The 71,784-nt window shown below is 35.4% G+C and overlaps 5 protein-coding genes across 6 annotated transcripts in view; 4 read left to right on the top strand and 1 right to left on the bottom strand.

Moving 5' to 3' along the window:
• Positions 1-5,300, top strand: part of sertad2b (SERTA domain containing 2b) — a 55,015-nt gene extending 49,715 nt beyond the window's left edge. For both annotated transcript variants that reach the window (XM_073833956.1, XM_073833955.1), the window contains exon 2: positions 426-5,300. In XM_073833956.1, the coding sequence (XP_073690057.1) occupies positions 430-1,539 (1,110 nt within the window). In that variant the 5' untranslated portion in view covers positions 426-429 and the 3' untranslated portion in view covers positions 1,540-5,300. The remainder of the gene's footprint in view (positions 1-425) is intronic.
• A 9,681-nt stretch (positions 5,301-14,981) lies between these two features.
• Positions 14,982-26,986, top strand: lgalslb (lectin, galactoside-binding-like b). The gene is made up of 5 exons (XM_073833953.1): positions 14,982-15,226; positions 15,636-15,722; positions 15,813-15,901; positions 19,420-19,612; positions 22,477-26,986. Exons 1-5 carry the CDS (start codon positions 15,194-15,196, stop codon positions 22,618-22,620), a joined length of 546 nt encoding a protein of 181 aa, XP_073690054.1. The 5' UTR covers positions 14,982-15,193; the 3' UTR covers positions 22,621-26,986.
• A 2,588-nt stretch (positions 26,987-29,574) lies between these two features.
• On the top strand, positions 29,575-31,937 carry echs1 (enoyl CoA hydratase, short chain, 1, mitochondrial). Its single transcript, XM_073833950.1, has 8 exons — positions 29,575-29,710; positions 30,518-30,715; positions 30,787-30,914; positions 30,998-31,097; positions 31,210-31,314; positions 31,391-31,510; positions 31,631-31,698; positions 31,786-31,937. Exons 1-8 carry the CDS (start codon positions 29,620-29,622, stop codon positions 31,849-31,851), a joined length of 876 nt encoding a protein of 291 aa, XP_073690051.1. The 5' UTR covers positions 29,575-29,619; the 3' UTR covers positions 31,852-31,937.
• Positions 31,938-34,449: 2,512 nt separating this feature from the next.
• Positions 34,450-36,747, top strand: fuom (fucose mutarotase). Its single transcript, XM_073833952.1, has 6 exons — positions 34,450-34,603; positions 35,094-35,162; positions 35,488-35,555; positions 35,683-35,781; positions 35,983-36,056; positions 36,147-36,747. Exons 1-6 carry the CDS (start codon positions 34,519-34,521, stop codon positions 36,211-36,213), a joined length of 462 nt encoding a protein of 153 aa, XP_073690053.1. The 5' UTR covers positions 34,450-34,518; the 3' UTR covers positions 36,214-36,747.
• On the bottom strand, positions 36,748-38,703 carry LOC141325341 (uncharacterized). Its single transcript, XM_073833951.1, has 4 exons — positions 38,618-38,703; positions 38,453-38,519; positions 38,044-38,081; positions 36,748-37,504 (listed from the first exon to the last, which is right to left on the bottom strand). The coding sequence occupies exons 1-4, from the start codon at positions 38,623-38,625 to the stop codon at positions 36,973-36,975; spliced, it is 645 nt and encodes a 214-aa protein (XP_073690052.1). The 5' UTR covers positions 38,626-38,703; the 3' UTR covers positions 36,748-36,972.
• Between the last annotated feature and the right edge of the window lie 33,081 nt (positions 38,704-71,784).

The following is a 71,784-nucleotide window of genomic DNA, read 5'->3' as shown; positions in this document are numbered from 1 at the left end:
AGACTTCTTTAAAAAAAAAACATGAAAAACTTTGTGACTGGTAGTGTAGATATATCATTTAATATTTTAATGTCACAATTCAGCAACTCGTCTAGAATTCCTAGTTTCCCACTTTTAAATACCACTTCATCCATGTATTCAAAACTTATAATTATAATATTCCAGACCTCACTTGAAAGGCACATAACCTTTAACTTGCCATGTAGAAAGTATTTTACCATATAAAGTATTACACACTTAGACCTTTAACATCTCAGTTTCTAGAAATGTGTATGTTTGTCATTTATTTTTCTTTAGATCAAGAGATTTATATGGAACTAGTGTTGAGTCATAAGAGAGATAAACAGCAATGAGTCATGAAGCTAATAAATGGCTGTGTGGCTAACACTCTCTTTACTCTCTGTCTCTGTCTACTTCCTAAACAGATATATGTTGGGTAAAGGGGCAAAACGGAAACTAGATGAGGATGAAGAGGGGCTGGAAGGCAAAGCGTTGGCGGCAGGGGGCGGAGCGACAACCGACGGGCTTTCGAAGGTCTCCTACACCCTGCAGAGGCAGACCATCTTCAACATGTCTCTGATGAAGCTGTACAACCACCGGGCCCTCACCGAGCCCAGCTTGGAAAAGCGCGTACTCATCAACAACATGTTGAGGCGCATCCAGGATGAACTAAAGCAGGAGGGCAACTTAAGGCCGCTCTTCTTTCCTCCTTCCCCTCCACCTGACGATCCCGTGGATGAAAGTTTTCGCGAGGCACAGCCTGCTTTTAGTGTGCTCTCCATGGTGGCGCCACCACTGTCCCAGTCGCCGGCACTCTCTGCTCCGGTTCCTTCACCGCCTTCGTCAGGCCTATCAAACCCAGCACCTTTGGAAGCCTGTCTCACCCCGGCTTCGCTTTTAGAGGAGGACAGTGTTACGCTTTGCACATCACCCTCTCCGCTCGCTCCTCCTCCTCTTCCGCCAACTCTTCCCAGACATCCTTTGTCTGTGGCTAGAGACAGCTTCTCTTCTGCCCTGGATGAGATCGAGGAGCTCTGTCCTTCACCCTTACCTACAGCTACGTCAGTGGCCGGTGCTACCTCCCTTACAGTGTCCCTCCAAATGCCGTTGTGTCCCCCCAGCTTAAACTCAGGGGCCTTGGACTCCAAAGACTGCAGTAAGGCCTGCAGCCCAAAGCTTGAAGGGCTGGTCCCGCTGCCTGAGGAACGCTCTGCGGTCACTAACGCGCCAGAGACTCTCCCACCTAACAGCCTGGACATGAGCACCTCACCCTCCGCCTCGTCCTCAGGCTTTCTGACAGACCTTGCCCTGGACGACATCCTCTTTGCAGACATTGACACCTCCATGTACGACTTCGACCCCTGCACCTCGTCCTCGGGAGCGGCGCCCTCGAAACTGGCACCCATGGTGACAGCGGACGAGCTCCTCAAGACTCTTTCGCCCTATAGCGGTGCCGCTCCTGCTGTCAGCTCGAACCAGCCTTTTAAAATGGACCTTACTGAACTCGACCATATTATGGAGGTGCTTGTGGGATCATGACCAGGTTTGCAAGGGAACTGGGGAGGAAATGCAAAACCAATCAAAGAGTTTTCAAATATGAACTGAGAAAGAAACTGAAGAATCACTTTGAGTGTTCGGGGCTTTTTGTACAGTTTTGTGTTTGTTTTGTTTTTAAAAACAAAGGAAGTTGTCCATTTTTAATGGTGATGTTGCCCAGTACTACTTCTCAACACTGTGCATGCACTGTGCTTGCCTTTCCCAAAAATGAACATGAAGAAGAAATCTTATGGAACACACTTTGGCTTCTGGCAGATCTGAGTGCCTTCATCATTTATGACCACTTGGTAAATTCCTGTTTGTTTGTCTCGTCTCCCTTTTCTCATCGTCATTTCTAATCGAACAAGATGGATTATCGGAGAAGTAGCGTCTCTCTTTCCCTTTCTCAGCGTACAGGTGCAAGAATGTGCAACGGCAGCCTATTTTCATATTTTGTTTTCATTTTCACAAAGCACAATGAATTTATGTTATTGCTTTTTTCTATTCAGAGCTGTTTTATTGCTTTTTAGTAATATTTAAAGTTAATATGTGGTCATTTATTCATTTTTTTTGTTTTGTCTGCTTCCATTTTAACTTTTAAGGGATAGTCCACAATTTACTCACCCTTATGTCTTTCCAAACCTGTATAAGTTCCTAAGATATTTTCAAACTATTTTTTATATATACACTACAAGTCAAAAGTTTTTGAACAGTAAGATTTGTAATGTTTTTTTTAAGAAGTCTCTTCTGCTCACCAAGCCTGCATTGATTTGATTCAAAGAACAGCAAAAACAGTAACATTTTGAAATATTTTTACTATTTAAAATAACTTTTTTATTTTAATATATATTTTAAAATGTAATTTATTCCTGTGATTAAAGCTAAATTTTCAGCATCATTACTCTAGTCTTCAGTGTCACACGATCCTTCAGAAATCATTCTAATATGCTGATTGCTGTTCTAGAAACTTTTTTATTATTATTAATTATGATCAATATTTAAAACAGTTGAGTACATTTTTTTTCAGGATTCTTTGTTACAAAATTCTACTTAATGTTACAAAGGATTTCTATTTAGATAAGTGCTGTTCTTCTGAACTTTCTATTCAGCTGTTTTTAACATAATAATAATAATAATAATAATAATAATAATAAAAATAAATGTTTTTTAAGCAGCAAATCAGAATATTTGAATGATTTCTGAAGGATCATGTGACTAAAAATTCAGCTTTGAAATCACAGGAATAAATTACATTTTTAAATATATTCAAATAGTAAAAATATTTACATTTTTACTGTTTTTGCTGTACTTAGGAGTGAATAAATGAAGGATTGGTGAGCAGAAGAGACTTCTTTAAAAAACAAAAAAATCTTACTGTTCAAAAACTTTTGACTGATAGTGTAATGAAAGTCAATGGGGTCCAATGTTGCTTTGCACCCCGTTTACCTTTCTTTAAAATAAATAATACCAGTTTGGAAAGAAATGATGAGTAAATAATAAGATTTTTCATTTCAGGTGGACTACCCCTTTAACCTTCCTTCAGTGAAACATATACAAACATACACATTTATGAAATATGCTTTACCGGATTATTTATACATGGATGTGTGTAGTGGTCAGATATTTACAGTCAACCAACCAAATTTCTTGCGATCTGCCATAACGGCTCAGATTCCATGTGTTTACATCTCAGCTGGCAATAAGTGAACATTTGTTCTGATGCACATTGTTTTACAGATACATTTCTTCGACAAGCCAATGCTAAAACCCCTTTATGCTACAATAATGTATGCAATCAATGCTTTTCTCAGTAATAAGCAAACTGTCAACTTTTCTCAGCCATTTCCTTTTTTTATCTGTGTCAAGGCATTTTCATAACTTCCCTTTTTGGCCTTTGTTTTGGCTTTATATCATCACTCAGTGAGTGGCAGGTTCAGTTTTAATGCTACACTAATGCACAACAAGAGGGTCTATGCATGTTTGTTCATGCAAAATGTGGGGGAAAAACTGTACGGGACAATTTTATGGTTGCTATTCAGTTCATCATCATCATCATCATCTGTTTGCCAAACATTTCTTCATATGCATCTCTCATCAGTACAACGGTACATTTCTGTTAACATACTAATGCATGCAGGATTATAGCTCATAATTGTACAGATGTCAGATGATTTTTGTATGGTTTGGTCTTATTTTATCTTATTTATACCATTGTTTGTTTGAGTTTTATTAATGGTATCTGTTCATGTTCCAACCAGACTCTCTCTCTGTTGCCCTGCTGGGTTTTAGTGTTGTTTGGCCAGTAGAAATGGTCACATTATATGTAGATGGAGTTCATTTGGGGGAGTTTAAGCATGCACAGGTATGATGGGAGAGTGTTCTGCATGTATGTGCAATAGACAGCACAGTATAAACCACTGAGGTTAGGAAGGATTATTTTATGTGCGCCTGACATGAAAGGAAAGGGACCATTTATCATATCAGCTGTATTAGTTTCACATGCACTAAACTAGCTCACAATAGTAATGTTAGATATACATACCGACAAAAACTGTGCATAATATGCCTTCCTGGTAAGAATCAATCAAAAAAGGTAGAGTGCAATGTCAGAGAGGGAAGAAAATGTTTATTTTTTAAATGATATGTTATTTATCATACAAGTGTGACCATTAATAATCTGGGGTTTGAACTTCCTGTCACAGAGACCTATACAAGAGGTGACGATTTGAATTTGTTACCACCCAGGGTTCAAAAGAGAGATTGTCTGAGAACTGAAAACATGAGTGAATGAGAGCCGAGCGGACAAATCTACGGAATCAAAACTATGATTAATATTACTGATAGGATTTTTGGATTTGGAGTGTTTGTTTCGTTTTAAGTTATTTATTTTTGTTTCCTGTGTAAATATATTTATTTTTGATGTTAAGCTAACATCCAGATTGTAATTTGTACAGAATATGAGATAGGAATGTATTATGCTTATGGGAATGTATCACTGCTTATTAATTGGGGTGGAAGCCATTTTTTTTTTCGTCTTGATTTAATAATGCATTATTTTGTGTCTGTTTAGTTTCTTGTATTATAATTTGGGGTGGTGTTTGTGCTAGTCGTCTAGGTCAACACTCCCTGCCCCTATTTAATTATAAGTATTTAATGTTTTATATATTTCAGATTGTGTGCAAGGGAAAGGTTTGTGAAGCAATACTTTATTCTCTACAAACTTCAGAATTTCAATCTTCCAAAGCCTATTTCTGGGAAAATCTTTTTGATAACCCTCAATGCCAAATGTAAAAAAAACAAAAAAACAAGAAAGGCAGCATGATTTCTGATGATATTGGTTGTTGTTTTTTAACGGTATCTCACTGTCCCATGGTTCAGGCCACACATTCGGGGAAGTTAAAAGTGGTTTCAGGATAGTGACCACTGGGATTATTCGTGTGTGTGTGTCCACGTGTGTGTGTGTGTGTGTGTGTGTGTCCACGTGTGTGTGTATGAGAAAGAGAGAGACAACATGTGGTGGAGGGTCTAAACCCTTTTTCTGCTCATTAAGAAAGGCTGTATCTTCAGGCCTTGGAGCTGTGCCTTTTTCTATGCAATATTACAAACATATTCATTTTGAGAAAAATAACCCATCAACTGATGATCACTGTATTTGCATCAAGGTGTGGACTGTAGAATATATATAAAATATGGACATGTGTCTATGAATTTGAAACAGTCTTACTTTTCTAGTTTTATATCATACAATAAATGGATAAAAATTACATTCTGCCTTTGTTTTCTTCATTTTCCATCACACTAAAGCATGCCGCTATTAAACATTATATAAAAGGGTTTGCACTTACGTCACGGTTAATGTACTACTGAATACATTGTTCGGTTAATTTATGCTGTCGAAACCATGGAAAAAATGTGTGGAAGCTTCTAAATCATATAGAGAAGGACTTAGTAAGCAGGAAAAGGGTGCAATATTTTGACAAATTAAAGTTAATAGGTGGTAAAGATACATGCAGTATTAAGATATTAGCCTAATATTTCACCTACCTGACTGGAAATAATAAGAACAAACACGAATGTTGTCAAGATTCTTGCGCTGGAAATCCTGGTTCAGTTTGGCCAACCACAAACGCCTTTTGTTCTTCAGTTTTTTGCATTCTTCTTCTTGATTTGTTAAAACATTTGGCAGTCTGTAGTACTCCAAATGTTTTTCCCGGTCTGAACTGTTAGTAGAGCCAAAAACATGACAACAATTGACCATTTTTAGCAGCAATAATCAGCAAAATATGCGAGTTTCATTCAGTTTAGTGGCATTGTTTACATTCAGTGGCACCAATATGGCCGATTGATGACGCAACGTGAAAACACTCTAGCGGCGAAAATTACATACTGTGTATGCACTCACTATAGAGGGTTTTTACGACACATCTTCAGTCTGCCATTTTGGTGGCATTGAATGTAAACAATGCCACTGAACCGAACAAAACCTGCATATTTTGCTGATTATTGCTTCTGAAAATGGTCAGTTTTTGTCATGTTTTGAGCTGCACTAATCGGTCGAACCAGGAAAAACTTTCGGAGTGCTATAGACTGCCAAAAGTTACAACAAATCAAGAAGAGTGCAAAAAACTGCCTGAGGAACAAACAGCATTTGTGGTTGGCCAAATTTAACCAGGATTTCCAGGACAAGAATCCTGACAACATTAGTGTTTGTCGTATTATCTTATAATTTCCAGTCAGGTAGGTGAAATATTAGGCTAATATCTTAATTAATTTGTTAATAAATCAAAGGCGTAGTTTGATGACACCGTGATTGAGTGTGGAAATTAAAGCGTCTTTAGTGTTTCCATGTTTTCTACAAAATAAAACCAGAAATCGAGGGTGTATGACGCAATGACAAGGCATGGGCCACTAGTTAAATTTGATTGTTTCTCTGGATTTAGACATTCTTCAAAACATTTGGGATGATATAAATACACAAGTCAGCAAAATATATAACACTGTTCTGGTGTTTTTTTTTGGATAGTTTAATAAAAAAAAACGTACATATTGTGCCTTTAATGAGTGATGGTTCTTTATAAAGGGTTTTCACTTACGTCACTGTTTGGTCAGTTGCCATATTGGAGAAACGCGAATGTAAAAAAACAGCATGGATTGCATGGTTAATGTACTACTGAATACGTTATTCTGTTAATTTATGCTGTCTAAACCACAGAAAAAAATGTGTGGAAGATGCTAAATCATATAGAAAAGGACCTAGTAATCAGTAGAGGGCACAATATTTTGACAAACCAAAGTTAATAGGTGGTAAAGATACATACAAGCAGTATTAATTAAAATATTAGTCTAATATTTCACCTACCTGACTGGAAATGATGAGAACAAACATTTTTGCTCTCTTCTCCTCGATTTGTTATAACTTTTGGCAGTCTATAGTACTCCAAATGTTTTTCCTGGTCCGACCGATTAGTACAGCCCAAAACATGACAATAATTGACCATTTTTAGCAGCAATAATATAATATGCAAAATATGCAAGTTTTGTTTACATTCAGTGCCACCAGTATGACCAACTGTTCCATTTTAGAGAACATAAAATGTTTCTTCCACAACAAACGAACAGGTAAAGGTGTGTAATTTCTGAGTCACTCCGCTGCTCTGTATGAAACAGCGGACATTTCTCTGCATCAACAGTTGCCTCCATTTTGCACCTATGACTCATGGGCTGGTAGCAGGAGTCTATTTCCAGTATTGGGGCCACACAGCTGTGTAGCAGGGACAGTTTTAGCACGTGGCAGTGTCTGTGTAAAGTGTAGGGGGGATGGCCGGCACAAAACATGGCCAAACTGATCTCAGGTCAGCAAGAATGTTTTTTCCCTGGTGGATCATGTTGCTTTTTATGAGAGTGGTGAGTCAGTATTGGAGCTGTAGGATCACTCACACTGACCATCTCACTTTTACTATGTTTTTCTTTCCTTTATCTAAAACAACTCTAGTTGTTTCTCTCTAACCTTTCGGTTCAGCTCTATACGGACACAACTTTAATCCTGCGCTGTCATAAAACTCTTGTTTTCACTTTCCGCCCCTTTATAGTCAAGCTTCTTAACAAGTTTCGTGTTTCATGTGCAGATAGCAGGTGAAATATTTGCCTTTTCGTACTGTATTGTTTCCAGTAAGTGCTATGGTACCTGTGTCATAAAGCTGACTAATTTGCTGTGGTTAGTATCTGTCCTTTCCCTTCAATGTTCTTTGTTGGCCCACTTTTATCCACATGAAGAAATGGGTCAAACTAAAGAAAAAAAGAATGTACGTTTCCTAACTACAGCTCACTGTAATGCATGACTAGAAGGTACTGCAATGTCTGCAGCTTAAGTAACTTTAGTCATATACAGATACAGTCAAACCAAAAAGAGTGTACCTCAAAGTGTTCATATACTAAGAGGTAATATTTTTTTTATAATTTTTTTAACAATTTTATTTATTTTTTTAGCAGTCAGAGTTTATGTCTTAATTAATTTCTAAATTGTGTTTATAGACAGGTATATTCCTCTAATTTTTAAACCTCTTGACCTCTAACTGACTCACGTTTCATTATCCAGTCACTAATGGATAAATGTTCCGTCCTACATTTTCCACTTGAATATCCTGTTTTACTTGCAAACTTGTCAGATAGTGAACATAAAAAAAGTCATTGTGAAGTTTTACCTTTACTTTAATGATCCTAATTTTGTTGTTTTGCTCTTCTTTTGCTCTGACAGGCCCAGGCCAAGAATAGTCACTGGACAAAAATACACGAGAAACAGTTGACACATCTGTCTGAGGGACAAGTGTTGTGACAAACCTTCCTTCAGTTATACCAAGTACACACAAACAACATTAATTTAAAATAGGCGTATGTATTTAACTGCTTAATATACACTTCAATCATCTTTGTGTCTTGTTTATCCCTAAATAGTACATATTAGTGCTTAAAAAGTACATATTAGAACCTTTTTGAAAAGGTACTGCCTTAGTGACACTTTTGTACATTTTTTCTGAGAGTGTGTAGTGCATAATAAAACAGATTGGACATAATGTAATTTTTTTCACTTGATAAAATATCAAATAATTGAATATCATTATATTTATAACTGAATTATCTGGATGCTTAACTCTTAAATTAGCACATGATTAAATTAAAGATTGTTGTAAATACAGCCCACCAAAATCTAAGTTTATGTGTTTTTCATAGATATTGACATGGTTCATACAAAAAATCAGTTGTTTAAATGTAAGATTTAGCTCTCATTTGAAAATTATTAATTAGTTGATGTACACTTTAGAATGTAAAATTAAGATATTTTATGAATAAAGTCAAAAGTCTGGCATGGGCTTAATTGGTACCTAGGTACCATTTAAGCCACAAAATATTAAAAAAATATTGATTTTAAAGAAATAAAACATCAATATATTTATTAATTGACAGAAGTGTTTCTTTTTTTAAATTATTTTGTCTAATGTTTGCTAGCCACACAGGACCTGTAAGGACTGTCTAAACCATGTTTAGATCACCTCACCTCACCTCACCTCACATTAAATTTTCTGTCTACTCAAACTGTTTAGTAAAGGCGACGTGCCTCTACAATTTTTGTATTATCAAACGTCAGCAGACACCAATTGTATAATGGTCCTGAAGGCCTGAATATCTAAATATAGCTGTAAATTAAGGTAGTAAGTAAAATGTAAGGTTTGACCTTGAGATTAGCTTTCCAATTTAAAAAAGATATATAAAATATATTACTAGTATTAAATGTATTACTATTACTAAAAGTAACAGCCATAGAGGTGATACTCACATGTAAACAACAACATGGATTGCACAGTTAATGTACTACTGAATACATTGTTCTGCTATTTTATGCTGTATCTAAATCACAGAAAAACACGTGGAAGCTGCTAAATCATATAGAGAAGGACTTAGTAAGCAGAAAAGGGTGTAATATTTTGACAAACTAAAGTTAATAGGTGGTAAAGATACATACGAGCAGTATTAATTAAGATATTAGCCTAATATTTCACCTACGTGACTGGAAATGATAAGAACAAATAGGAGGGTTGTCAAGATTCTTGCTCTGGAAATCCTGGTTCAGTTCAGCCAACCACAAATGCCTTTTGTTCCTCAGACAGTTTTTTGCACTCTTCTCCTTGATTTGTTAAAACTTTTGACAGTCTATAGTACTCCAGAATGTTGTTCCTGGTCCGACCGATTAGTACAGCCCAAAACATGACAACAATTTACCATTTTCAGCAGCAATATTCATCAAAATATGCACGTTTTGTTTACATTGTTTAATTCAGTGCCACCAATATGATCAATTTGTAATCAGGCACTAAAAAGGAACCATTTAAGTTCTTTCAGCCAGTGGGATTAATTGGGGTACTAAAGGAGTCCAGATTTAGAAGGCTAGGTCAAATAATCATAATTATTTGACTTTAAGTTTTGTTTAACCACATTCTATCTCTACTCCTCATCCACTTTTACTGTATAGAAAAGATGCAGTCTGGACATTCCCCTTAATTCATCTGAAACAGCATGTGGTTAAGGAAATGATGACAGAATGTTTATTTCCGAGTAAACTATGCCTTTAAATTGAATGAGAGGTAGAACGTAAACTGCCCATGCAGCTGCATTTCTAATTTGACTCTGCTCAGTTCACAGGCCATGAAGTAGATATAGTCTTCCTCGTTTCTGTGGAGGCAGAGGGAGAAAGAGAGGGAAGAAAGAAGAAGCCTTGCTCTCCCCCTCCCTCTCCTCCCCTTCTCCCTGTCAGGTTGGCTTTGTGCAAATATCTGAATGATCTTGTTCTGCTGTGACCACGGAGGGAAAGAAGCCACACCTACTCTCCGCCAACCACAAGCCCAGCTCAGCAGGCACACAAGCAGTTGCACGTTTATGTAACACACACACACACACACACACACACACACACACACACACACACACACACACACACACACACACACACACACACACACACACACACACACCCCAGCCCAAAGCTGCCCCCTCTGGCTGGAATTTGAATTGTGCATGACAGCGGCATCTTCACCCCTCCTCTGAAGAATATAATGCTTTATGTACACAAACAGTTGAAGTCAGAAGTTTACATACACCTTGCAGAATCTGCAAAATGTTAATTACTTTAACAATATAAGAGGGATCATACAGAACGCATGTTATTTTTTATTTAGTACTGACCTGAATAGAACATTTCACATAAAAGATATTTACATATAGTCCATAAGAGAAAATAATAGTTGAATTTACAGAAATGACCTTGTTCAAAAGTTTACATACACTTGATTCTTAATACCGTTTTTACCTGAATGTTTTTTTTGTTTAGTGATAGTTGTCCATGAGTCCCTTGTTTGTCCTGAACAGTTGAACCGCCTGCTGTTCTTCAGAAAAATCCTTCAGGTCCCACAAATTCTTTGGTTTTTCAGCATTTTTGTGTATTTGAACCCTTCCAACAATGACTGTATGATTTTGAGATGCATCTTTTCACATTGAGGACAACTGAGGGAATCATATGCAACTATTACAGAAAGTTCAAACTCTTTCGATTTGAAGATAAGGGTAAATTTAACTTATTTTGTCTTCTGGGGAACATTTAAGTATCTTCTGTAGCTTCTGAAGGGCAGTACTAAATGAAAAAAAATATCTGATATTTAGGCAAAATGAGGAAAATGTACACATCCTCATTATGTTCAAAAGTTTTCACCCCCCAGGTGCATAGTTTTTCCTTCTGAAGCATCAGTGAGCATTTGAACCTTCTGTAATAGTTGTATGAGTTCCTTAGGGTGAAAAGATGGATCTCACAATCATATAGTCATTGTTGGAAAGGGTTGAAATACACAAAAATACTGAAAAACCAAAAATTTGGTGGGGCCTGAAGGATTTTTGTTCGAATGTTTTAATGTCAGAATACAGTCTGTTATTGTTCTATTTACTGTAAAGAAGCTTTCCATTTGTTGCAATTTGGAATTTAGTAAATTCAATAAATTTATTTATTATGATTTAGCCATAAAAAATAATATTTTTGACTTGATAAATGTAAAATATAATAAATAAATCAAATCTATTACATTTATGTAATGAAATACTTTTTAAAGTTACCTGAAACACAAACAATGGCTGTGAATTAAAACTATAGTGGATACTATAAGATTTAAAGGCAGCAGATATACAGACTCCACTGGAGCTTAGAAGTGTCACTAGAATGACAGTTTGTGCCATATAACAGTGAGCTTATGCCGGGTTACATTTGTATCAAAGGTCACTGAGAGTTAATTATTATGAAGGACGCTGAGCCCTAAAGGATGGAGCCAAGACTGTCAGACTTGCTGGATTTTTAAACCTATTGCATAACACATTCGCTATCAGATGGTTCATTCAAATCAATTCGTTTTAAACAATTTCATACGGTGTGCTGCTGTGAATGCGTTTGTGATGTTTTGGCAGACATGTGACTGTACATAAATTCATGTGATCTTGTATTTGTGTCCGTGTGTGTGTGTGTGTGTGTGTGTGTGTGTGTTGAGGGGAAAGGCCCTGAGTGAGGAGCAGAACAGGAAGTAAGAAACAGACCACACACAGCTGCTACATGGAGAGAGTGGGTGTGAGGAAGTGTGTGGGAGCTTGACATTCACAAAAACACACAATAAGCCATATTCAGTGAGGGAGCGAGACAGATAAAAAGAAACTGATTTCAATATATTGATACAGGGGAAGCTGAATGAAACATCTTGAATATGACATCCTGAAGTTTATTACAAATGTTCACCAGATGTTTATTTCTTTCATTTTCGATATCCAACAGCATTAGTGGGTGACAGTTAATGTCAGTTGGAGGATCAGACATTGGCATCATTTGTGGCAGGTGGGAGAGGTGTCCAGCAGGCCCAAGCGGGCACGATCAGAGCATGGTGGGCAGTGCCAGGTCCGTCTGTGGTGCTTTCCGCCTGAGCAGGTGAGGAGAATGAAGCTGTGGGAGAGCAGTGCAGACCGACTGCAGCATTAACCTAATTACAGGCTGGCCCTGCTAAATAAACACTTATTAAATTTGCATGCTCAAATACACTTTTGGACAGAGCAGGTCACAGTGCATGCAGCCTTTTGCTGGCACCCAAAAGTCCACACTTTGTTAACGAATATTCATTAGTTCTAAAAGCGCATGAGGTAATGACTCAAAATACAATAAAGTAAAATTGAATTGAATAAATTAGAAAATATATAAAATAAAGTTAAATAAATATTTTGAAATATAACATATATAAAATGACATCCCCGTAACCCTGCACATAGGAAAAGTTGTTCAAGAAAAAAAAAGAAAAAAATGTGATTGAATAGGATCCAGCATCCCCATCACCCAGCACATAGAAAAAGTGGTTTGAAAAATAATTAAATAAATTAATAAAAATAAATAAATGAAAATTAATGTGTTTGAACAGGATTCAGCATCCCTGTGACCCTGGAAAAAAATTTAATTAAAATAAAATTAAAAAATAAAAATGAATGTGTTTGAAAATGATCAAGCATCCCGTGATCATGCATATTGAAAAAAAGGGGTTTGAAAATAATAAATAAAATAAAAAATTGTGTTTGAATAGGATCCAACATCCATGTGACCCTGCATATATGAAATGCGGTTTGAAAATAAAATAAAATAAAGTTTAAAAATAAAAATGAATGTGTTTGAAAATGATCCAGCATCCTGTGATCATGCATACTGAAAAAAAGGGTTTGAAAATAATAAATAAAATTAAAAATTGTGTTTAAATAGGATCCAACATCCCTGTGACCCTGCATATATGAAAGGTGGTTTTAAAATAAATTAAAATAAAATAAAATAAATTTTAAAAATAAAAATGAATGTGTTTTAATAGGATCCAGCATCCCCATGACCCTGCATATAGGAAAAATATGGAAAAAGGATAAATCATAAAAATAAAATAAGAATAAAAATAAAATAAGAATAATAATTAAAAATAAATAAATAAATAAAATAAAATAAAAATGAATGTGTTTGAAAACGATCCGGCATCCCAGTGATCATGCATATAGGGGAAAAAGGGTTTGAAAATAATAAATGAAATAAAATAAAAAAATGTGTTTGAATAGGATCTAACATCTCTGTGACCCTACATATATGAAAAGTGGTTTGAAAATAAAATAAAATAAAATAATACAAATTAATGTGTTTGAACAGGATCCAGCATCACCATGACCCTGCACACAGGAAAAGTGTTCTGAAAATAAATAAATAAATAAAACAAATAAAATGTGTTTAGAATGTATACAATAATAATAATAATAATGTTTTTTTGTTTTGAATGAATGTGGGGCCAGGGGGAAGTGGAATCCTTATATAAGTTATCTAACTTAACACCAACTTATTTTATGGTAAGTTCAGCCACCACAGAACCACTCTCTGACCAAAACCTCCAGCTCCAATTTAGTTGGTCAACTGCACAGTTAACAGTTTGTACCAAGGGTCAGGGTTTGTCTGGCCTAGTTGGACTTTGTTAGCCTCTGCTGGTGGATGCTGTAACTACACTAGCTGCTTCTGAAAAGCATATTTCTCCATTGATGGCCAGTCAAAAATAGCCATGTTCTGACTTTAGGCACAAACCACACAGAGCTGTAAAGAACTGTTGGTTTCTGGCTACGATTATGGTGCTTGGTTAATATCAATTAAGTGATAAGTCTTAATACGACTGAAAGGTTTTTAACCACTGAATGAAATCATCATGATGATGATTATGATGATTTGTGTAATATTAAGATTCAAAGCTACACTAATAATCAATATCCATAAATGGATAGTTATTAGCCTACGCAGTATTTTGGCCAAAAGCAACATTCTAACGTTGTAAATGCCTTAATGATTATTGCTTTAATGCTAAACTTCACCACATCTGTTCTGATGCACTCATTTACATCTTGGATGGCCTGAGGGTGAGTTAAATGTTCAGCAAATTATCACTTTTGTGTGAACTATTCCTTTAACACGAACACTACTGATATTAGGTGCCATTAGTGCCAAGTGCCACTAGGGGTCTTCCTTTCCCCGCTCATTGAGGGCGCACATTTCAAAGATCAGAAACATATTGGAACAATGTAAATTCTTTCACTCAGAAAGAATCAGCAAAATCCAACACAGCAAACAAAAAAGCGAAGCTATTTATATGTTTACCAGCCAACAAATATTCCGCCAGTATTAACAAAATACTGAATTATTACAAACAACATTACAAATTTCAGTGTCATTATCCCAGACCGTTAAGGAAAGAAAATCACCATGTTTTAAAACAAAAAGTGTTAAAATGTGGCCACTCATTGTTCTGTTGGTAATTATGTTCAGATCCAATGAGATTTGAGCAGATTAGGTTCATATGGAGGCAGGATTAACCTCCACCCGTACGATAATCCGCGTCAGCATATTTCTTTCACACGCGACACAATAGAGTTGTTTCTGAATTCGTTTCGAGAATTTCTGTTTGTTTTACAGTTCTCTTCTTGAACTTAGGCACCTTGCAGCTCCCTGTCCAGTCTGCCACTACACTGACAGATTCCAGGGCTGGACCGCCTTTGATAAGCATCCTATGGTATTTTGTTCAAGATGGCGGTGGCGAGCATGGAAAAGGACGCGATAGTAAGTCACAAATACCTCTGTAATCTTAAAATGCTTCAGCTTTTCATTAAAATAGCCGTTATTGTTAATAAAATAGGTATGTTTAATTTAAAAAAAAAGCGCTGTGGTAATCCGCATGCACCACATGAGATGCGATGACTCGTTCATCTCTCATACCTAGAGTTGAAAAAAATCATAATGATTTTGTTGAAATATTCGTACTGCAGACTTGGAAGACCGCAATGGACAGATTATATTAAGCCTTTGTGTAGCTCTATGTATTTAGTCCACATCCTGTTTTACTATTTGTCTTTAAAGCTGAATACAGATGTAGAAGGCGTGTCGTTTTATTGTTAAAATCTGCATGTGCATCTGCATTACAGCGCTTGTGTTTTATTGCTTTTTCAAATCTTCTCTTTCTCACCTGAAGAACATCGAAGATGATCTTCACCTTAATAATTCGTTTGGAGATTCTGGGCTTATCTCCCCTGATAAAGAAGACATCTCTCGTATTCTGGTAGAGTAGATGTTTTAAAACTCATCGTTGTTACCTTATGCTGTAGTTTCTGTTACATTCATGATTTTTGTTCTCCATCTGATATACCAGACAGTTCCTTTCAGTGGAAGGATCAGAGGTGGGATGAGGCCTGGGAAGAAAATCATTATAATGGGCATTATTGATCCAGAGCCAGACAGGTATGTTTTCATGTCAAAATTGAATATTTAAGAATGGACTCATTGTATCAGTTGCAAATAGTTACATCAGACAGAAGCTCTGTCTCAAACCCTTGTAGGCTTCCTTAAACGGCATCTATATGTTGTCCAGATAGGCAGCACTATGCTTTGAGAAACAAGCCTCTTGTTTCAGATTCCTTTGGGTTGTAGATCTGCTTGATACACACACAAAGGTGTGAGCACTGCTTAGTAATGATGGGTGTTTACATTAGTTGTTAAGCAAACAAATATCAAAACTATGAGAGCATTGGGTGTGTCTTGGAAACTTTACAGTTTAATATGTTGATCCAAATAATCAGTTGTAAATCTTTTGATTTACAGCTAGTTCACGTTCACCTTATGTTGTTCCAGCCTGTATGAGTTTCTTCTGTGGTAGGGTGTATATGGGCCATTCTACAGAATTTTTATGTATGCAAATTTTATAATATCCAAGGTACATTTCTAGTAATTGTGCAGTTAATTCTCATATTGTATTTTCAGAAAGTTTTGGAATACTTGTCCTCTCCCCAAAGTTGTCACTACCGAAACACAGTTATGTAAAAATTTAATTAGAAGGGTTATATTGACCTATTAAGAATTTGCTTGCATATACACTGTAAATATATATTTTTGCTATTTTATTAAAAAAAAATTCAGAGGTAAATCAATAACAATTACATTTTTTACAATATTTCAAATGTAAGTTATGAGATTTGTTGTATTTTGAATTCTTTGTAAAAGGCAAAAAGTTGATCATATTGATTTCAAAATTAAGGATTTAATTGTTTGAATATACATTGAACCAAAAACTATCATAACATCTTAGTTGATAATACAGTAGGGGAGAGTGGGGACGGTTGCAACACTTTCTGCATTTCCTTTAGTTTCTCAGAGACTGTTTGTATTAGAAAGCCGAAATTTTAATACAATAAAGCCGCATCTGTCAGCTACTCACCCATATTGCTGCAACATGTGTATATATTATAATAAACGTACACTTTACGCTTAAATAGACAAAGTGAAATGTTGCAACTGTCCCCACAATAGGGGACTGTTGCAACATTCAATAAAATGTAATGAAATCATTCTTAAATGTAATTTTGCAATTTCTTTATTTTATTTGTTCACAGTCACGGTCTTCAATAAGGTAAATTAGCTGTAAAAAACAAAACAAAACAAAGAATGGTAAATTAAAAACATTAAGTAACAAGTAGATTTTTTACCTATTCACTTAAAAGAAGGAGAGATAACTAACTGTTAAAGGGGTTCATTAGTATTATCATTATAAAATTACAACTATGTAATGTTATGGCAAGCTTTTATAAAAATTGGTATATTAGCTTGACAACATATCATTGGCACATGCTAGCTATGCCTATTAGAAACTAAGAATGCACAGATTAAAATGTTATTGTTTTTACAATTCGTCACACAAACAACTTAGACACTATGACCAAAAATCTAATCTTTAAAAAAATTTTGGGTAGAAGGAATGATCACATGTGACTGATTTCTTCCAGGATGTGCATGTGCAGTAGGAATATTATCACTGTATTTTATTCCTGCTTAAAGAAATGAGCAATGTTGCAACTGCCACACGTTGCAACTGTCCCCACTCTCCCCTATACTTTATTTTTGACAAAGCATCCCATGTTTCGGTTGTGACTGCACATTTTCTGTACTAAAATTGTTTATTTCCCCCAAACAAAGCTTCATGTGTTCCCTTTTGTCACTGCTGAAACAATGATGACATGTTTTGGTCGTGACTGTTTCAGTAGAGAATTTTAGATAATTTTAAAAACGACAATAAAAAATACAATATTATTTAAATATTTAATATTTTCTATTATTTCAATATCATTTTCATAAGTTAAACATTTAGGGGTTATGGTTCAGGAAGTACCCAATAAATTATGATTTCATATATATATTAAGTATACTGATATTTTAAATGTTATTGTGGGTTTCAGTAGATGGATCTTAGCAAACAACTAAGATTTAAATACTTCAATGCTTTTAAATGTGTTTCTTGGTTGTGGGACAGCAGTTTACACCAATTCTGTAGCATGGCCCATATACCTTTAGGGGTACATTTACTAACATTAACAGTCACCATTCATGTTGTTGCAGTTGCACTGCTGCTTCATTTATGCATATGCTTGCAGTTTTTAAAACTGACTGATGTCAGAACTCCAACAGGACTCTCTCCACTAGCAGAGCTGTGCTATAGAGTGAAATATTTATGTATGTTTTATTAATTAAATTAAGTATTTAGGTATCATAAGGCAGTGGAGCACCAACAGGCATGAACCGTATGAGAGCCTAAGAATGGGCAAGGCTGAAAAGATTTAACACTCGTTTGTGATATTACACTACTGTTCAAAATTTGGGGTTGGTAAAATGATTTTTTTTTTCTTTTAAATTGAAAAATGTTTTTTGCTCACCAAGTCTTCATATACAGTATTTGATCAAAATACACTAAAAACAGTAATGTGGATTTTTTTTTTGAATACATTTTAAAATGTAACTTAGTCTGGTGTTAGAAAAGCAGCTGTTACTCCAGTCTTTCACATGATCCTACAGAAATCCTTCTAATATGCTGGTTTGCTGCTTAAGAAACATTTCTAATGTTGAAAACAGTTGTGCTGCTGTGGTACCTTTAGCCTTCAGGATTCTTTGAATAAAAAGTTCAAAACGGCTGCATTTTGACGTCTTTTGTAACGTTATACTTTTTTTTTTTTATAACTTGATAAGTGTAATTCATCCTAGCTGAAAAATATTAATTTAATTTATTTAAATATAAATTTTTCTAACTTCAAACCTTTAAACGGTAGTGTATTTGTCTAATGTTTCTTTAAAACTAGTTCCAAAGTGTTTGTTGCGATTTACATGTATGCATTTGGGAGACACTTTTATCCAAAGTGACTTGCATAGCATTAAGGATATACATAATGTTCCCTGGGAATCATTTAGGCAATTCCAATTGAGCTCAAGGAGTTGAATGTGCTGGTGTTCTGTTTTTTGGAGTATAGTAATTGTTCCTGGCCTAAGGAGATGGAGCAGTTTGTTTAATTGGTAGTTTAGTCTTTAAATTGTAATTATGCAGCATTTTAATTAAGCATGCACATTATGGTCCTGATATATCAATGGTTAAGTGGTACTAATGTATAATTTGAGCTCAGGAATTCAGACTTTCTAAACAGACTGGAATTGCATTAGGAATGCACTGTGATGCTCATTCAGTGTGAGAACGGATGCCAATGCAGGCCTAAATTACTATGAATTCATGTAAAATAGATGTATGCTATTTCTCTGTAATGTGTTGGCACACAGTTTGTAATGCTTCATGCAACATTATTACCACTAAAGAAGAGTCATATGCTTATGATGACATAACATATGAAAATTATTACAGATGAATAAATCTTTAAAAATGAAGACCATTGCAGCAGAAATTGTCTGTTTACATGCTTAATGTTTGTTTTTGTTTTTTTGCACAGCTTTGACATCAGTTTAACCTGTGGCCACAATGAGGAGAAGGATGATGAGGAGAAGCTCACTGATGTGGCCCTTAAACTCAGCGCTCGATTCACCGAAAGGCAGTTCCTGAGGAATGCACGGCTTTCTGGGAAATGGAGTGAGGAAGAGGCACCCATAGCTTACTTCCCCTTCATCCCGGACCAGCCTTTTAGGGTAATGAGCTGAAACGCTGACATCTACATGCTCTCTAATCTGAGATCTCTAATCTGCACAAAGCATGAGTCCAGGGTTGTGTGCAAAACTGATGGCAGCTGCCTTGTTGCATTTATTACTGTTTAAAAGTTTGAGTTCAGGGCTGCGTTCTCCGATAACGTTGTCTCTTAGCGTGCTACGAAGACTCAAAAGGTACACCTTAACTACAGCTATACCTTTCCTACGTGTGTTCTCCAAACTATACCTTAGGATATTGCTTAAGGTAAACCTTCTTAAGTGCGACCTTAGCAGGTGCTGTCCACGGTGGAGGTGCTGAATAGGTTGATATCGATGCCTCGGTGATCGATTGTGCGCTCTTTCTTTCACAGCGGTATAGGTAAAGTATTGAGAAAACAATGTTTTTTTTTAATAAAGAAGCGTTTTAGAAATAGTACAAACTGCATTTATCGGGGCTCAATGAAATATGTACATGCAGAAATACATGTGTATGTGTTTCAACTTATTCTCATCATTTTGCGTACGAATAACACGACTTTGCAATAGCGTGTAATGCATAAGCCAAAGTCCAATTTTGCGTGCATATGATACGCCAATCCTTCCAATTAACTTCAATGGAGAGAGGATGCGTATAAATACCACGCATCATCTTTTATATAGATGATATAAAAGATGATGCGTGGTATTTGTATGCATCCTCTCTCCATTGAAGTTAATGGGAAGGATTGGCGTATCATATGCACGCAAAATTGGACTTTGGCGTATGCATTACACACTATTACTCTCCACGCACGGCGCCGTCTTTGATTTAAAACAAGTACTCACGGTCTCGCTGCCATAGCTATAAAGTTTGTGTAAACTCATCTTTCTTTATATAGACTCATAGCCTTTTCTGTCAAATGGTTCGCCTGCTGATGTGCCTCGAGATAGTAATTAAAAAAAGCTAACAACCATGGAAACTTTATTAATGAAAACACTTCCATACACTGGCCAGAACTGGTCCCCCGACTGAGCCTGGTTTCTCCCAAGGTTTTTTCTCCATTTCTGTCACCTGTGGAGTTTTGGTTCCTTACCGCTGTCGCCTCTGGCTTGCTTAGTTGGGGACACTTTCCAGCGATACCGTATACTATTTGAACTGAACTGGATGATGATATCACTGAATTCATTGATGAAATGCCTTTTACTGAAAATTGATTGTTTACAATAATGCGTTACTTACACACTATTGTGCTGTTTAAATACTGTGCAGTTGCTTTGACACAATCTGTATTGTTAAAAGCGCTATATAAATAAAGGTGACTTGACACTGGGTGTAGTAGGCTATAACAACTTAAGTATTTTATGTGTAAAATTTTAAAGTAAAAAATGCAATTTTAATACTAAATCAGATTTTATATTAAATGTTCATATAAAATTTTCTATTTGTAATTAAACTGCGATGTAAAAAAGCTTTTTGCGTGGTGCCCACTAGCGGTATGAACCGCCAGCAGCGGTAAGGTATAGCTAAGAGCGCTCCAGACCAACCTTACGAACGTATGACTTAAAGAAGGTATACTTAACTAAGAAGGTTTCGGAAAACACATATTAACGATAAGGTACTTCTTAAGGTACAACTTAAGAACGACGTAGCGTTAAGGTGGTTTCGGAGAACCCAGCCCAGGTGTTTTTGTTTATGCTTTTTAAACTTTTATTTATACTTTTGCTTTATACTTTTATTCATAGGGCATACATTAAATTAATTAAATATAACAGCAAATGTGTTTATAATGTTACAAATAATCTATATTTTAAATGGTTTTCTTTTGAACTTTGTTTTCACCAAATAATCTATAATCTATATATAATAAGTAGTATAATAAATTGTATGGGTGAATATTTTTTTTTTTTTATTGTGTGCCAAAAATCTTTAGGATATAAAGTAAAAATCATGTTCCATGGATATACGTTGTAAATTTCTTACTGTAAATGTATCCAAACTAATTTGATTAGTTATACGCATTGCCAAGGACTTCATTTGGACTACTTTAAAGGCAATTTTCTCAATACTTTGATTTTGATTATTTTTTTTATTTTTTATTTTTTTTTGCACCCTCAGATTTTCAAATGGTTATATCTCAACCAAATATTGTCCTATCCTAACAAGTTGATGTATAAATCTCAATTTTAAAAAAACCCTTATGACTTTTGAGCTCCAGGGTTACATATTAAAAATATTAAACTGTTTTAGAAACGCTGATAATATAAAATGTTTCTAATACACAAAATCAATTGACTTATTATAATGAGCGCATTATAATTGGCATATAATTAAAAATTCAGCTTTGCCATCACATAAGTAAATTACCTTTTTAAAATGTAGTAAAACAAAGTAGAATGACATAATAGTATTATTATTATTATTATAATATTACTGTTTATTGTATTTTGATCAGATAAATGCAACATTTGTGAGCACTTCTTTCAAAAACCTTGATCTTTTACTGATCCCAAACTTTTTAACAGTAGTGTGTGTGTATGTATATTATTGTCATTTTTTTCCCCAGAAATTATGACTGCTTCTTCATGTCAGTTTTTTCCTTTATAATGGGCAATTACAGAATTATTGCGTATGGCAGAGAGTTGTACGACCAAAGTGGGTAAAGATGCTTGAAGATAATGAGTGCTTATTGTTTGTAATTGGGGTTGAAGGCAAAGCAAAAAATGGGTCACTGTTTCCAAATGTTGAGCTGAGATAAGCAGTCATGCAAAGCAAGACAAGCACTTCCTTTCAGCACACTATCCACAATGTGTCTCAGTGACTGACAAAGGATTCTTTTGATTTGATCTCATTTCGCTCTTTCTCTCCTCTCCTTTCCCTCTTTATACAGATTGAGATCCATTGTGAGCACCAGCGTTTTAGGATCTTTGTCGATGGACACCAGCTGTTTGACTTTTATCACAAAATAAAGTCTTTGACGGCCATTAATATGATCCGGATAGTTGGGAGTCTTCAGATCACCAAGCTGGGCTAACTGAGCACACCTGAGCACGCGCCAGAAAGGACTTCTCACAGGTGACCGTCTGCACCTGTGCGTTTGCCGCAGCTCACACAACAAAGACATCACCAACATCTGCATTTTCACTTCTCTTTTGCCCTCTAACCTCACATTGTAATGATTTCTGAGTATTGTGTCATAACAGGTTGGTGAACGGTTGCAATATCAGATGTGTGTTTTCCAGTATCTGCTTCACATTGTAGCTTATTTGTTTAGCTTCAATAATTTTTCAGGGATCGCACACTTTGATATGCACTCTGTGGCAGTAACATACGCCACTGGGATTTAGCTGCTCTTCATAGACACTGCCAATGTACTTGTGCTTGTAGTCTAGCAGTGTAGTTTCAAAATGATCCAAAACTCAGGAAATCCGATAATGTTGATTTTACTTTATTTCAGAGTGATGACAAATTTACTTTAAATTATTATAAAATGGCTTTGGCTGCTAGAACACAGGAGTTCAGATTTAGCATTTGCCATTCCACCTGGGTTTAATTTGCTTTATTTAACCTTAATTAAAATATTTTGGAAGGAAGATGTTATTTTGTCTCTAAATTGTGTAGTAGGAATTATGGTAGACATTTAAATGGCATACCTTAAATTTCCTGTGTCTGCTCATTGCAACTATTAATTTGTTGGGAGATGTATAATATGTTACACTGACATATTGTGGAATGTCACATGATGATTATTTAATTTGAGGTAGAGGAAGATTTTATTTTTGGAAATGGAATCATCCAGTCATTCTCTTCCAAACCAGCACAGTATTTAAGTACAACAATATAATGGCAACCAAACCAACAAATTATTGCTTTAGGACACAGATGTTTAAATTACATTTGTTTTCTGTGAGGAATGACTTCAGTGCAGCGATTTTGCAAAAAATAACTCCGCTTATCTGTTTACATTTTATTATAAGCACCTCGTAAATGTTGAAGGAGCAGATATACCAGGGCTGAATTGTTTCTTGAATGTACCCTCATCCACTGATAGGCTTTGTGATATTGTAGCTGTGGGTGTAAAGTGAGTGAGCATCTTCAGGCGTCAAAAAAACTATTATTCTTTCCTCCTTTGTACTCCTATACTTAATATAAAGACATAGTTGAGGGTCAGCAAATTTCTTGTATTCAGCAGTGCTATTGAGCCCTGTACACCCACAATGCTGTCCACTTGATTGTCTTCTGCTCAACTTCCACATGTAGGATTGGATTAGTATATCAGCAGTGATTATTGCTACTTATTACATGACAATATTCGAAAAATACTTCTTGATTTGCGTTCATTTCATTCATTATAAGCATGATATGCATATAAACACTACTGTTCAAAAGTTTGGGGTCGGTAGGATTTTATTTTTAATAAAAAGGTTTTAGAAAGAAGTCTCTTAAAGGGATAGTTTACCCAAAAATGAAAATTCTGTCACTAATTACTCACCTTCATGTCGTTCCTAACCCGTAATACATTTGTTCATCTTCAGAACACAAATTAAGATATTTTTAATGACATCCGAGAGCTCTCTTACCCTCCATACACAGCAAGGGTCCTACCCTAGACAAGGCACAGAAAGGTAGTAAGGATGTCGTTAAAATAGTCAATGTGACAGTGGTTTTAAGACGCTACAAGAATAGTTTTTGTGCACAAAGAAAATTAAAATAACGACTTTATTTTACAATTTCTTCTCTCCCAGTGCGCTGTGGTACTCTTGATAATGACAGTGAACTATGCCACGAGGTTGAATAAAGTCGTTAGTCTGTCAAGGGGTAGTCATGGCCTAATGGTTAGAGAGTCAGACTTGTAACTCGAAGGTTGTGGGTTCGAGTCTTGTGTCCGTCAGGGATTGTAGGTGGGGGGAAGTGAATAACCAGTGCTTTCTTCCACCTTCAATACCATGACTGAGGTGAGACCCTTAACACGCTACTGTGTGTGTGCACTTGGATGGGTTAAATGCAGAGCACAAATTGAGTATGGGTCACCATACTTGGCCACACATCACGTCATTTCCTTTGATTTAGTTTTCTTTGCACACAAAAAGTATTCTCGTAGTTTCATAAAATTAAGGTTGAACCACTGGTGTCACATGGACTATTTTATCAATGTCCTTACTACCTTTCTGTGTCAGTTGCGTTGCTGTTTATTCAGGGTCAGAAAGTTTTCAGATTTCATCAAAAATATCTTAATTTGTGTTCTGAAGATGAAGTTTGGAACGACATGAGGGTGAGTAATTAATGAGAGAAATTTCATTTTTGGGTGAACTAACCCTTTAAGCTTACCAAGACTGCATTTTTTGATGGTAATTGCAGTAATAACAGCAATATTGTGAAAATTCAAGTTAAAAGCTTTCCCATTTTACTTCATTTTAAAATGTAGCTTATAGATGGCAAAGTTGAATTTTCACTCTGTGTGTTCAGTGGCACACGATCCTTCAGAAATCATTCTGATATGCTGATTTGGTGCTGAAGAAACATTTCTCATCAATGCTGAAAAAATAAGCTCTGCTTAATATTTTTGTGGAAACTGTGATATTAAGTTGTATTCAAAAAACTTACTGACCCCAAACTGAAAGGCTCAGCAGTGGTTCTCATCAGTCAGTATTATATTCAGTATTATGGTCGCTATTGTAATATTTTCTAATATTATGCTTCTACTCAGTCTGGAACACGTGGAAATGGAGGCAGTTATGAGATGAAGTTGAAGGGCTGTTGTTATTGTCTGCTTTACTGGTTGATCTACTTGACTGAATTTAATGTGATGGAATTATGCCATTATACACCAGAGAGTACTTCACACCAGCCAAAAAACATTTGCCCTCATCAACGTTTGATCAACATTGAAGTCAGAATATTTATTACGTCCGAGTGCAATAGGAAACTTCTATTAAGATCTTTAATCCATTGAGAAGGCACTCCAGCTAAATATTGTACATTTAATGTGAAGTAGGTGATTTTCTCTGCAATTGTTTGTCACAAACTCGTGCAGAGATCGTTTAATTGAGAATCGGTACGGCAGCACAAGCAATATGGTCCTTGACCACACATCTATCTGACATGTTGTGGCAAACGCACTTTGATATGACATTTAGCAAATGAAACGTGGTCATCTGGACCAATATGATACACTTAACAGTATTGCTGTTTAACTGCTAAATCTGTGAGTTGTGAGCTTCATTCTGTCTGGTGCTGTTTTAACGTTTAAATGTTGAACATTATGAGCATCATAGTCACTGATCAATGAGTGTGAACTTAAACCTGGATGATTGAAAAATGGGGAGGGAGAAATGTGCATTTACAAAAATAACAGGTGAGAAAGAGCATATAAGGAGAGAATGTCAATAGTGTTGACTGTGCTTTAAGAAGTATGTTATTAGATTTTATTAATGTGTTTAGCAGACGCTGTTATCCAAAGTGACTTACAGTTGATTCGAGATGGAACCAATTGTGCATTTCTCCCTATGATCCTACAAATATGAATATCCCCAATTACTGATACCAGTTCTAATGCTTCCGTCTTTATTATCTTGTATCTCAAAATTAACAGTCTTTCAAACTGGTTCACGTTTATGAGGGTTGGAAATGAATGTCCTGGTTGTAAACTATTGATATTAAGCCTTCGAACTTTGGATGTACATGTACTAAACGGGGCCTCTGTATGCTTCATTTTTTTTATATATATATATATACACATATTTTTTTGCTACTGCAATAATGTCTCAACACTAGAGTGTTTATTTGTTTGTTTGGTGTATGTGATATTTAGTCTGATTGTTCACTGGTTTCAGTTCATCAACATTTTGGTTGATTTCTTTATACTCTAGGTAGCATGGTACATTTTTCTTTTTCCTTTGGATTTTCCAAACCTAATATGTCAGTTCTTTTATTTAAATAGACTTTCAGATGTGTTTATGTATTTCTTAAGTGGCCCATTATTAGTTAGTGAGTTAGTTTGTGATGATGTTGGATGTAGTTGCACAATCATTTTCATGAATTAAAACCTGAAGAGTTGGTTCAGTGTGCTTTCAAAACTTGGTATTTATCAGAAATGTGCCTACTGAAATATGGCGTTGGTGTTTGGGATCTAAAATTGTATTATTACTAACGATTTACACCAACAGACTTACATTTTGAGTTGCACTTTTCGAAGAAAAAATGTTTTTTGGTAATGCACTTAATGTGTGATTGAAGCAAGTGCTACTATTGAAACTAATCCATAAAAAAACAAACAATAAATTCATAATTCATTCCAGAATCCCATGTAAAATACTTCAATATATGCGGTACAACTAAAAAGTAGCATTTGGTTGAAAAATGTATGTGTGAATAAAAATGTGCATTACAAATACCTAAAAGTACACTTGTGAATTTTTCTTTTATCTCTTCTCTCTATCTATCCATCCACATTTTTCTTCCCGTAAGAGTGGACATGACCATTTGAAAGTTTTATGGGTCTGGCTTCCGGTCTCATCTGGGTCCAGCTATTTTTAGCTGTACAAAAAGGCTCGTTTTGCTGCTTTATATTGCAAATTGGTGTGTTTTACTATGCTATCTTAATTATGAGCACACTGGTTTGTAGTGCAAACAGGTTTACTTAGTTTATTGTTATTCTTCTCCTTATTTCCCTATAGTGAATAATGATCCAGAAGTCCCACCCATAGGCTTACTTCTGCAAAAAGAAAAAGGTGGATATGTTAAATTCTGTTTTGACATTTTTCATCTAGATAAACATGAACAAGTTGATATGTGAATGCATTGTGTTTTGGTTTTAAAGGCAAGATTTTGTGAATTTTGTAACCTCCATGAGTTTTGGTGCTTTTCTAATGGATTTGCAGACTAATAAATCAGTCCTTACAGACTTTTTGAAGTCATTTAATGTGTCCTGTGTAAGCATTCAACATAAGCTTCACCTGACCTTTAAAACTGCTAGGCGGTTTGCCAGTGCAAACAAAACGCAAGACTGCAAACAGCATCAAACTCTGCAAATACTGTATATTGCAAGAATAAAGTGCCCTCTACTGGTTGGTTTCGTTTATTTTAGAATAAAAATATTTTACTTCATCGACTAAGTATAACATGTTTTAAAGTCATATTAACATTACGCACAAATTAACCCTTATGTTACACATTTTCTACTGGCAATACAAAAAAGGCAAAAGGCAGTGTACAGTCGTGGCCAAAAGTTTTGAGAATTACATAAATAATGGAAATTGGAAAAGTTGCTGCTTAAGTTTTTATAATAGCAATTTGCATATACTCCAGAATGTTATGAAGAGTGATCAGATGAATTGCATAGTCCTTCTTTGCCATGAAAATCAACTTAATCCCCAAAAAAACTTTCCACTGCATTTCATTGCAGTCATTAAAGGACCTGCTGAGATCATTTCAGTAATCGTCTTGTTAACTCAGGTGAGAATGTTGACGAGCACAAGGCTGGAGATCATTATGTCAGGCTGATTGGGTTAGAATGGCAGACTTGACATGTTAAAAGGAGGGTGATGCTTGAAATCATTGTTTTTCCATTGTTAACCATGGTGACCTGCAAAGAAACGCGTGCAGCCATCATTGCATTGCATTGCATAAAAATGGCTTCACAGGCAAGGATATTGTGGCTACTAAGATTACACCTAAATCAACAATTTATAGGATCATCAAGAACTTCAAGGAAAGAGGTTCAATTCTTGTTAAGAAGGCTTCAGGGTGTCCAAAAAAGTCCAGCAAGCACCAGGATCGTCTCCTAAAGAGGATTCAGCTGCGGGATTGGAGTGCCACCAGTGCAGAGCTTGCTCAGGAATGGCAGCAGGCAGGTGTGAGCGCATCTGCACGCACAGTGAGGCCAAGACTTTTGGAAGATGACCTGGTGTCAAGAAGGGCAGCAAAGAAGCCACTTTTCAAAAAAAAAAAAAAAAAAAACCATCAGGGACAGATTGATCTTCTGCAAAAAGTATGGCGAATGGACTGCTGAGGACTGGGGCAAAGTCATATTCTCCGATGAAGCCTCTTTCCGATTGTTTGGGGCATCTGGAAAAAGGCTTGTCTGGAGAAGAAAAGGTGAGCGCTACCATCAGTCCTGTGTCATGCCAACAGTAAAGCATCCTGAGACCATTCATGTGTGGGGTTGTTTCTCATCCAAGGGAGTGGGCTCACTCACAATTTTGCCCAAAAACACAGCCATGAATAAAGAATGGTACCAAAACACCCTCCAACAGCAACTTCTTCCAACAACAGTTTGGTGAAGATCTTAATCCCATTGAGAACTTGTAGTCAATCCTCAAGAGGCGGGTAGACAAACAAAAACCCACTAATTCTGACAAACTCCAAGAAGTGATTATGAAAGAATGGGTTGCCATCAGTCAGGATTTGGCCCAGAAGTTGATTGAGAGCATGCCCAGTCGAATTGCAGAGGTCCTGAAAAAGAAGGGCCAACACTGCAAATACTGACTTTTTGCATAAATGTCATGTAATTGTCGATAAAAGCCTTTGAAACGTATGAAGTGCTTGTAATTATATTTCAGTACATCACAGAAACAACTGAAACAAAGATCTAAAAGCAGTTTAGCAGCAAACTTTGTGAAAACTAATATTTGTGTCATTCTCAAAACTTTTGGCCACGACTGTATTTTGCACGAAGTGAAGTTCATTCACAAAAGTGACCAATAGAGAGAGCTATACAAGCAAAACCTACAATACGTTGCCATTTATTCTTTTCTATATAATTCTTGTATTAAAACAAGGTCTTGTCAAATTATTGAAAACCCTTTTAAAAAGTCTCTGAAAGAAGGTACTCTCTTCCTTCAGAACTGGATTATAAAATTTAAAAAAGACGCAGAGAATCACTCGCCTTTATTAGTACGGTAAGCAGTGGTCAAATGACGGAAGGGGGATTTCTAACACTCTATCTGGCATCCTGACTACGCCTTGACGTAACCACTGACAGCCAACCAGCGCGACTTCAGCGTCCCCGTGTTACCGTTGACCCCGCACAACCATGGCGCTGCTCTGCAGATCCACAGGGTTACTTCTCAAGCACAGTAAACTGCTGCCTTCTGCATTAGCAGCAACAAGGCAATGCAGTTCAGGTAACATAAATAATGTTTACGTAAAATTAATGACTAAAGTTTCAATGTTTTCAATGTTTTTCAGTGTTTTTTTGGGGGGGGGGGGGGGGTTGGAAACTTGCGTCAATTGCCCGCGCTGGTTCTGTGTCTGCTGAATGTGTACTAGTACCTGCAGCTTGAAAATAATGGAAAAACTGAGCTTTGTAGTAGCTGCAATTACATTTTTGTGTCATTGTTTACAGTTGAAACATTTAAAAATAGAAATAATAATAGTGCGAATAGCAGAGATATCTTCGAAATAAAAAGCAATGACAGCCTGAGGTGATATAACTGAGGTGATATATGACCCTCCACCACAAAACCAGTCATAAGGGTAAATATTTTGACATTTTGAAAATTGAAAGCTGAATAAATAAGCTTTCCACTGACTTATGGTTTGTTAGGATAGGACAATATTTGGTCGAGATACAACAATTTGAATATCTGGTATCTGAGGGCGCAAAAACTACGCCTATTAAGTTGTCTAAATGAAGTTCTTAGTAATGCATATTACTAATCAAAAATTACGTTTTATTATATTTACGGTAGGACATTTACTAAATATTTTCATGAAACATGATCTCTGCTTAATATCCAAATTATTTTGGCATAAAAGAAAAATGAATCGATCATTTTGACAAATACAATGTATTTTTGGCTATTGCTACAAATATACCTGTGCAACTGAAGACTGGTTTTGTGGTCCAGGGTCACATATATATGCCAAATCAGTCCGTTGCATGGATCCATTGTGAGTTTATTTGGCCCCCATCTTTATCTCTATTGCAGGTGGCCAGTTTCAATACATTGTGGTTGACAAGAAGGGTGAAAAAAAGAATGTTGGTTTCATCCAATTGAACAGGCCAAAGGCCCTGAATGCTCTTTGTGATGGGCTTATGTTGGAGGTGGGCAAAGCCCTTGATACATTCGAAATTGACACCGAAGTGGGAGCAATTGTCATCACAGGAAGCGAAAAAGCCTTTGCAGGTGTGGAACTTGTCTATGAAATTAGTATTTTGGACTGATTTTTGTGTTTACTGACAGTTTCATTTTGATAGCTGGAGCTGATATTAAAGAGATGCAGAATCGGACCTTTCAAGAGTGCTATGGTGGAAACTTCTTGGCACATTGGAATAGGGTCTCAACAGTCAAAAAGCCTGTTATTGCTGCTGTGAATGGATTTGCGGTAGGTGTTTTAAATGCATTCACAAAAATGACTTTTCAAACCTTAAATTACAAGCATAAACATAAAGTTATCATCCTGTCCAGCTTGGTGGAGGATGTGAGTTTGCCATGATGTGTGACATAATCTACGCTGGGGAGAAAGCACAGTTTGGACAGCCAGAAATCCTGCTTGGGACTATTCCTGGTACAACAATGCATCAGTTTTTGCTTATGTTGATTAATTGTTGAAAAATAATCATGACTGGGATTACAAAAAAAACAAGGCATCTGAAATCGCATGAATTCTTTGGCTCCAGGTGCTGGTGGCACTCAGAGGCTTACAAGAGCAGTGGGAAAATCCCTGGCATTGGAGATGGTTCTCACAGGAGACCGAATCTCCGCTCAGGAGGCAAAACAGTCTGGTTTGTTTTTTTGTTGTTGTTTTTTTTCACTGTTGATTTCAATTTAAGATGTGGACTAATGTATTCGTCTTTGCAGGTCTGGTGAGTAAAGTGTTTCCTGTGGATCAGCTGGTTCCAGAAGCGATTAAATGTGCAGAGAAAATAGCTGGCAATTCTAAACTTGTCTCAGCCATGGCAAAGGAAGCTGTTAACGCAGGTAGGAGATAATTTTACTGTTGAAATATATTCTGCTCATGTTTCATGAATGAAGCTCACTCACGAGTAGGTCCTGTGCAGCCATTTAGAAACTGACAGCTTATTTGACCTTTAATTACAGCGTTTGAACTGACTTTAGCTGAGGGCAATCGACTTGAGAAGAGATTGTTCCATGCAACCTTTGCGACGGTGCGTCACTTTTCTTCCACATATTCATTTCCTTTTTTGAGGAAAAAGATGACTTCATTCTTGAACTTGCTGTGCTCTAAATTTCAGGAGGACAGAAAGGAGGGCATGACCGCTTTTGTCGAGAAAAGAAAGGCTGCTTTCCAAGACAAGTAAAATTCCAGCAGAAAATATGGTGATTTTATACCATGGTGTTTAGTTTGCATCAAATGCTGTTAATAAAATACTCTACATTGCCTTAATTTTCTTATCAAGTGTTGCTGAAAACGTACGTGAAGTTCAATAAGTTGAAATTAAGGTTAGTTTATACATTACCCATTTCTAATCAATATCTGGGTATTGTTGATGTTCTGGTATTATCACCTTGAAACCTACTTTGCTGATGCACCATAAATAGAGGCATCCAGTATAACTCTGTATAATTTAAACACCAAATCATTCTTTGTACTAATATACACTTTAGCAGCTAAGAGAGAGAGAAAATGGCATTAATAATAACCTTTCTAAACTGTTTGTAATTACTGTACAACAGAACCCCCCTGATTTGACTTTGTGTGTTGATATGGCCATTATTTGATTATTTGACTCAAAATCATTGGGAAAAGACCTTGCAATTTCACTTTGTACACTCTAGATGGTGCTGTGGGTGTATTTTCAGTCACTCGTTCAGTTTATCCATTCGCTGTTGTAGCATTTATGCAGTGATATATGTTTTTAAACAATATATATTCTATTTGATAAAACACTTTTAAGTGTAATGTAATATTATTGAGTGTTTCAATTGGATCTAGTGCAAAATATAGTTTTGGAGGACGAAGTATAGTGTTTGTAAATACAGCGCAATGGGTTTCGTGCGGCATAAGTTTTATTAACCAACTACAGGATCAACATATCAAAGGAAAAACTCTTTAAAAATCATCTAACCTTCTTCCAAAAAAAAAATCATTGCTGACCTGAAGAAACCCATCACACTATGGATAGAAAAGATGACTTCTAAATAACTAGCATTTTTCAGCTTATTCTTTTAAATGTTACTTTAATAATTGCTGTTTGTATTCGTTTTTCAATAACTTAAATTCAAGTTGATTTATGAAATCAGCAGCTTTTTAAAACGAAACCGCTCAAACTTTTTATTATTGATGGATAACTGTAATGTCGCTTCATCATAACTTTAATCGTTTGGGTTAAAGATCACCAGAGAACTTACAAGCCACTTTTACGCATTAAACGCCGACCATTTTATGTATAATACAGCGACCAGAAGGACCACAGCAAATGTAATTAAAGGAAGAGCCCATTCATCTCAATTGCACATCAACTGAGAGCGTTTTCTCACTCGAAAATCTCGGCTTTTTTCGCACGGCGTCTTTCCAAACGCTCTCAAAAGTCCATAGCCTAATTGATTTTAATTTTCATTCAATATTCCCTCAGAGTCCAGCTTTCTTCTCAGCCCCTGGAACAAAACTTTTAAAAGAGGAGAAAAAAACGTTCTCTCCACACACCGCAACAGCACAAAGGTCTCCTTAAAGACAGCAAAAGAGAGGTTCCACTTTGAAGTCTATCCCCTGCTAACGAAAGGTCAAAATAATAAATGTAGACCGAATTGAGGCGCTCAGCGCAGACAAAAGGGGCAAAACGTTACATTTTGGCAGAGGCAGCTCCTCATAGCGTGATAAACTCATTTAAAAAAGCAGAACCAAAGAGGGAGCAGCATGGTTCCTCCGTAAAAGAAAAGAGCTTTGAACTGATCAGACAGTCTTGGCTCCTCCGAATGTCTTTTCTTCCATCAGTCTTCCATCTTTCCACTTTCACTCTACATTTCGCAGCTGCAAAGCCTCCACACACCTCTTTTGGAGCAAATTTCCCTGAATTACAACCACATCACCAGCAGTTCCTCTTCATCAGTAGCAGCTGCACGTCTAGGTGCCGTTCTTCATTTAGACGCGAGTTTAACTTCAATTAGCTTTCTAATTTCTTTTTTTCCTAATAAATGTCCCAACTAGACAGGGGAAAAAAATTCTCAAATTTTTCTTAATTACAATATATTTTTTAGGCATTTAATACTTAATTTAATGTAAAATGTCACGCAGAGAAGGCCTGTGCGTCCTTGAAAGGCAGTTCAGAGTGTTGTAATTTTCATTGCAAATGATGGCCTGGACTACACGGATCTTTTCGCAACATTTTAGACAACCTTAAGTTTTATATCAAGTTAGCCAAAATGACTATAACGTTTGGTCGTCACCGTCAGACTCGAGAGCCATGCATGGAAATGTGAAATAATGATTTGGAAAACACCTGTTGATTTAATTTGCTATGCACTATTTTAAGATCTATACGGATATTACAATTGAATCACTGCCGCCGATGTTATTTGTTCATTTTAATGGGTGGCAGTTTCCTAATCAATCATGTTTTTAAAATGTAAAAGCAAAAATATCTATTAAAAAAACTATAAAACTTGGTATATCAACCGATCGAGTGGTTGTTCATGGTTAACTCTCACATAAAGGCTATTTATAACTAAGTTTATAAATGTATGGAAAGGTAATGCTGAAAATAAATATGCCGTCTCATACTGAAACGGAAAGTAACATTAGACCTATATACGTAACCATTCGTGTTTAAATCTAAAATAAATCGTTAAAAAACTAGAACTAGGCTGCTGTCATGGGTACGCAGAGGTACGCAAATTGCGTAGACTATTAGAAACGCAGGTTGCGTTAGAAACGTAGCTCTTATTGTGTGCAACCAATTGAAATACTTTAAAGGGTCACATGATTCTCCACAAACTCTCTCGTGTTCAGGTTCAGTCACTGTTTAGAAATGGTTATTCTAAAAGGAATCCCATCCGTACTAACGCCCGAATTATTGTATGTTTTGGCGCAGATGGGTCATGGAGATGAACTAGGTAAGTCGTTAATACGATGAGATCACAGCGTTTCTTTTTACGAACGTCACGCCAAACATACTGAAGCTTGACGTTCTTGTGTCACGCATTGTGATGATATACCTGTTTAGGTAAATATATCATGTCAGTTGTTTATATAGGGTTAGATACGATTTTAAAACGCCACGGTAAATCCTAGTTCGTCCAGGAAAGCAGGAAGTCATATTGCTTTGGCTGCGCTCCTTACGCCGCGCAACTTGCGCTTTTATTTCGATCATCAAAATGTCACTCAAAAAACTTTGTAGGCTGTCTCTCATAAAAATGTCACATTTTTATTATCTTTAAGCCAAAGCACATATCCGCATATTCGACTCCCGCTGAAAGCGTTGATTTTCTGTTCATCTGTGGCTGTGAGTGAATCTGGTTTGTCTTACGACCACAGACAAAACATCAGTGCAAAACAGATAAGAAATTAACTTTATGTGCGGATTGTCATGTATCACTTTTTTAGTTTTTGCAGACGCAAATTTTCCAACCTCATCTGTTTGTAAATGTGGTCCAGTGGAGATAAGAGCGGATGGTATGTGTCCTTCAAGCCTCTCTATACGTTTATAAAATGTAGCAGGTATTGCTTCTACAATAAAACTGTTGATAATTCTTATCAGATGCAGTTTTATCACATATATAATAAGTGAATAAAAATCGAAAAGATTTTCCACATTTGAAAACGTTATTAAAACATGAATTTTTATGGTTTTACACAAGAAATGAAAACTGATCATTTGATCAACTGTCACTTTTATGGTTATCTTTGTAGTTTCAAACCTGCATTAGTTGAACAGCCAAATTTTTTTTTTTTTTTTACATTTAGTTGTTTCATCAGGTATATGGTTTTACTTTTTAAGGTGTGGGTATACCAGAACTTCTGAAGGCAATATTGAAGCTTTTTCCTCTTGATACGTATGATGATCCGGTGGGTGAAAACATTTGTATCTGACATTTTATTTTTTTAATGGCTAAACCACAAATTTAAACTGTTTGTTCATGTATGTAACTTATCGTAAATGTAGGTTGCCACTGAATAAGGTCTGATTTGTTAGGCAGCTGTCATGGACCTTGTGCCGGTTGACAAATTAAGGGGGCTGAAAGTGCCGGTATGGGACCAGTACTCTGACCTCCTGAAACAAGCAGGATCAGATGTAAGCTATTATATACATAAAAGGTCATAACTCATATGATGAGGACTATTCATCACTGCTGAAATTATATTTGACCAAACTAGGTTTTCAAAGGGAATGCAAATCATTTGTCTAGGATGTAAATAAAATACCTCAATGATATTTAACTTCAAACTTCATATTTAACTATGTCTTAAAAATTACTAAACTTTTTTTTTTCAGGGTAGTTTCCAGTTTGTTGAGCGGTTTGCATTTTATGAGCGTGCCAAGAAGGCATTTGCTGTAGTGGCAACTGGGTGAGCATTTTTAACTATTTAACTATTGAAATATTTTATATTTAAGAAATATAATAATAATCATAGATGATACATAAAACTGTTTGACAGAGAAGCTGCACTGTATGCAAATCTCATCATCAAGAAAGGTGTCATTCCGCCTGGTGAACAGTGCTGAAAGAAGGCTACAGTTATTGCACTAAAATTGCACTAAATTCCTATAGATAATGCACAATCAAAATAGCTTTGCATAAAAAAGATTGTATGTATAAAAATGTATGTCATTCATTTAATGTCATCCTTTCAGATTTTGAGAACCAAAAATGCTGTTTTTCTTTTTCAAAAAGTTCAAAGAATTTTCTGTACTGTGAGGCAGTTTCTCTAATAAATGGATTAGAAAAAATCATGAAATAAAATAAATTACAATGTAATAAAAAATCAATTCAATTGTATCAACTGTATTTTCTTTTATTAAAAAATGAAAGTTTTGTGAAATGAAAGTCAGCTCTGTTTAACCTTTAAACATTTGATTTTAAAGTTGAAATGTACCTGGTCAAATTTAGCTTTTCTTGGGCAACAGGTGTAGCTCAATCCCCACCTGCAGTGTTTCATTTTGTTTAACTGTGAATTAGCAGTTCTGTGATTGTTCTATTGAAATGTAAAATGTTTGCTTTTCTCTTTGCTTTAATAAATATATTCTAATTTCAAATGATTCAAATTCATTTACTCATTTATTTTAAAATGATTCAATAAAAACAATATGTAATTCATATGGATTATCAGTTGTGGTCACAGTCTGTATGCACAGACATACAATACACTTATTTTTCAATGTTTAATATTAGCAATATTAAAAAAAAAACATTTTACATTAAAATTTTATTTGAAACTATTCATAATGAATTACAATCCTATAGTCATGACATGTTTTATTTTATCATTGCTTATGATAAAGGTCATCCAGGTCTACCTCTGGCTCTGTGTGCACTCTTTTGGGACGAATTGGGAATATATTCATCGGAGCCTGAGCCTGCTGGTCAGACTGATGTCCTTTAACATATGCATGGTACAGGTTGTCTTTGTCCTCTTCAGGGCTTGAATACATGGGCCTGACATTACCCCCAATTACATCCTTCTCTTCTCTCATTGGCTCTTCGGCTACATCAAACCTCCCGTGGTATAGATCATCTCTATCTTCTTCTGGTTTGTCATACATCCGTACCTGATCATGTCCCAGTGGCTGAATGTAGTATTCAGACTGTTTTACATCAGCTGGAGGTATTTTGTCAAAGGAGTGGTAGAGAGCATCTTTATCCTCTTCAGGTCTGTCATATTTCTGCTGTATTTCTTCTTTTGCGGCTTTCCAAATCATCATGTCAGGATCGATGTCAAAATCTGTAATGTCCATGTTCTGTGGTGGCTCCACCTCCTTCATTCCCAGGATCATCTTCCCATTGGGATGGTCAGAACTACAATGGAAAAGAAATTTATTGTTTCAATGCTTTGTAAATATATTTAAAGATTTTATATATAACTAATATGTGACCCTGGACCACAAAACCAGTCGTAAGTAGCACAGTTATATTTGTAGCAAGAATCAAAATGATTGATTTTTCTTATATGCCAAAAATCATCAGGATATTATGTAAAGATCAAGTTCCATGTAGATATTTTGTACATTTCCTAACGCAAATATATCAAAATGTAATTTTTGATTAGTAATACACATTGCTAAGAGCTTCATTCGGACAACTTTAAGTACGATTTTCTCAATATTTACATTTTTTGCACCGTCAGATTCCAGATTTTCAAATAGTTGCATCTCGGCCATATTGTCCAACCCTAACAAATCATACAATGATGGAAAGCTCGTTTATTCAGCTTTCAGATGATGTATAAATCTCACTTTCAAATAAAAATACCCTTATGACTGGTTTTGTGGTCCAGGGTCACATATATAAACTTACTTAGATCCTTCACAGTGTGCAAAAGGCAGGAAAATACTTACACTATAGTGTCCTGAACTGTTTTGATCAACACTTTTTCCTGCAGGACAAATGTAAAAGTAACATTTTTTAATTTATACATTTTTATATATAAAAGCAACAAATCAAACATAGCATATATCATATAGATACATTTTTTTTTATTTTAAATCATTCTAAATAATTCAGTTAAAAGATGAAAGAGTGCTTAATCAGAAATCACAGATTTATATATTAGAAAGCTCATTAAAATTCATGTTAAATTCTATACATCCTTCGCTCAAAATGGCAAGAAGGGTCATGGCAGACCTTGTAAAAACAGTTGTAATTAAAAGTGACTATAGCCATTGTTTATTTTTTTCTTTTGTAACTTAAGACAGTCAAAATATTTTGCTGTAAATTAAGAGTGTCTATATTAGAAGTGAAACATACCCTGGGCCTGTATGGCTTGGCCGAAGTGCTGAACAACAGCACTGATAGGCAGACGAGAAGAAAAAATCTTTAATGTGAAAAACAAAACATAAGTGTTGAAGCTCATACTTTTATCTTAACAACATAAAAAATCCAAACATAACAGTAAAACGCATTAAAACTCACCTCATCATAGTGGTTTCTTGGAGTGACAATCACAACGAAATATGAAGTGTTTTACATGGAGCTGATGATAACAGTCTTACCTGTAACAAAGATCAAAGTTCAGCAATAAACTGACTTTGAGTCTGAACTCTGTGCATGAATTATAATAGATTATTTTTTGACCATGTGACAAAGTGTGTGTGTGTGTGTGTGTGTGTGTGTGTGTGTGTGTGTGTTAGAGTGTATGTATATATATATATATATATATATATATATATATATATATATATATATATATATATATATATATATATATTTCATTATATCATTATATTTAGTTTTATCGTTGATATTGTACTTAGTACTTCATCGGGTACTGAGTTTTTAACGCTGCTTTTATAGATTACCGGATTATTAAACTAATTTGGTATTTTTAGTTTCACCTCGTGCCGAAAAGTGATATTATGCCATCTTTATCAAGATAAAGAAAGCAAGACACTCCTTACCTTTTAACATAAGAGTCGAAAGTACACTACAATTGAAAACAGGTAGCCTAATCATTTGCAGTTATTTTACCTACAGTATACTGTCGAAGATTAATAAATGTTATGATACGCGTGTAGAAGACTGAGGGAATCGGCCTTTGGACTCAGTTCGACAGTTTTTGCTGACAACTTAATGTGAAACGTATAAAATTGTAGAAACACATTAAGATAAGTATCGAATATTTAACAAAGCAAATGTGATTTAATAGTGACACGACTAATTAGGAATGACGTAAAACCTGTACCGTTTTTATTCAACACGAAACTCGGTTTGGTTTCAAAGATGTCTGAGGCAGACATCCGACAACTAGACGCGAATAAACGTACCAGGGTCAGGTTTGGGTTGAGGATTAAGGATTAAAGGTTAGTTAGACTTCAGGATTCTGCCAGGGCTCCAACCACCCAAGTGGTGCTCTTTTCCCAAGCATCAAATAAAAACACAACTCTGCAGTCACGGGGTTACACGGCGCACTGCCACAAGATGCACAAGAGCTCTTGAAATTTTATCTATCGTATCTGTGTAGCCTAGCGTTTGTAGAGATATGTAAAAAATATATATAAACTAAATCTGTAAGAGGTAACTAAAAGTAACTATTTTTAAAGCACACGCTTCTGAAGATGGACTTCTGTTTATGGAGTGAAATTGCATGTAGATGATTTGCTAATTAGCCTAAAGAACAACAAAGGAAAAAAGACCTAAGACTCAACGTGAATGTTGTGACTAACTGCAAAACAATTCGTGTCCAGGTTCAACATTTTATATATATATATATATATATATATATATATATATATAGTAATGCATTTAATTATATTCACTTTACAAATTGTGACCACAAAACCAATCATAAGGGTCTGGTATACTGTAATCTGAGGGTACAAAAAATTAAAATTTTGAGAAAATCACCTTTAAAAGTTGTCCAAGTGATCTTCTTAGCAATGCATATTAAAGTTTTTTAATATATTTATGGTAGGAAATTTACAAAACATGATCTTTACTTAATATCCCAATGATTTTTGGCATTTTTGGCTATTGCTACAAATATACCGGTGCTATTTTTTATTTTTGCATACTAACATGAAATATTTTGTAGGCTAATCCTTTGCTGGCCGGGCAACCGCAACCAATAAATAACAACTAAAAAGCCTCTGAGTAGTTGAATTGAGTTGATTCACGTTGAAAAAATTGCTGCGTGCTAGGCCGCACAGCATCATGTTTGTTCAGAAAGCCCCTTTTGTAAATGCAATTGCTATCCTATGGTGACTAACGGCACCCGTGCAGACGCTCTCATCTCCCACGGAACTGAGTCAAAAATCTGTGCAGCAGCAAACAGCGTCTGGCTGTGCGGCATGAGACCGAGGGCAGACGAGCGCTCTGTGATCTTAATGCCAAGTGCTTGGCCTCATTATTGGGCTTATTGCAGGATCAAGAGGGAGATGATGTTTACTCACGGCTCGAGTGCAGACAACTTGAGTCACGGTCTCACTCTCACCTGGAAGGCAGTTTCAAAAGGCTCTCAGCACAGGAAATGTGGCACCTGAGTTCCTTGCATGAGGAATTTATTCCAGTCAGTGTATTAACAAAGCCTTCGAGGCATCTCTGTAGCAAACATTCTCCTTTTCTCACCGCTGTGACTCTGCATACCTGTAATTAGACAGATTGTGATTTTAATACAGCCGAAGCCTGTGGGGCCCCATACGGCGCTTTGATGCTTGTTTCACAGCCGTAATACTCCGGCGGTTACAACGGAGAACGATCAAACCTGCTTGGTTAATGAATACAAATTATGGCATTATCTCTGGAGGTACATAGCCCTGTGGACTATGTTATGATGTCTGTCCGTTGTTCTCGATGAATGAAGATGTGTTTTGTGACAGTATATATATGCTCCCTTCACAAACCATGACTAAAGAGAAGATGTTTGCTAATTTGGTAACTTTACAAAGCAGACTTATGCTGTACAAACCACAGCAAAGAGCATAGAAGAAAAAACATAAGCTAACTTAAAGGAACCTGAGAGGACAATGTGTAAATTGACTGAACGTCTGTCATCTTTTCTAAACAAATCAATTTTCAGAGAGAATTTCCATCCTAAATACTCAGTGCACATGTTAAGAAAAATGTTGAAACAAAAAACTTTTTTTTTTTAGTTTTTTTTTCTGTCAGGTCTAAATACAACAGAGTGGAATATATTACAACGACCTGATTCTATAAAACACTGCAGTTTACAATAATTGTTGCCATCAATTTTAAATATGCTATTCAAATGCAATAATACAAAATTAGGTCTTAAGCTTTTGTCATTTCTTGTGGGGTATTTTCATGTTGAGTTTAAATGCAGCTGCTGTGGCTTTTTTAAGATTGTGAGGTTATTATTTTAAGGTTATGAGGGTTATCAAAATATCTTAATGATTACTTAAAAGAAACAATATACCCTTAAGAGTTATTACACTGAAGCTGTTTACCAGAATAATATTTTTTTTTAGTGTGATCACCATTTTGAAGTGAGCAACTTAAAAAAAGAGACATTCAATCTCTTTACACAAATGTGACCCTGGACCACAAAACCAACCTTTTTGTTTTAAATTGAGATTTATATATCATCTAAAAGCTGAAAGCTAAGCTGTTAATTGATGTATGGTTTGTTGGGATATGACAATATTTGGTTGAGATATAACTATTTGAAAATCTGGACACTGAAGGTGCAAAAAAAAATCGAAATATTGAGAAACTCACCTTTGAAGTTGTCCAAATGTTCTTAGCAATGCATATTCCTAATCATAATACGTTTTGATATATTTGCAGTAGGAAATTATCTTCATGGAACATGATCTTTACTTAATATCCTAATGATTTTTAGCATAAAAGAAAAATCAATAATTTTGACCCAAACAATCAATTGTTGGCTATTTCTACAAATATACCTGTCCTGGTTCAGGGTCACATGTTTTTTATTATTTTTTTTGGTTAAATGTTTACTTTCAGTAAATACCTCTGCAACTGATTCTTTACACAGAAGCAGTACCGCCGCTCCCTATACGCAGAGTACGCAGTCTGCGTAGGGCACCAACTCCCAGGGGGGCACCATCCCAGCTGCTCCAAAAAAAATCGTTTTTATATATTATAATAATAAATTAATATTAATAATATACATATACAAATAAATAGAAATATAAACGTATATATTGCATTTTACGGTGAGCGCAGAGTAGGCTAGTAAGCACACGTGATGACGCGCAGCATCTGCGCCGCGACGCGCCCTCACCTCTGTTTACGGCTGCCTATTTGGCCAAAAATGATGATAATAATTGATGAACAATATGCCTGGTCCTGGAAAGAGACATTAACAGTCCGGCGCCGAGAAACGAAAGAAAAAAAAAGCCCAAGATGAAGCCCGTGCATCACTTTCAGGTGCGTTCATAATCCTGTGAAACTTTATTTTATTCTGTCAACGTTAATAATGTGTTTTAATGTCGGTAATAATTTCACGACTAACGCATCTTTCTTAATATGAATACAAGCAGATCTAAGTAAACACAGTGACTTAAAATGCATTATATTAAAACACAGAGGCAATTATGATTATTGATTAATAATGACCATATGGTGTCATTAAATAACAGTGTTAAAATACATAATCTAATACAAAATTAACAGTTTACATTACAATTTTAATAGAAATGCCTGAAAAGGGCACCAAATGCAGTTGTTACACTTACATGATGATCAAATTCCTTGTTTAATATTGACCAAATGTTTAAAATATCCACATAATCTTTCTTATCATTTCCTCAACAAAAATATGTGGACATCATAACCCTTGTCTGCTTTATTGTCAAAGTCTGCTTTATTGTAAATTTTGAACTTTGGAAAGCTCCAGCAGATGACAGTGTTGATTTTATTTCAGTTTATTATTGTTTATTTTATTAAGATTTCACATTTTAAAAAGTTTTATTTAAAGTGTAATTTTAGTTCTGTTTTTTTTTGCTGTAGAGATACAATTGTAATTTATAAATGATACAATTTATTTAATTACTTTTATTTGAATAAAGTTCTATTTTGGCCCCTATAGTAGGTGTTTTTTTTTATTATTTTATTTTATTTTTACTTCCGTAATATTTGGGGGAGGGGGCACAAAAGTAAATTTTTGCTTAGGGCACCCATTTGGCCAGCAGCGGCCCTGCACAGAAGTCAAATATAATGTGGTGTTATGTTCTTAATTAAGAAAGTCATTCATAGTCTGCTAATTATACAGATCATTTTTATTAATTTTGATCATTTTTTATAAAAAAAAAGAATGAAGCACAATGTTCCTTAATACAATAGCCCTCTGTTGTCAAAGAGTGTAAATTATCTTGCATTTCAAAATATTTGATTGTCTATAAATAAAGCAATAATAATTTACTGTCTGTTTACTTTTATTCAATACTAGGGTTCCCGATTTAGCCTTCTGTTCTTGCACACAGACAGTCCACTAATTTATCTTAATAACAGAATAAACTTAATATATATATATATAAAACTTAAAATAACATTGATGCAAAGGGGCATCAATAGCAATTTCTGGTCCTGTCAAAAAAGTGCTACACCCAGCCAAGCTGGATTTAATTAAATTGACACTGCTGTGCCTTTTCTCTCCATCAGCCGCACAGTTGCTGAGTGACAGACTGTAGGAGCTAATGGCCCACGGCATGGAACTAAATTAAGTGCTACAAAGTATTTATTGGGGCCAGTTATGTGGACCTTGTGCTTGATCAAGCACCTTCTCTTGTTGCCAAGGTAATCAGGGTTTGTATACAGAAACATTTCGGAAGAGAGAAGCTTGAGAGTGCTTGTGTAGAGATCAAAGAAGAGACTTGGTAAACAAAAACCTAAAACCATAATCTGCAGCATCTTATGATCAATAAAACATGAATGTGCCTCATTAAGACAACAGCTCATCATGCCCACTGAAATTTCATTTTCGTTGAACGTCAAATTGCAAAAAAACATGTGAGACACATCGCTGACCTTGCTTGGTTTACTGTAAATCCAAGTTTGATTCAACTGCTACTCAAAAGCTAAAATATTAGATGATCTGGTATACTGTTCAGAAAAAAAAAAGAAGCAAGCAAATCTTGCTTTGTGTGTTTGGAGCTCTTCAGAAGTGCCTAACATAACAAATTTACTGCTAAGAACGAGCTGATTTATTAATCAACACGACTGCGTGAAACCCTTAACCACAGATGTCAGCAACATCATCGCCGCCATATTTCTATACCCCAAACTCCCACACAAACCATACGCCTTGTGTAGACATGATGAGTTATCAAATCTAAACGAAATATCTTGATTTAACAGCAGCACAGACATGCATTTTTGTCTCATAACTTTCAAGGGCTGACCAGATATGATCTCATTTACTCATAAAATGTAAACCTGGATTTATTTTTCTTGGGCTGGGTCCAAACTCCCACTGTGTATGTTCTTCTTTGAGTCTCTCCAGGAATGTTCCAGAACTCTGTGCTGCTCAGTCACTGCGGCTAACAGAGAAACACGAGTTCTGTGTGAAACTCTGCCGTCGCCTATAGAGCGCTAACTATACATTTTATACCACGCACAACACTGAGATTGTTTTTACTATCGTTGTGGAAGCAGAATTGACTGCAATATGGCAGTAATACACCTTTTGTTGCTGTAGGTGTCAAAGATATATTCGAATTACTGAGAGCTAAACATACTCAGCGTGTTTACAGTTATGGTATTCCTTTTCATAGTCTGTAAAGCCTAATTTTAAGCTTGGCCGGCACCAAATATATGCAAAGTCAATTTTTAATTTTCTAAATCTGTGGACTAAGCATAGTGAAAACAAGCTGATTGATTTATTTGTTCTGGCTCCACATTAGCAGTTGAACACTATTTGTTTTAGTTGGTCAAAGAGCAGTCTGTGGCATTGGACTGAGACAAGTATGTTACCTACATTCCTTCATGGATGTAACCCTAAATTGCTCGCCTCACTTTAAGAGTCAATGTGTCACCCAAATCTGCCTCTGTTCAGCATCTAGCCAATTAATGTGGATGGCTATTTTGACATGTCACTGTAAATCTGTGAAACCACAGGTTGTATTGAATTGTCAAAGCCAAATATACTTTGGGTACATTAAGGGCTAAGTGGCAGAAAATGATATTTACTGGTTCACGCTCTCTAGTTCTAAAGGACCAAGTTCATGCCAGATTTGATTGGGTTTGATTATTCAGCATTTATGACTTGGAACCCCTTAATTTTCGTCCATGACGGTGCATTTGACCACGCAACTGATTTACTGCTGATGGTGTTTAAGATATTTTCTGCATATTCTTTTCTGACTAGATTACTGATATCTTCAGAAGTAACATTTTATTTTACCTGCTGGTCAGGTCTGGTTTTAAACTTTTTTTTTGTTAATTGGACAATTTGTAGCTATAGTTAAGAGGTGTTTCCTCTGAGGAGGCAAGGGAGGCAGTTTCTCCTCAAAATGTTAGATGAGAAATAACTTTGTAGTACAAAAATAAAACAACATCAATAATTCCCATTGAGTTTTAACATGATATGATTGGATATGAGTGGTTATGTTCGGCTGTGATTGGTTTGTGTTCGTGCACGTTTCACATTCACAAATCAGTCTGAATGAACAATATAATGTGTTAATGGGAAAAGTAATTTTAAAAAGGGAGGTAACAACTCACACACTTAAATATAACAACTTTGTTACATCAAAATAAGACTTAAAATGTCATAAAAACAAGATCTGTGGGAGCTTTCATCAGCTTGGTGAAACTGAAAGTAAATCTCAGTTTCTGTGACCAAAATTTACAGAGTTTTGATGACCGGTGATTAAAAAAAAGAATAGCTGAACATAAGTTCACAAATAAAAATACTGTTTAAATTGTTACTGCCTTGAGTTATTATTTTTGAAATAAGTGTAAAATGCTTAAAAACACTAACTTGATTGGATTCATACTTGGCATTAATAAATAGAATATTGATTACACTGTTAATGTAAAAATATAAAATATAATTTTTAAATAATACAATATAAATTCATATAAAATATATATTTTTTCTCCCCATTTTCTGATAGTGTAAGTAATGCTTACTTAACCAAGAAAATGTGACTGGGACATGAATTTACATTAGATTAAAAAAAGTCATTTAAAATGCATTTATTTTCTACTAAGTACAGTTCAAGTCTATTAACATATTTTCTGACATACTGCTCGAGACTTACTAATATAAAAATTGTAATTAAACTTTATTTGGAGTACTTGTGCACAATGCACATTTAATATTAAGCCTAAGATATGTTTTAATGTCACTATTGATGAGGATTGTATGATCTTTAAACAATATCAGTGTTTAAATACAAAATATTAAAAGTGTACCTAAGGTATACTTACAATAGCTCTATTTTAGCACAATCAAGTATATTTAAGTATATCTTTAATTGGACTTCTTACACACAATTAAAGTGCATGAAGTAAAAAATTTAGCAGACTTTTGAGGTTTGCCTCCTCATTTCAGAAAACCACCAAGCCTTCTCAAAAAGGACATAAATGGATTGAAAAATTAGTAAAACAAATTAGAAATGATAAACAAATTTATTATTTAAACTTTGTTACCATTTAAAGCATATGTATGTAAATTAATTTATAGCTGCAATAAATTTTTTAAATTGTTTTGTATAATTTAGAGATGTTTTAATGCAAAACAAAATAACTTTGTTGTAAAGATTTCTTGTTCAGTAAAGTAAAAAATATAAGATATTCAGGAAAAAGTGTAATTTTTGTAGTGCTGCTAGTGAAAATGTTTTAGGTTAAGTAAAAAAACATGCTCATTTACTTAAGGCAGGCAGACTAACAAGTAATGTCTCCAGTTCTGAAAGGCAAAATGAAAGAGTAATAGCTTTGAATAATCAGACATCAGTTACAATCTGAAAATCTTTACAAATCACATTGGCTGGAGGTGCACCTTTGCGTTTGTGAAAGGGGAAGTTGTTTGGAAGTCATTCAAAAGTTTTGTGACTGCAAATGAAAAACAGTAGCAGACATGAACACCACTAACTTCCTCCTCCGAACGAAGGATGGCTCCATGTCGTCTACTTCTACTGTATGAAGGTTTTCCTATATTGGATCCATGTGTGTCAGTTTTCCCTCGGAGGCTTGGGAGACTCCACTTCTAAACATGCTGCCACCCAGAGGACATGTTCATCTACTTGTATTGCAAAAACGGGTGGTAGAATTTGCTTAAAAGTGAAGCACTCCAACCGATGATGAGATATTCATATTGAAACCTGAAGAGAAAGAGAAAGAAAAAAAAAACATTTTCATTTGGACAAAAAGTAAACATTTATATGGCAGATCAAAGTATTGACTGATTGAAAAGACATCATGAAACTGATATAAAGAAAAACTGTATCCAAAAACAATATCCATAAAAGGTTTAGAAATTCCTAACAAATGTCACAAGATATTTAAATGTTACATTATTTATTATATACATTTTTACTTTATATATATATATATATATATATATAATGGCCTTATGAATACACTATTAGAATTATGTGTATAAAATACAAACACGTTTTTTTCTAAGGTGGAAAAATTGAGTTCTGTACCTTTTTATAATCACAATATCATCATTAAATGGGTTTAAAAACCATTAAATGAGCTAAATCTGTTTGTTTCATTGTTTGGAAGTGGGACTCAAAAAACCCTTACGTTTATTAGTAAACAATTCATCCAAAACTAAGCATAGCTAATCTCTAGCTTTCATCATTGTAATGGGAAGAACAGTAATTGGCTACTTTGTTTGACCTACTTCAGAGCACAAATATTGTCATTAGTCATAGACCAAATCCTTTAATGACATCCTGTCATTACGCTGAAGCTAATATGCTAATGGTACAAATGAATTATAAAAGAGCAGAGTTGGTTTTCATTAGCGTTCGGCTCTCAGTGAATAGCTGGGGCACAATGCTTTAATCTAAACCATGCGTGCTTTCCTTTAAACCGTGGAGAAAATGAGTGCCAGCTCAGTTTGGATAAGGCCATTTCTGGTGAATCACAGGCAGGGGATCGCAGTTGGATTTTGATTTCTGTTATGTTAGAGTAATTATCAGAATACTGCGAGCCAGCCTGAGCATTGCGTAAATCACACAGGGTGAAATTTAAACAAATAGCCACAATTAGTGGAAAACTGCTTTGTCACAATCAAGCCGTTGTGATGAATTAGGTGTAGCATGTTTATACTTACCTAAGTGAAGTCGAGCTGCCGAACCGCTCAGAACCGAGCGAACCGTTTGGATTCGGTCCTATCTGCGTCTGGACTGAAAAACGATCACACAGTCCTGTGGAAACATATGGTTGGTTAAAGAAAACAGTAGTGATTTTGTCTTTTTCCCCCCAGTATCTTCACCTGCCATGTTTCCTTGAGAATAATCGCTGTGCCCTGAGAACGGTGTAAAACTAGTGTTTTAAAATCATGAAAAGGAACAATAAAGAGTAAAGTGACTCGTGAGCTGTCAGCAAATAATGACTGCTGGCAACTAAGCGTGACACACTCACACTCACACTCGCACTGGCATAGGTATGGAGTCCAGTGTGTGCCAAGAATAAATTATCTGTCTGTAACTATTTAAAGGCAGTATTATGGTGTGATTTATGCACAGAAAACTGCATTGTGGGCTCGAACATTTTCCAAGTGCTGCAGCTTGCAGCAATTTAAATTATATGGGGGGAAAACCACCAAAACGACTATTTGACTGTGGTCCCATATTGAAATTGATATATTTATATGGATTAATTTGGCTCAAAGGAGTAGTTATACATTTTTTCAATCTATTTAGGGACTGCAGTGGTGCTCCTTCACAGTAAACATTTCACAAATTCTACACATGTGGAGTTCACGGTCCACGGATGGCATAACTGAAACTTGAAAAAACGCTTTGATTTGATTCAACAGCATTATTAGGCTTATTCTTCTTTAATTAACACTGCAAATGGCTGAATGTTGCATGAAATACAGCATGGGTGTACATATATCCTAAGGGCAAGATTGTGCTAATGCTTTTTGAACAACCTTCTGTTTCTTCAACTGAATTGATGTGTAATCTTCTCATTAAAACTACACATACCATGTGATGTAGACTAAATCACATGGCATATACATAAAGGTCACTTTTTATTCTGATTATTCACACATTTCATGGAAATTAAGGTTTTTACGCTGCATATGACGACTGATAAACTGTCTACAAAGTAACAAATGGGCCCTTGAATAGGTTAACTCAGGATAAATGGGTCATTTTTCCTAGTCATCTCAATGGAAAAATGTATTTAAAATACATACAGTCTTAGAAAGTCTAGTCCTGCTTAAAGGATTAGTTCAGCCAAAAATGAAAAATAACCCATTATTTACTTCCCCTTAAGGCATCCTAGTCGTATCTGACTTCCTTCTTTTAGTCGAATGCATTTGGAGTTATAATAAAAATTGTTCTGGCTTCTCCAAGCTTTATAATGGCAGTGGGCGGGTTTTCTCTCCAACAGTCCAAAACAAGTCCAATGAAGTGCATCCATCTATAATAAAAAGTGTTCCACATGGCCCCGGGGTTAATAAAGGCATCCTGTCGTGAATCGGTGTGTTTTTGTAAGAAAAATATCCATATTCAAAACGTAATAATAATTTTTCTATAGCTTGCGCTAACAGCAGTCGCTCCAAGCGGATGATGAACAAGTGACGAACGCGGACGCACAGTGAAGAGAGCAAGACAAAACAACAGTCACAAATTAGAAGTACAAAACAAGGATTTGTACAGAAAAATGTAGGAGGATTTCGATATAAGCCAAGAGGAGACTGGTTTTCCAGTCAAGCTACATTAAAATGATTATTATGTTTAATAACATAATCGGGAGCAGTGTGAGGCACTTTTTATTATGGCTGGATGTACTTTATTGGACTTGTTTTGAACTGTTGAAGAGAAACACCCACCCACTGCCATTATAAAGCTTAAAGGAGCCAGAACAATTTTTAATATATCTACGATTGCATTCGACTGAAAGAATAAAGTCATATACACCTAAGATGCCTTGAGGATGAGTAAATAATGGGTTAATTTTCATTTTTGGGTGAACTAACCCTTTAAAGGCAGCAAACTCAGACCCCTATTCCTCAAAAAGGAATAGTTTACTCAAACAATGAAAATCTGCTGAAAATTTACTAACATTCCGGCCATCTATAATGTAGATGAGTTTGTTTGTATTCAGAACAGATTTGAAGAAATTGGTGGACTTGGATTGTGTGGATTATTTCAATGTTTTTTTTTTTTTTTTTATCAGCTGTTTGAACTCTCATTCTGACGGCACCAATTTACTGCAGAGGATCCTTTGGTGAACAAGCAATGCTAAATTTTTCCAAATCTGTTTCCAGTAAGAAACAAACTCATCTATATCTTTGGTGAGTATATATTTTTTTTGCCAATTTTCATTTCTGGGGGAGATATTCTGTTAATTTTTTCCCACACGTTTGTCAAAATTCATGTGAACAGCTCTCAGACCCCTGAAATGAATCAAGTGTGAAAGCACTCTAAAATATGCATTCTCTCAAGTATGTGGCCACAATTGGCTGAGTTGTTTAGCCTCTGTGGTCTCTACCTCAGGTTTCCCATTGTAACAAATACCAAATGTGATTATTTTATTTATTTATTTAATGATGGAGTTGACCCCTGTTCTTAACACAGTTTAGATTACTTTGAGTAAGTTCTATCAATAGCATAACAGACCTTGTACTTATCTTCTGTTTTGAAAATATTTTGTAATTTTTATTGGGTCATAACTGCATATAGAGGAGTCTTTTTCAATGACTAGCAGTGCAGCCACATTGCTATTTTCTATTTCATTCTCTCATATGTTGCGCTAAAAAAATCTGAGTCATTTAGCAAATCAATCCATCCCAAGCAGTCCTCTCATTTATGTAATATTAAGAAGTCTGATTCATTCACCCACATGGCTTGTATAAACAATGATTTAGTGTCTGTGTGTTTGTTTATCTTCTTGTTTAGGGTGTTGTATTATTAGTATAAATGTAACTGTTTAAATTTATTACTGTCAGCCTATTTTAAATTCTTCATTCATAAAACCATGTGCCAAAAATATGATTGAAGAGAATTGTAATTATTGGGATTATTTATAACATATTGCCATCTTCAATGTATTGAACTATTTTGGTGTTTGTTTGTAGCTCATAGTGTAGTTAACTACTTTTTCAAAAACTTGACTACTTGAAATTACAATAAGCCTAATTGTGCTTATGAATATAGAGAAATGCTGGGAGTCATGGTCATTCACATACTATATGGGTGAAATATTTTCTTTACAACCAAGTTAAAAAACGCAATGGAAATATGCACGCTTTGTTCTGTGGTAAATTGATAAGTACTGTCTTCAGTGTCAGCCAAGGCCGCAGTATATTTCCACATTTGCTAGGCATGTGTGAGTAATTAGAAATAACTCATTTGGCAGACTGTCTGGTAATAGTGAGGAAATCGGTGTAATGTTTGGCTCACAGACCTCGGGGCCATACAATTATCATTTACAACGTGTTTGTTTTTTATACACAACTGCCATTTGCTAGATACGCCTCATGTGATGGAAGGCTATATCAATTCATTGCAACAACACCTTTTAATCTCTTAATGCTATGGGCCTGTGGAAAAACGAGTCGTGCAATGATTTAGTTTTAACAAGGCCTCAATTTAATTTATTATGCGCATTATCTCTGCTCAAATTATTACTAATGAATAGAAAATAACAGAAAGCAAAAGCAGAAACTATTAGTATTAGTCTGGCTTTTTAAACAAATGACATTTTGATTTTTTTTTTTTACTTACAGCACCCAACGGGAGTGTTGTTATCATGTTAAAAGATATTCTCAGTTTTATTTGATTCTAAATTATGACTGATCGTTGTTTGTTATCTTGGCTAATTATCAGTTAACTTTATTATGCATATACCAGAGTCATTATAATTGATGATTCTTTTAGTTTCTTTCACTGTAGTCCTCCAATTTAACTTCCACGTCCAAAAAACAGTTATGGTAGAGAAAAAGACCCTCTCAATTAAGTCAATGAGCAGTAATTAGCATAATTTGAAACCTTTCCAGCGTATAATAAATACATATGAGATGGTTTAAACTGCATCTTAAAAGTGCAGGAATTACAAGCCATTTACTCAGACCTCCATGACTGACTGACGACGATATAAAAGGTTATTATGATGAATGAGTCGTGGTGTCTCTGCAATAAAGTCACATTTGATTTCAATTCCAAAACATGCAGCGGATGAACTTCACTCAGAAGTAAGACAACTCTTCATCCAGCTACTAGAAGATGAGTGTCTAGCTAAGATTAACTGACAACACAGACCAAGACCAAGCAGCAAAATAAAATAAACGAATAACATCTGCCCATGAAACGGCACTTATGTCATGAATGAAGCTTGAGCAATAGTCTGTTCTAATTGTCTCTGTTTAGTTTCACTTGTGATTTACGACAGATGTCCTTATAGTATTTAAACATCCCTGCTTGCGATGTCCAACAATATAAGTCACCAAAACGTGAATTTACCTTTCGAAAGACTCACATGGATCTTTCAATCCGTCTGCTGCCAGACTGTGGGATTAAAATAAAACTCTGACGGTAAAGTTAACAACATTGCTCAGTAGCGTGACAGATTTCGAAGCAGTCCCACGAACAACCCACTTTTTCCAACGACTATAGCTGTGTAGCGCGACCAAACGCCACATCGCCGTTTTTAATGCCAGGATTGAGGGAACAGGCTAATCAAATACACCAACTCGACGGTCGTCTTTTTCTCCGAGAGGCCTTTTCCATTTCTTTCTCTCATGTCGCGCTGTCTGTCATTTAGCGAATCGGTTCGTTCCAACCAGTCCTCTCATATATGTAGCATTAAGAAGTCGATTCATTCTAGTGAATCGACTGGCTCGCAATATTCATATTATAAGCGATGAACACATCAAAAAATGATTCAGCGTCGCTGGAGTTAGGGTATCATATACATTACCAGGCAAACGTTTTTGAACAGTAGGATTTTTAAATGTTTTTTAAAGGAACAAAAATTTTTACAGATAATTTACTCACCCCCTTGTCATCCAAGATGTTCACGTCTTACTTTCTTCAGTCGTAAAGAAATTATGTTTTTGAGGTAAACATTTCAGGATTTCTCTCCATATAGTGGACTTATATGGTGCCCCTCAGTTTAAACTTCCAAAATGCAGTTTAAATGCAGCTTCAAAGGCCTCTATAATGATCCCAGCTGAGAAAGAAGGGTCCTATCTAGAGAAATGATTGGTTATTTTTCTAAAAAATATGTACTTTTTTACCCTCAAATGCTCATCTTGTCTACCTCTGCGTCAACTATATTCCGGTTCAAGACAGTTAGGGTAGGTCGAAAAACTCCCATCTCTTTTTCTCCTCCAACTTCAAAATTGTCATACATCGCTGCAGAAGTACCGACCCAGTGTTTACAGAGTGAACGTGCAAAGAAGATCAAACGCCTTTTACAAAAAAGGTAAAACAGCATGTAGGACAATTTTGAAATTGGAGAAGAAAATGAGATGGGAGTTTTTAAACCTACCCTAATAGTTGACGCAGAGTTAGACAAGACAAGCATTTCATGTTAAAAAGTATTTAAATTGTAATTTAAAAAAAAGAAAATAACAGATTGTTTCGCTAGATAGGACCGTTCTTCCTCGGCTGGGATTGTTTAGAGCCCTTTGAAGCTGCATTTAAACTGCATTTTGGAAGTTCAAAGTCGGGGCACCATAGTCCACTATGTGGAGAGAAATCCTGAAATGTTTACCCCAAAAAATATAATTTCTTTTCGACTTATGACTAGAAATTAATACTTTTATTTAGCAGTGATTAAAATAGCTTTAAATTGATCAAAAAATGATCATAAAGACATTTATAATCTTACAAAAGATTTATTTTTCAGATAAATGCTGTTCTTCTGAACTTTTTTATTAATCAAAGAAACCTGAAAAAATTCCACTCAGCTGTTTTCAACAGAATAATAATAATAATAATAATGATAATAATAATAATGATTTTTGAGCAGCAGATCAGAATATTAAAATGATTTCTGAAGGATCACTAAGGATCAAATAGAAAACATTTTTAAAATAGTGCAAATATTTCTGAATTATACTGTTTTTGATGTATTTTGGATCAAATAAAGTAGGTTTGTAGGTTTGGTGAGCAGAAGAGACTTAAAAAACATTAAAAATCTTACTGTTTAAAAACTTTTGACTGGTAGTGTATATATAAATGTAGGCTACTTGATTAGGTTTCAAATTGTCAGCCTTTTTCTTCCCGACAAACTGCTTTTTAAATTATAAAATTGTGCCTTTTTTAGTGACTTTTGTTTGATTGTAGCTTATAGTGTAGCTAACATCTTATAGCTTCAAAATATAGCTTGATTATAGGTTGACTACTTGAAATTACGATTAGCTGATTCTTAACAAGTTTTAAAGCTTCCCCAATGCTGCTTACACCAGTGTTATGGTTGTAAACGAAAACTCAACAGGTCTTTTACACACATTCCTTTGCGAAGCAAAGTAATATCCATCCATTTGTGTTTAGAATGGACAGACATCGGTTGAAGCAAGACAACAGGCCCACATATTATTTGGGATCTCATTTGCTTTGAGCTCCACAGGGGCAGTGGGAAAAAAGCGAAAGTGGAGGAGTTGTATTATCAGAGGCCCTAACTCATCTTTAGGGGAGCTCGAATCTGCCTATTGTCTGAGAAGAGGAGCGAGCCCCACACTGTGGCGCCGTGCATTTGAATTGCTGACATGGCAGAAAACTGTCTGGGTCACAGAGTCACCTGGCACCAGCGGTAATGGCCGGCGAGGCAGGGCGATTGGGGGGATGGTGGTTTTGAGGGCGTGCTACGTACAGCCGCTGCCGGGCATCGGGGCCATTATGGCGATGCTGAAATGCTCCCCTTCTCCGTGATGACAGGCCAATCTTCCTCCAACAATACAGTGTAATTTGTGAGGGGACCTCACTGTGAGAGTGAAGATGGGTAATTAAGGGAAGAGAGGACAGTCGGGGGCACACACAAGCCAACAGTGATGACAGCCATCAGCTGACTGCTGTATGGAGCCTTGTTATACGCTCCATCATCATGGAACTAAACGCTCCCTTGACCCGGCGATGAGCTCGGAGCGAAGCTCAGTGGGGCGGGTGGCTGAGGGGGGGTGTTCGGAGCCTGTTCTTCTCGGGGGAGAGAGAGGAACCAGAGAGAGCAGCGCGGGGAGCATTGTCCCCCGGCTTTCTCGTACGTGGGAAAAGCCTTGGAGTTGTACGACGGGAAGTTATTATGAGGCCTCGTTCAGACCCCCCTCCATTACTGTTACTGCCCAACAAAGCCAGCTCAGTCCCAGAGCCCAGCACTGACATGTTGTGGCTGAGCTCTCGCCACAGTCCTAACTGCTGAATTAGGAACTTTCATTTGGCTATTAAGTCATGAATGGGATCTTCCCTCTACTGGCTCTTTAAATGTGAGGGCCTTTATGCTTTTCAGGGGAGTTTAGGCCCTATACTTAGGGGAAAATGATTGGCTCTATTGTGGACTGAGATAATCTCTCTTGTCACTTAACAGCTCAGACTGCAGTCAAAGACACAACACAAAAGTCCTATTTAGTGAAAAGGCCATCTCTAACACTAATACACAGCTTGGTACCCATTTGTGTACTAAATGGACATTAAGCCGCTTAAGAACAGAATACGATATGACTTTAAGCAGTGAGAGAAGTTACTGAGACTGGTCATACTGTCAATGTGTTCATGGCTCCTGCTGTACATCTATCTAATATACACTTGCATTTATTCATTTATTCAAAGCAATTTTATTTTTTATTTTTTTTTTAAGTAATCTCATCTGCTCATCAAGCCTGCATTGATTTGATCCAAAATACAGCAAAAGCAGTAATATTGTGAAATATTTTTACTATTTAAAATAACTGCTTTCTATTTGAATATATTTTAAAATGTAATTTATTCCTGTGATTTCAAACCTAAATTTTCAACATCATTACTCTAGTCTTCAGTGTCACATGGTTCTTCAGAAATCAATCTAATATGCTGATTTGCTGTTTAAGAAACATCTTTATTATCATCATCATCATCAATATTTAAAGCAGCTGAGTAAATTTTTGAAAAAAAAAAAAGAAATTAATACTTTTAGGTAGCAAGGATAAAATTTTTAAATTGATCAAAAGTGATGATAAAGACATTTATAATGTTACGAAAGATTTCTATTTCAGATAAATGCTTGTCTTCTGAACTTTCTATTCATCAAAGAAACCTGAAAGAAGCTGTTTCCAGCATAATAATAATAATAAGTGTTTTTTTTTTTGTTTTTGTTTTTTTGAGCAGCAAATCAGAATATTAAAATGATTTCTGAAGGATCATGTTACTGGAGTAATGATGCTAAACATTCAGCTTTGAAATCACAGGAATAAATTACATATTAAAATACATTCAAATAGAAAACAGCTATTTTAAATAGTAAACATTTCAAAATGTTACTTTTTTTGTTGTTTGGATCAAATAAATGCAGGCTTGGTGAGCAGAAGAGACTTCTTTAAAAACATTGAAAACCTTTATACAATATACATCATTCAGATTGAAGGCCTTTCATTCTCCTTCAGTGAGAACGGAGCCTGTTATTCTGATTTTTCTAAACAGCGTTCATGGTTAATCACGGTGGCCAGAGTTCATCACACTTGAGGTTTAACATCATCTCACTGCCCCCACAAAGTTTCAGTGGCTTCTATCATTCTCCAGTGCTTCACACCAGAGCAGATATAAGCCATATGAGTGTGTGTGTCTGGAGCTCCTTGGCACAGTTATGGGCAGACTGTGGCTTCCCCCTCACAGACAGCGCACTTTCAACCACACTTCAACCCTCATATTCGCCATGCGACCGCTGATCTGCTGACAGATACTTGATTTACGATTGCTTTGCAGATTTTTATTGCAAATGTTAACGTGACACAAACCACTCATGGAAGTCATTTTGGCATCCGTGGTGATGGCTGTATTAAAGTACTTATGTTTTGCAAAAGCAACGGCTTAATAATATGCTTTCTGCATCTTCTTCTCTGGACTTTGGATCCTGGTTTGTAAATGATGACACTGCATCAGTCATCAGATCCAGTAACTCTGTTTCTCTTAAAGGGACAGTTCACCCAAAATGAAACATTCAGTCATCATTTACGGAATTACTTTTGTGTTCTCCAGAAGAAATGAATACACCTTCTTTAAAATAAAAGCTACAAATAGTGTTTTTTTGTAGTGATGCAACTTTCTATGAACAATCTTTCGAAAAATGAAGAATATTGTTAAAATGAAGAATATTGAAGATATATATAATGACAGAATTTTGGGTTGAACTCTTCCTTTAACATACAACTGATAGCATTGCTAAGAAGCTCAAATGTACCTTTTTAAGGTTCACTACCAATCAAACGTTTTTGAACAGAAGGATGCTTAATGTTTTTTAAAGAAGACTCTTCTGCTCACCAAGCCTGCATCTATTTGATACAAAATGCAGCAAAACCAGTAAAATTGTGAAATATTTTTGCTATTAAAAATAACTGCTTTCTATTTGAATATATTTTAAAATGTAATTTATTCCTGTGATCAAAGCTAAAATTTCAGCATCATTACTCCAGGCTTCAGTGTCACATGATCCTTCAGAAATCATTCTAATATGCAGATTTGCTGTTCAAGAAACATTTAATATTATTAATTATTAATTATTATTATTATTAATATTTAAAATAGTTTTTTCAGGATTCTTTGATGAATAGAAATATCCAAAGATCAGCATTTATCTGAAACAAAATCTTTTGTAACATTATACGCTATACCATTCAAAAGCTTGGAGTCAGTATCATTTTAAAATTTCTTTTTTTGGAAAAAGAAATAGAAATTAATACTTTTATGTAGCAAGGATGCTTTAAATTGATCAAAAGTGATGATAAAGACATTTATAATTTTACAATTTAATTTCTATTTCAGATAAATGATGTTTCTTCTGAACTTTCTATTTATCAAAAAAAAAAAAAAACCTGAAATAAATCTACTCAGCTGTTTTCAACATAATAATAAATGTTTTTGAGCAGCAAATCAGAATATTAGAATGATTTCTGAAGGATCGTGTGACTGGAGTAATGATGCTAAAAATTCAGCTTTGAATTCACAAGAATAAATAACATTTTAAAATATATTCAAATAAAAAAAAGTTATTTTAAATAGTAAAAATATTTCAAAATTTGACTGTTTTTTCTGTACTTTGGATTGAATAAATACAGGCTTGGTGAGCAGAAAAGATGTCTTTAAAAACATTAAAAATCTTACTGTTCAAAAACTTTTGACTGGTAGTGTACCTTTACGATAAATGTGTTTTATAAAGCGTATATAAAATTATTAGTGGTGGGCCGTTATCGGCGTTAACGTGCTGCGTTAACGTGAAACTCTTATCGTGCGATAAAAAAAATATCGCCGTTAATCTATTCTCAAATTTGGGTTGGGAGCTGGGTCTAAACTACGCAAGCTATGGTGACTTTCACCTTGATAGTTTAACGCGGATGTATACCGAAGAATATGGTTGCGCGTTTAAGTCTCCTCCACCAAAACACAGACGGGATCGCGTCGTCCTCCATTCATAAAAACCGAATCTACTATAGCGAAATGCCACGTAAATTCGTCGTTTTTTGGATTCATAAATCAAATGTTGGTCAGTCACTTAATTCAAATCGCGATATGGACTAGTGTATGTGAAAACTGAAATGCAAAAAGACCGTTTTAATATGAATCCGATATGTTCCGTTTGCCTAGCTGTATGTATGAATGATGGAGACGAGCTTTTACTACACGCATACTGAAACACACGTGACGCTCCCGGTAATTTTTGGCATTTGCATCTCACATGAACAGATAAACTCAATCTCCCAAACTGCTGTGAGTGTCACTTTTACCGTTTCATTTGAGAAAACTAGCATCATATCATACTGTATGACACAGAAACTTCACGGCAACCTGTCAAAATTAAAGTATGGTGTAACATGTAATGGGTTGGGTAGGTATTGACGTTAAAAAAACACAATCTAATAGGTAGAAAAAATAATTTCATTGTTAGTTAGTTAGTAAACACAAGTACATCTAATTGAACATAATAGAACAGCTTTATGAGCTTTATGATCCAGACTTTAAGTCATTATTTGGGTAGCACACATATTCTGAATGCCTTCAGCAGAATTCAAATTAGCCATTTTAATCTAGATTAATCTAGATTAATTCCAAGATTTAATCTAGATTAATCTAGATTAAAAAAATTAATCTATGCCCACCCCTAAAAATTATACATAAGAGGGCAAACTGACAAAATAAGGGCAATAATGCTGGTGGTGTGAACCTGGACAGTAACTGTTGAAAGCTCAGTACATGAATAAAATACAGCCATGCCTACAGGCTGCCCTGCATTTTAACGTCCCCTTAATTAGGCTCTTTTAAAATGCCTAATTATACATTTATTGTAGTTCACAAACACACAGACGCACTCACACACACACACACACACACACACACACACACACACACACACACACACACACACACACACACACACACACACAAACACACCTTCCCTGCCACAAACACATGCATAAGCATATGGTAACGCTTAAATCCATTTAATAGCTATTTACTGTGATCTGTACTTTTTTATTTAAACACATTTTCCACTCTGCAAATGCTATTTTTTCATAAAACCACTTTTTTCTGTTTTGAATTACATTATTATTGTGCCAGCACTTAGAACATTAGCTGTTACATCTGCGTGTGAAGTGATGCACTTGTGTATTGGAAAAAGTCAAACAACAATTACCTCCGTAAGGCTGGAAGAAGCTGATGTCAGGCTATCAGCCCCTGCTCTCCTTAGCAACACTGGGCCGCCCTGATAATAATAAACGAGACTCTCTCAGCGAGGAAAAAAGGCTCTTTGGCAGAGCGTGAATCATGCAGTTTTAATAAACAGTCATGAGAGCTGGCCAGGCTAAACCTTTGAGGTCAGCGGTAGTTCTGCCATCTACGGCGAGTCTCGATCGCTGCGTACCGAAGGCCCTCGAAAATGAAACCCGACTCTGCGGCAGCACAACGGGACATGTGTTCACTCTTACTCTAATGTGAAAATGGACACTCATACATTCAGCTGTGACCTGTTTTATGGTTTTACACAGTCATAGAGCCCTATAACCTCTAATGGGACACAAACCTGTGCCACAGAGCCATAACACTCCAACAGCTGTTTTTCACAGGGAGGGTGACGGCAAATCTTTAAAAACCTAAAATAAAATCACACCGCGCATGGAAGAGGAAAAGCTCACAATGGTTATTGTTTTTAATGGCTGTTGGACTTTTTCTGACAAAGTAAATAACTGCAATTGCATCAGATTTTATTATCTCAAATGTAATGTTTTCTTTTAAATAAGTAAATAAGTCATATTTTCATGTACAAAATTGGATGCATAAACAAGCACGCTACAAATCACTTTAAAATGAGCTCATAAAGACCCAGTAAATAATGTTTTGTTTAAGAGGATGACAGATACAACTTCAGGAGGCCTAAAATGGCCCATTAAGCATTTGGTTCTTTGTACTTTGGCAGGAGAATAACAGCTGGCAGGCTGGGCACTCCTCATTTGGCGGCTAAAGAGGGAAGAATTTGTTTTTTTAAGGTAATTACTCAATTCAGAACTGACATGTACCTAATTGATATGGAATATGAAACTGCTTGTTAAATATACTTTGCTATTGCAATCAATCTAATGAAATCAGATAAAAAGTATGCTTCGTACTACATTTACATCTGAAGGACCTGAAAATGTTTTCATTATACTTTGCCCCACGGTATATTAAAGTATAAGTAAGTTAGGGTGTTCCATAATTCATTTGAATTAATATTGCAGTAATATATGGCAAAAAATGACGGATTGTGGCCTACTTTTCTCAAGACAGTAGGTATACTGTACAACACCACCTTAAAAAATAAAAAGCCTTGGAGTTCCTGACATACTCCACCCATGATTCCCAGACGCTGCAGAAGAAGTGATCTGCGGGTACAATTATCACACATCTTGTCCTTGAAATAGCGGAATGTGAATTGTAGTCTGTGGCTGTAATCTCTTACTGACATATTCAAACTATGTCTTTTTGGCTGGAGGAAATGCACAACATTTGAGAACACCATTTTTCATCATTTTCTTGATAGGTGATTTACTGGAGTTTTCCAGGAATCAAATGACACACATTAAAGAATGAATGAATGAATGAAGGATTTATATAGCGCTTTCATTGTGTATTGCCGTACACCCAAAGCGCTTTACAATCATATGGGGGAACTCTCCTCAACCACCACCAGTGTGCAGCATCCACTTGGATAAAGCTAGTTTTATGTGCATCCATTTTTGTCCTTTGGCTGCTCCTTTGCTTACATGTAAACTCCTGATCTATTCAAGTGCACTAGGAAACCTGTGGGATGTTTTTTTTTTTTTTTATCCTGTGTGTTACACAGGTGATTTGTTAGAAAGTCATCAGGAATTAATTTACTATTAATGATGTCTAATTAATTGCTAAATTTAATGAATTACTCTTTGTCTAAACTGAATGGTGATTGAGCACTTTGTCATATCTTTGGCCTGTAACATACATTTCATTAATGTAACACTGTTCAGAGCAACTTAAAATTAAATAATACTCTTTGACTTTGAAATACAAGGCTGACATTAAATTATCTGACAATGAATCGAACAAAACTATAAAAATATTTATCATCTAACAAAAAAATCAACCAGTGGAAGCTGTTTTTGTGAGTCAGGTCAGGTAGAAATAGCTTCTGTGGAAGTTTAGCACTCTTACAGTGAACAGCAGCAATAATTCAGAAAGAATGGCCACTCTGTGCATCTCGGTTCTTTTCACAGAACATAACCGTGAGGACAGAGCCAGCGTGGGGTGGAACACATGGCCAGCGCTCAGTCAGGTGAAAGTGTCACCCCATGCTGGCATCTGAAATACCCGTCTCCAGGTCCCACTGTGGCCCCTGCCTGCCAGCTGGAGCCCCCTGACCTCTCTAATGCAGCCGGGCCCAGAGTGCCGTCACTGAGCAGGACACAGAAATGAGTGAACGGGTAAACCAGGACCCCCTGAAGCCTACTGAGGTTAATACACAATATAAACACCGATCTTATATTAGGTGGAATTCACATTTAATATGACCTGACAAGGAAACAAGTATAATTTGATAAAAATCGCACTTTAGCACTAATGAACATATATGGTAAATTCAAATCAGTAAATGCATGATTTGGGTTTGATCCTTCAGTTTCTCTAATTTCTCAATTAAAGGGTCTACTTGAGTTAAATACTGTAAATACAAATAATTAAAATGCACATTTTAAGATTTTCTTTTAAAATTTAAAATTTTCCAAATTTTCTCAATTAAAGGGTCTACTTGAATTTTCAAGGATATATTTTTAAACACCGAAAAAGGTGTGTAAACCTGCAAATACAGTTGAAGTCAAAAGTTTACATAGGCTACACCTTGCAGAATCTGCAAAAAGTATTTTACCATAATAAGAGGGATCATACAAAAAGCATGTAATTTTTTATTCAGTACTGACCTGAATAAGATATTTATTGAAGAAAATCCTTCAAGTCCCACAGATTCTTTGGTTTTTCAGCATTTTTCCAACAATGACTGTATAATTTTGAGATGCATCTTTTCACACTGAGTACAACTGAGAGACTCATATGCAACTATTAGTGAAGGTTCAAACACTCACTGATGCTCCAGAAGGAAACACAATGCATTAAGAGCTGGGGGTGAAAACTTTTGGAATTTGAAGTTCAGGGTAAATTTAAATAATTTTGTCTTCTGGAAAACATGTAAGTGACTTTTTTTAGCTTCTGAAGGGCAGAACTTAATGAAAAAATATGATACTTAGGCAATATAAGAAACATGTCCACATCTTCATTCTGTTCAAAAGTTTTCACCACTGGCTCTTAATGCATTGTGTTTCTTTCTAAAGCATCAGTGAGTGTTTGAACCTTCTGTAATAGTTGCATATGAGTCCCTCAGTTGTCTCCAGTGCGAAAAGATGCATCTCAAAATCATACAGTCATTGTTGGAAAGGGTTCAAATACACAAAAATGCTGAAAAAAAAATTAAAAAATCTGAAGGTGAGTAAATTTTTAAGCAAATTTTCATTTTACATTCACTGTGGAATACAAAAAATTAAAAAGACAAATACATTTTTTGAGGGACAAAGGAAACTAAATCACACAAGCACCTGGATTTTTTTAAGGTGATATACTTCTCCAAGACAGCAACAGGCTAATGTATTGTTTTCTCAAGTCATAGAAACACAATAGCAATGTCTATGACCCATCGCTGACAAAATAACAGCGCTATTTTAAATCATTATGGGTTATTCAAAGGAGCCAGAATGGATTGGACACTACAGACCCAAAAGCTCCGTAGAGAATGTAACTCTGGAAAGCAGACCTGCAGGCAGACAGTCGTAAATTCCCCTACATGAAAACCTTTCTTTCCTGTACTGATATCTCCCTCTTAGGCACTAAATCTTCACTGTTAACTTGAAGCCATTAGAACCAAACACAGGGATTGCTGACTAATTGATAACGTTACTATTTGAAACATTCTCAGAGGCCCTAATTGAAAACATTAGGGAGGAGGCCTGGAGATGTCTGGGGAACGAGCGGAGGGAATCGAAGGGGGTCTTTGATCTTGGAGCTTGTCTGTCATCCTGTTTTCCTTCAAGGTTTCCTGGTTTGTTTCAGTAGACTGAGGCAGACTCTTGGGGACAGGACGTTAATGGATCACTTAAAAGAGACCTATTCTTTACGAGGAGGCTAAAGCGTTATCAGCTGGGTTAAAGACAGTCAGGCCGCAGAACTGCATTTATGGAGGGGAGAGGAAGGGGGCTGACAGATAACCCTACTGAGTATTACAGTAGCTTTTTGTTGCAGGGGAGGAACTGCACTTTTCAGGGAGGAAAAATGGGAGAAAATCATTGCAGAGTTCAGGACATTGTTTGAATCAATTTGTCACGTTGATCCAAAACCAAGTTTTTACAGAATGCAAGAGCAGAACGTAACGTAATCATGTGTTTGTGGCTTCATCCAAACATCTTACAGAAAAAAACAGCTCAGAACCAAAATAGGTGCTTAAGATGTTAAACAAAAGATACAAGGTTGAATTATATAATCCTACTACAGCTGACAGAACCAATTAACCCTTTAATGTCCCAAACAATATCTGATGTGGAATCATTTAGTTTTGCTTAAATGACTACTTGCTTGCACAAGTGCTTGAATGGTCATTTACAACAACCATGTTAACCAAACAGTCGTCTAATCTTCCATAGTTTCACGGCTGTTCCCATTAATTTCTCTCAACCATATCAGGATAAACATTCTCAAAATGTTAGCATGAAACCATTATTCCTACATTGTTAGTATAATGATCTTTAAATGTTACAGGGAAGTTTGGCTATACTCATTATGAGTAACCACATCTGCAAATAAAATTTGATAAGGTCAGAAATGTCTTTAAAATGTGCTTAGAAGTCATAAGACACATCAATTATTCAATCATAATAATTAGAAGCTTGTCTATTCTTCATACACTACCAGTCAAAAGTTTTAGAACAGTAAGATTTTTAATTTAAAAAAAAGAAAGAAGTCTCTTCCGCTCACCAAGCCTGCATTTACTTGATCAAAAAGTATTTAAAAAAAAATATATATATATATATATATATATATATATATATATATATATATATATTTTTTAACTTTTTAAGATAACTGTTATTATTATTTGAATATATTTTAAAATGTAATTTCTTCCTGTGATCAAAGCATCATTGTCTGCATCATTACTCCTCTTCAGTGTCACACGATTCTTCAGTAATCATTCTAAGATGCTGATCCGCTGTTCAAGAAACCTTTTTTATAATTATTATTAATATTTAAAACAGTTGAGTACATTTTTTCAGGATTCTTTGATGATTAAAAAGTTTCAAAGATCAGCATTTATCTGAAATAAAAAGCTTATTTAAAATGATCAAAAGCGATAATAAAGATTTATAATGTTACAAAATATTTATATTCCAGATAAATGCTGCTCTTCTGAACCTTCTATTCATCAAGAAACTTAAAAAAATCCTACTGTTTTTGAAACAGAATATTAGAATGATTTCTGAAGGATTATGTGACAGGAATAATGATGCTAAAATTCAGCTTTAACATCACAGGAATAAATTACATTTTAAAAAATATTCTAGTAGAAAACAGTTTTTTTAAATAGTAAAAATATTTCAAAATATTACTGTTTTTGCTGTATTTTGGATCAAATATATGCAGGCTTTGTGAGCAGAAGAGCCTTCATTAAAAAGACCTTTTGACTGGTAGTGTATATATATCTATATGTTATATATGTCTTTGTTTTGTCAAATTCTAACACATTCTAGCATGAAGTCTCCAGGTCGGCAGCACGACTGCTTATTATTGAGATGGACTGACATCAAACTTACAGTAAATTTACTGATACAGCCTAATATAAAAAATAAACTGTCAAGAACATTTAGATTTGATCTTGACCAGTCCAGCCTTCTAAAATCTTTACACTTGATCCAAAGCACCAGCAGAAAATTGCTTTTTGTCTCTTGCAACCATGCATTTAGATTACAAACGAAGCCTGAATAAGGTGGGATATATCATTGTCCATTTTTTTTCCCCACTGTGAATTAGCAGCAGTCGTCTCAGTTGAGTAAAAAGCGCGCAGAGGAGGACTCCTCTGAGTACATAACACAACATGATTCTCCAAGCTGTCCAGGCTCCGGAGCACAGTTGGCTTTGATAATGGGATTCCAAATCACAGTTGGCTTTGAGCAGAAACATTTACTTTAGAGAGATTTTTTGTTTGCGTGTCAAAGCCCCATCCATTCCAATGGCTCTGAATTATAGTGGAGATCATGCTGTTCCAGCATGAAATGGTGCCTGCAACAGAAAGATCAGATTTCATGAATTTTGGTCTTTCATCCTTATGAAAGAAATGTGTGCGCCGTCCCAAAACGTTATGAACGGCCCTTTAAAGTTTGCGTAGAAAGCATACTGTATTTTGAAAATTTCAAAAATGAATTCAATTCTGAAAGCAAATTTCACCGAAGAGGCAATTTGCTGAATAACAAGGAAGCATTAAATTAAACCATATTGTTATTTTAGATTTCTCTAATGACATCTAAACTGACAAATATCTGACACATAAAACCATTGAAAACGCACTTAAGCTAGCTCTTATTTATCATTTGAAACTGACGGCACTCCAGTTTGCGCCCTCAGGCTTTCACACTTTAATTGGACTGGTGCCACGGCTGCAGCGGGGCTGGAGATCAATGGATTGCATGGCCAGTGGAGCGTCCGTGACCCATACAGTCAGACTCTCACTGAGCGTCTGCCTCTCGCTGCCTGTCTCCCTCTCCTGCCCCAGGCTACATAGTCTCCGTGTATCCAGGCACGCCAATCAAACAAGCCTTATCGCAGTCTGAGTCAGTGTGGGTCCTCACTTAAACGCTCTTAATTGTAGCATGATTACACTTGGTAAGCTGTGCCTTTATAAAGGAATACGTTCTGTTTTGTGTATGGTGTAGGGTGACAAAATTTAATCAAGTTTAAGACGGTAATTGCTATCAGACTATGTTTTCATGAAAACAAACGAGACCACAGCTGTATTTACAAGCATTTTCATATTGGAAAGCAAAACATTTAGGTTTTAAACAAATTTATGAGGTCATTAAGAAGAATGAGGGTTTTAGCTTTTTTAATTTCGCTAAATGATGACAGCAAAACATTAAAGGACACCTGGCTTTATAGGAACAAGACGTGATGTTTTTTTCTTCATGCTACACCATCACATGTAATGGAGTTATGCAATTTAATAAATCTGTTACAGTTACTGAGAAAAAATCCGTCATTAAATTACAGTTTTACAGTTTACAGTCAATTACACACACATACAGATTTGATTGATTTATTTCCCAAATTGCAATGATTGCTCTTCAGTGTTGGGGGTAACGCATTACAAGTAACGCGTGTTACGTAATCACATTACTTTTTTCAAGTAACTAGTAATGCATTACTTTTTCATGTATGTATTCAATCCCATTTTATTAACCAATGTCTTTGCTGCTGACCTTTGTTGATCCAATTCAACCATACTAATAAGCAAAACTTACTTTAGATTAACTAACATTTGTGCTTCATTTTTCTCATTGCTGAAGAGTGTAGAACTTCCTTTTTTTTCTACAGTTCTACTGTACAGACGTGACTTTACTTTTCCTTCAGCCTTAGGGTTATTCATTTCACTTTTTGGTGTGAAAGGGCTCTTAAATTAGCTAAAAAATCGAACTTTTATATATTAAAAACAAACAAGCAAGCCCTGCCCAGATTTAAAAAGTACCATAATTAGTTACTTTTTTAGGGAGTAACGCAATATTGTAATGCATGACTTTTAAAAGTAACTTCCCCTAACACTGCTGCTCTTAAATATGAGACACCAATGTTTCAGGAGTTTACAACACAGAATAGGACATGTGCTTACTTGATAACTGTTTTATTTCAAATTTAGATTTATACATATGCTTTATTTTTTAAGATTACCTGTTTTTTTTTTCCAGAGCATTGTTAGATGCCAGTGTTTCTTGTCATTTTATTTTAAAAACAGTATAATAGCTATTAAACTATATCTTGTTACGATTTTAAATCTGTATTCAACCTCAGAACGATCTAAAGGTAAAAAGGGGTGCTAAATTCTGATTTTGTGGTGGCTGTGCTTTAAAATTAAATTATGTGAAGAAGGATTTTGAGAAGTCTGACAGTAATGTGTCAAATACTATTTTAAGTCAAGTCAAGTCAAGTCACCTTTATTTATATAGCGCTTTTAACCGTACAGACTGTGTCAAAGCCACTGCACAGTATTTAAACAGAACAATAGTGTGTAAGTAACGCATTATTGTAAATAATCAATTTTCAGTTAAAGGCAGTTCATCAATGAATTCAGTGATATCATCGTCAGTTCAGTTCAAAAAGTATACGATATCGCTGGAAAGTGTCCCCAACTAAGCAAGCCAGAGGCGACAGCGGCAAGGAACCAAAACTCCACAGGTGACAGAAAATGGAGGAAAAAAAAAAGGTTAACCATGCCTGCTTTAAAAGTTTCAAAATGATTAACAGTTGAAACCATTTGTTAGAAATTTAGCAAGGACTCAAATGTAATCACTTACATTACTTTAATAAAGTTGAAATAGTTGGGTAACTTGTAATTTGTAACCTATTACAGTTCCAAAGTAACCTTCCCAATCCCAACACTATACACCACCCATTACCAAAACAAACTTTTGCAAATCAAATACAAAAAAAACAGCAAGTAACACATTTAATTCAATGTAGAATCAAGTAAGACTGAAATTGTAAAACATACAAGTTCACAGCTTTTCATAAAACTCTTAATCAGTCTTATCCCTCTATATTATGATTAACCCCTAAACCATCTAATATTTAAGATCACATATCTATTTTGCACTGCCTGTCACCTTTAAAGAGATTTTAGGAGTGCTGATCCAAATTCAATTCAATTTGAGGAAGAGATAGTAATTTATATCTACAGGGCTTTGCATAGGAAGTGCCCGGGCTCTTTGCTTTTGAACCCTTGGGTTTGCTTTAATGTGGGTCAGCTTGGAGGTGTAGTCCAGAGGTGTGGGGTGATATTACAGACTGCGAGAGAGAGTGTTTGCTCTCTGCTTATTATGGAGAGGAGCCAGTCTTCTCCGAGACCGTGGGGAGAAGATGGCAGCACTGATAGCAGCCACATGGGTTCCATCAGACTAATTGAAGCAGGCTGCTCTGCACCAAAACTGAGCCCTGAAGGACGTGACAAAACCAATTGATTTAAAGGCAATAGAAACAGTACTCAAAAAATGACATTTTTACCAACAGCCCTTAATGCGAAGCAGGGTTGTTTACGGCCGAGGAGGTGTCTCCCGAATATGTATTTTACTTTTACTGATTAGAGAGAAGTTTGGGCTTACACGCTGCAGGGTTTCAGAAACAGAGCTGCACTTCAAAAACAGAGCAGTGATGAAGGCATTCTTTCCAGTGCAGGAACCCAAGTATGATATTACAATAATCTGAGTGATTCTGCACTTATGTCAGATCCATTTGGAGCACTAAAAGATGTTGACAGAGAAAAGGATGAACAAAGGAAGCCTCACGTGCAGCATGGAAAGCACATGTAACTTGATCAGAAATATGACAACAAAATAAAGGTCATTTTAAAAGGATTTGGCATACAAGAGCATGGGTCTGCATGAGCACAACGTGCATCATAAGGTTCAGTATAAGCTGAGATCATTTTTGACAAACAATTTATTATTACTAATATCAGCAGATCCAACAAACGGTCACCAATTTATCAAGATTTCAACACAGTGCTTATAAAGAAAGCCATGCCGAAAAGACCTTTCCAAGGAATGTACATCTGATCATCTTAAGTGTCATCATCTGACTGCGATGAAAAGCGCTCTCAGAGAAGCAGCTCTTATATTGTGCAAGTCTCATAAATAATCATGTTTATTACATAATTTTCATAACTAAAACTACAGTCATGGCACAGTGGTTAACCAGAAAAAAATGAATTTGCTGTATAACATGGAATTTCCCAGATTTTGTATGAATAAATCAAAAGAAGGCCAGTACACTTAAATCAAAACGCAATATGGACTAGTGTCTTTGACTATTAAGCTACTATATACTATATAAAAATACTATTTAAATGTGAATCCCACATGTTCTGCATGTCTCTGTAAATGAATGGCACAGACGGGCAGTTTCGTCACTTCATGAGCATTTTACCCTTTCTATTGAGAAAAAACATCATATCATATACAAACAGATGCCCAACAAAATAAAATTTTGTTTAACTTGAAAAAAACTGTCAGAAATACATTACTTAATGTAATGATAGTATACTACTACTAATAATAATAAAATTAAAACAAAAAGGAATATTTACCAGAAAAATTATTTACCAGAATTTATTTTCCAGAACAATGTACATGCACAACACAGTATTTATGAAAATAAATAAATAAATAAATATATTTTTTAAATAAAATCAATTAATTAGACATGCTTTTGATTATTAATATTGATTGAAACCATTAAAAAGAAAAAAAAGAAAGAAAGAAAATTAATATAACACAGAATTTGGTTCAAATTAAACTGAATTTGAGAAAAAAGTTACTTAATAGGTCCTTAAAATGTAATTTTTGGTAAACTTTTTAATAAATTGCCGTTCAATTGTGTAAGTTTCATGATTTTAATTCATTAGACATGTTTTTGAATTAATTACTTTTTAGTTAAATATTAAAACTTGTCTAGATAAATTTAAACAGAGAAAAAAACAGAATCCAGGAAAATAAAAATGGGGAAAAAAAATGAATTCAGAAAAAAATTAAATGGAGTTTGGAAAAAATAAAACGGACAGGGCCACCAGTCAAAATAAAACAACATTTGTGAACTTGGACCACAAAACCACTCATAAGGGTAAATTTTTAAAACTGAGATTTATACATTATGAAAGCTGAATAAACAAGCTTTCCACTGATATATGGTTTGTTAGGATACAACAATATTTGGCCGAGATACAACTATTTGCATACCTGGAATCTGAGGGTGCAAAAAAAATCTAAAGATTGCGAAAATTGCCTTTAAATTTGTCAAAATGAAGATCTTAAATCAAAAATTAAGTTTTGATAAATTATGGTAGGATCTTCACAAAATATCTTTATGGAACATGATCTTTACATAATATCCTAATGATTTTTAGCATTTAAAAAAATCTATAATTTTGACCCATACAATGTATTGTTGGCTTTTTCTTAAATATGCCCATATTACTTATGGTTTTGTGGTCCAGGGTCACATAAAAATAGTTTATTACAGGTATAAACACCAGCATTTGACTATAATATTATATCATTGTGTACAATCATTGCAATAAATATTATTCTATTATTTTGTAGATCTCTAGGTCATTTTATTGAACCATTTAAACAAATAAATTAATAAAAGTCAATCTAATTTTTCAGCATATATAAGAGAGAGTACAATCACATTTCTTTACTACATCAGTTCACTTCTCTGTAAAGTAGTTCCACATGCAATACAGAGCAATATTGCGTTTTGTCACGCTAGTAATTAGGAAAAGTAACTTGTTCCCAGTAAAGCTACACTCCTTTGGAAAGCTATTGTCAAGCTACTGCAAAATGCAGGTAGGTTAGTATCATCACTATTCTGAATTACTACTTACTCCCTATAACATTAGAAGCAGAGACAAAACAATAAGGCTTTCAAAAGGTGCCTAGAGCAGATTAACATAGGTTTTAGATACAGATA

The sequence above is a fragment of the Garra rufa genome, chromosome 2 (assembly GCF_049309525.1).
Source record: "Garra rufa chromosome 2, GarRuf1.0, whole genome shotgun sequence".
Classification (NCBI taxonomy): Eukaryota; Metazoa; Chordata; class Actinopteri; order Cypriniformes; family Cyprinidae; genus Garra; species Garra rufa.
Note: the sequence above shows the minus strand (reverse complement) of the source record. Positions and strands in the feature narration are given on the sequence as shown.

Bases quoted from the DNA above. Each gene is read 5' to 3' on its own strand.
- lgalslb (XM_073833953.1), top strand. From the start codon at position 15,194: ATGGCGGTGGCGAGCATGGAAAAGGACGCGATA. The intron at 15,227-15,635 runs GTAAGTCACAAA...TCTCACCTGAAG, and splicing joins GCATGGAAAAGGACGCGATA to AACATCGAAGATGATCTTCA. The intron at 19,613-22,476 runs GTAATGAGCTGA...CTCTTTATACAG, and splicing joins TCCCGGACCAGCCTTTTAGG to ATTGAGATCCATTGTGAGCA.
- echs1 (XM_073833950.1), top strand. From the start codon at position 29,620: ATGGCGCTGCTCTGCAGATCCACAGGGTTACTTCTCAAGCACAGTAAA. The intron at 31,098-31,209 runs GTACAACAATGC...CTTTGGCTCCAG, and splicing joins CCTGCTTGGGACTATTCCTG to GTGCTGGTGGCACTCAGAGG. The intron at 31,511-31,630 runs GTAGGAGATAAT...CTTTAATTACAG, and splicing joins AAAGGAAGCTGTTAACGCAG to CGTTTGAACTGACTTTAGCT.
- fuom (XM_073833952.1), top strand. From the start codon at position 34,519: ATGGTTATTCTAAAAGGAATCCCATCCGTACTAACGCCCGAATTATTG. The intron at 35,163-35,487 runs GTATGTGTCCTT...TTACTTTTTAAG, and splicing joins AGTGGAGATAAGAGCGGATG to GTGTGGGTATACCAGAACTT. The intron at 35,782-35,982 runs GTAAGCTATTAT...TTTTTTTTTCAG, and splicing joins TGAAACAAGCAGGATCAGAT to GGTAGTTTCCAGTTTGTTGA.
- LOC141325341 (XM_073833951.1), bottom strand. The intron at 38,082-38,452 runs GTATGTTTCACT...TTTGTCCTGCAG, and splicing joins CCAAGCCATACAGGCCCAGG to GAAAAAGTGTTGATCAAAAC. The intron at 37,505-38,043 runs GTAAGTATTTTC...TTTCCATTGTAG, and splicing joins ACAGTTCAGGACACTATAGT to TTCTGACCATCCCAATGGGA.